The sequence below is a fragment of the Antedon mediterranea genome, chromosome 11 (genome assembly GCF_964355755.1).
Source record: "Antedon mediterranea chromosome 11, ecAntMedi1.1, whole genome shotgun sequence".
NCBI lineage: Eukaryota > Metazoa > Echinodermata > Crinoidea > Comatulida > Antedonidae > Antedon > Antedon mediterranea.
In genome coordinates, this window is record NC_092680.1 from 6,589,352 (window position 1) to 6,661,440 (window position 72,089).

The following is a 72,089-nucleotide window of genomic DNA, read 5'->3' on the forward strand; positions in this document are numbered from 1 at the left end:
TTAGTATACTTCATTGTAATATTATTTCTTGAGGACACATCCACCTAACATGGCTTTACAACTGTAACTGGCCTTCAAGACCCACCCAGGTCAAGCTCCATAGTGAGCCACCTGGAATAGCTAGTACTTTAGGAACACAACTGGGTAGCCAAATTGATCCCTAGACTTAATTGGAACATATAAAAGTACCGAATTGAAACTTACAGGGATTTTTGTCGAACATTTTCCTGTGCTATTGTGGATTCGTTCAAAAAATGAGCCCATTTTGACCTTTCTATTTTCGACATAACTGGTTACTACTGTATATCACAATTGACATATGCAGAGCACATTATATGATTCTGTGCATGTCAATTTCAATATAGTAACTAGTTATTTCAACAAATAAAACGGTCAAAATTAGGTAGAATTTCGAAAATTTCCCTGTACTACAGTACAGGAATTTTTTTCCAAAAATGGGCAAATTTCGACCGTTCTATTTTTTAAATAACTTGTTGGCCATTTTTCTAAAATTTTATAATTGAATTATGAAAATTTCATTACAAAATTCCTTAACAAATGGGCAATTTCAGACCATTATATATTCCATTAGAAAGCTATAGTTATCATATATGCTAGATGCAGCTAATGTTTTACTACTACTGTACGTTGAAAAAGCAAAATTATTTCTTAGAGGGCGCCACAAATAATATTACAAGAAACTAAACCTACTTTAATTTCTTGTTACTTTTTTTATTTGATATTCTACAGTCAATACGAAAAGAAAAACAACCAATGTACAACATCTTAACAAATGATTCCACGCCATTTATTCAGTTGAATGATCTCTTTTTGTGTTATAGCAACATGTACAGACTAGGGACTTTTAAAATGACACTAACTACAGAAAGAAAAGTAAAACAGTGAAAATAGTTTTTTGGTGACGTAATAACAATAATTGCTTTTCATATACAGTTACATAATGCCATTCGGGTTGTATGATTACGAATACAATTTCAAGATGTCTTATATGACGCATAATTAGCATTGTTTCTCGTTCACTTTCTTATGAATAGAAATACAACATAGAAACCTAGGTTTTTTTAAATACAGGACTGTTCCTCAGGATTAGTTCCTACCCACCTTAGCAATCTGTGTCCATGGAACAAAAGGGTAAATAAAGTCTAAATGGCCCCTTAATAAACTTATGTTTAGCATTTTAAAATAAATTTTATTAGACCAGCTTAGTAAAGCAAACAGTTTCTTATTTTGTTAATTTTTACTTTAGAATGTGAATGTAGAATGCCCAGTGTTTGACCTCAATATGCTATTTCACCGTCCCTATTATTATTACATACAATTTTAGCTAATTCAATGTATTGGACAATCACAAAAAATTCTTTATGCGTCATTCTGAGACAATGTACGACTAAACGAAATAAGGACACCGGAAAACTATTCACAACATATTAACACACATAGTCACAATTGATCTTATTTACAGAAATTTTTACAATGAACATCACCTCTGCAGCTCACAACACAGCACTTCTCTACAAGAAAAAAAAACAAAAAAAAAACAATAACATCTTTCTTTATCACTTAAATAACTATCACTCTTTTTGTTTTACTGAGGTAAAGAACTACTTGGAAAATGCATACTGGCATTACATCAATGTTGATTCATGTTCTATTCAGGGTTTCTATATATATAACATCATATACAATTCTGTTACAATCTGCAAGGTTTCGTAATTACATGAAATACTGTTGATGATTTTCTAGAAAGGGAGTACTTACTAGCAATAATAATGCAGCACTAATTAAGTGCCACATACTACCCACCAATAAGGCAAGCTTTGCTTACCATACCAATAGGAAAACATCAGTCACCGAGTGTTTACAATCTACCGATATGAAGTTAGCATTGCTTAAATTTACACCAATAGGAAGCAAGCATTAGCTAAATTATTATGTAGCTATGTCGACTTTCCACTAATAGGAAGCAAGCATTAGCTAACTTTTATGTAGCTATGTCTACATCCACCAATAGGGATGCAAGTATATCTAGTAGTGAGATTCATAGAAGTAATCCCTAAAATACAATCTAACTATGTTATGCTTTGTAGCATCAACTACCAACAGTTTGATTAAATTGCTTTTGCTGCACTCAAATTCTTGAAACAATTTGTTTGAGATTTTGTGATCCCGATGATTTGCACATACTTTGGTTTACTAGTTTTTAGTCGCATCGCATCACACAATATTCCAATCTACACTCAAGGTGCTATGCAATTCCAACATCCACAACAGAAATCGCATACTAGACGGTTGCATGATATATACACATATTCATATAAGTTCTCACAAGGTATACCATCATTTCTAAATAAATAATCGCTTAATATTTTTGCTATCACCAGGAATTTTACATCGCATATGAAATCAAAGTTCTCAGCTGGAAGTGAGGAATTTCACACAAACATGTCCCATAATTTTTTACAAACACATTTCTTGACCAAATTCGACAGTGTTTATGTTCAGAAAGAGAATGGTTCTTGAGTTGAATTATATTGATTCGTTTTTCTTCCTCATGAAATTCTACGGCTGTGATAAAACCCTGACGAAAGTTGTTCAGAAATTATGCACATCAATAAATAACTTCGTACAAAGTTGCTTTCTTGTCACCAGAACCAGTTACTATGTATTTGTCATCACCAGATATATCACAACTAAGAACGGATGAAGATTCTTTGGACTGAAAAAAAAGATAATATAATCTATTTGTAAAGGCAAGTCAGAGTCAAAATCCGGAAAAAATTTGTCAACATGTTTATATACTTAAGGATGTATTGTCCACCAAAAACATGAAAATTGAAGATTAATAAAATCAGATTTTAAAAAGACCATTTTGTAGTTTTAATGAAGTTAATCACTTTCGCAAAAAAAACCAAAAAAATATATAGAAATGTAAATAGACAAAACAAATGGTTAAATCCAACAAAAATTCCATTTTGGCTGGCAGCCAATTTCACTACTTTTTGCTTTAAATGGTCAAATTGGATAACTATTATGTGACATTAAAATGGTATATTTAACAAAAAAATGTTTAATAATTATTTTTTCAGGGGGACAATACATCTTTAAATTAACTTTATGTTTAGGCCCTCAAAAAGAACAATGGTAATGTTGTTAAAAGGTATCAAAATAGTTTAAACTGTAAACTTGCAATAAAAAAATGAATTGACTATTTTTAAATAGCAACACTTACCTGGAATATGCTAGCCCCATAGGGTGTCCTCCATGCATTTAGAAGATTGTCCTTACCAGTACTAACAAACCACTTGCCACAATGGGCAAATTTCAATGATAGTACACAGCTCTCATGTAGGTGAAGTTGGTATTTGTCTGGTTTACTGTGATGCAACACTTCAACATTGCTACTTTCCATACTGTAATACAAATATTTTCTATTAATATTATTACAATTTAAAAGCAGTAACATACAAGGCCCAAATTAAAGTCATACACCTTTCACATCAAAAGCAAAACTCCGGAATTGACACCCCAGTGTTTTGGTGTGAAAGGTAAAACTCCAGTGTTCAAAACAGCGGGGTTAACAGCTGAATGTTCTCCGGAGGGCGAACTGCGGGGACACACCAGTGTTTTGGTGTGAAAGGGTGTCTCCAGAGATCACTCCAGAGTTTTGGTGTGAAAGGGGTATGAGTAACATAGATGGGTTATGTACAAAGATTAGCTATGCTTTTTGTAAGTATATGGTACATAAAACTGTTAAAACAAGAGCTTACCCTACAGCAAGCCAGTCTCCGGTTGGACAGTATCCAAGCGAGAATATTTGTGATGTGAAATCGTGCTGTTGCAATTGACGACCCTATTGAGAAAACAATAACAAAATAATAATTAATAATTTTTTAATTTGCCATCATCCAATAAGAAAAATAACTATTCTAAAAGCCCAATAATACGGAATATTTATTTAGAAAGCAGGGTCAGTAAATAAATGTATTTCCACTGCTAATTAAATTATACTTTCTAATTAGCTAATTATTAATGGAGTTGAAGGCAGTGATTTCAATTGCAATTATACAATAATATAATTAGAATTATCATGTATACAGAAAAACCAGCAACTGTTTATTCAAGTCTAGTCTAGCAAGTCTTCAAGGCTGTATAGAGAGTCTAGTCTAGCAAGTGATCAGAGTCAAGTGTTAGAAGCTGTATAGAGAGTCAAATTTTAAAAGGTGTATAGAGAGTCTAGCAAGTGAGAAAAGCTGTATAGAGTCCAGCAAGTGTTAGGAGATGTGAACACATTCTAGCAAGTGTTAGAAGCTGTATACAGGGTTTAGCAAATGTTAGAAGCTGTTTACAGAGTCTAGCAAGTTTAAGAAGCTGTATACAGAGTCTAGCAAGTGTTAGGAGCTATATGCACAGTCTAGCAAGTGTTAGAAGCTGTATACAGGGTTTAGACAATGTTAGAAGCTGTTCACAGAGTCTAGAAAGTTTTAGAAGCTGTAGGTCTAGCAAATGTTAGAAGCTGTTTACAGAGTCCAGTAAATGTTAGAAGCTGTATACAGAGTCTAGCAAGTGAAGCAATGACTTACCTCTCTAAGATCCCATGATCTGACAGTATTATCTAATCCACCTGTCCATAACTTGGTGCCATCAGGAGATATATCTATACAACTTGCACCATCTGTATGTCCCTGAAATTGTCTAATAAAGAAACCAATACAGGAAACATTACATACAAATTATGATTAAGTTCACCAAGATAGTTCAAAAAGTTCACACAACTAAAGTGGCGAAAATGCCATGTTAATAAAAGGGTATTTGGATAAGATTATGATCATGGCAAAAAATATAAAAACATTATTATGATTGATTTGATTAGCTACAAATAGTTATGGTAACTTCTTTTCCATCACCTCATCCAGTGAATATTCATTTCTGTGTGGGTTTGTGGATAACAACAGGAATAACATACTATTATATATTATATTATTTTTGGTAGCAGGTTGATTTGTAAATTCTCAGCATGCTGGTGAGCTTGCAGACTTTAAAGGTCAATAAATCGCTAAAATGATTGGTGGTACTGCATGTATTGTAGTATAAATTATATTATTTGCAATTATTGAGACAATGGGTATATTCTTCCACTTTGGTTTGGCATACAGAATAGTTTCCAGTTTGGCAATGTTTCAAATCGTGTAACTATTTGTAAAAAATTGTCTAAGCAGTAGAAGATAAAAACATACCTAACAAGTGTTTGATTATGCAAGTCCCAGACAGCAATGTTACCATCACTGCAACAACTAAAACAGACTTTAGAATCAGGGCTTATGGCCAAGGCATAGCAGGCTGGTGCACTGGACGTCAACTCTGCTTTGATTCTTGGTGTTGGCTATAAGAAAAAATGCATTAGAAAATAACATTCTGCTCCACATGCAGCATCAGCAGTCAAAGTGTGAACTTGTGTAACTATGCTATATTTAAAGATGTATCGTCCTTAAAAACATGAAGATTAATTAAACAAGACTTTGAATATTTTATTTTGTAGTTTTAATAAAGTTAATCACTTCTGTAGGAAAAAAAAAATGTTTTCACTTATAAAATGACAAAATAAATGGTTAAATTTAACCAAAAACTCATTGGCTAGAAACCAATTTGACCATTTTTTGCTTTAAATTACAGTTTTTTTAGGTAAATACATTTTTTTATCCAATTTTTGGTCAAAGTGGATGACTATTTATAAATACAATACAATAATGACTTTAGGATTTGAAAAAAAGGTAATAACACAAAGCTTTACATAGAAAAGAAAGAAATAAGAAATTTAAACTAAAAAATTACTACATTATACTTACAGCTGCTAAATCCCAAATTGACAAAGTGCTTGCCTCTCCTCCTACAAGTAACGTTCTACCATCAGGTAGCAACTTGCACGACCTAATGTAGTTATCTCGATTCAGGCAGTCCAACTGCGAGACTGGACTTTTATTACCTGGTTGACTAATGTCCCAGACTTTTACACAACCCTGTAATTCATATTAGTAATAGTAATATGGTATGTCAAATTGAAAATAAATCAATAAAATGATGTCTGACATTTTTCTATATCATTCTTTTCAAATTCATAAATCATGGATTTTATAATTTCCTACATTTTGGTCAGTAAAACTTTGCATAAATACCAGGCTGATTTCAAAGATTTCTGCATAAATTCTTCAAGATTAAAAAATCAATATGCGGATCGTCGCAAGGGCTCTGATGAAAAGATGGAAAACTCAGATCCATTCCATCCAACAAGATAAAATCATCTTGGTTGCATCTGCTTGTATTTATTGATATATATTTACCAATAATTATTTGTACTATTAATCTCACCTTTCCACCTGTATACACATGTCTTGTGGGGTTGCTTATCGTTACTGCACACACTACCTCACCATGGTTTAGTGTGTTTATCTGACGTGCATGACGGGGAATCATTGAGCCAATCAGAGCATCTGGTGGAAATGGTACTGGCTGCATTTGACCATCAGCACTCACATGAAATGAATATGCACTGCAAAATAAAATATATCAATTAAAATTATTTTATTTACCTAGCAAGTATTCATGTGTGTGAAGGAATGTTACAAACTCTTTTCCTATTAATAGGAAACAACCCACCACGACCAGCACAGTCCTCATTGAGGAAATTCCTTGGATCAGATGAGGTGCCGATTGATTGAAGCATACATTTTTGCTTGGTAGCAATTTAATTTACTGTTTTAAATAAGTCTTAAGCAAACAATACAAAACTTATCATCTCAACTAATGAATAATATAGGCATATTTGGCTAAAAAACCATTAATTGAATCACAGAGAATGTGGCATCTTTGCATAAGCATAGCGAAAACGGTTGCACAGTAAAAAAAACTACAATAATAGAATTATTAAATGAAGATGAAAAAATATTCATATTATTACTACTAGCAAGAATCTTGTGAGAACAGTTATTTTTAAAGGTTGCTATAAAGTATTATTAGAACAGGAATAATACTAAAACACAAATTTACAGCTCATAAGTTCTTATAAAAAAAGCTTGTAGTGATAATGATGATTAGATGTAGCAATAAACTTTTATTTAAAAAATAACGGGCAACTGCATACCCTTACTTTGTTGTTTAATAACTGAATATTATGTCAATAAAGTGACAAAAAACAATAAAACATGTCAGCTTACATTGAATATAACTAAAGAACAAAGAAATATTTTGTAACGACGACAAAAAAATATGTAGAGGAATAATTACAAAAAAAACTGTTAATAAATAATAGATAACTGAATAAGAAAATTAAAGAAGCAACACAAATTCTAGCAATACTTACGGTTTTCCTCCTGGAATTCCCCCTATCCCTGATATTCTTGATGACTGGTGTTCAAAACTGTTAAACTAAATAAAAACGAAGAATGTTGTATGAACAGAAGCAATGAATTGTTATTAATAGATAATGGTTTCACAATTCTTTTGTTTGTAGATCTAACAATAAACCTATATAAATTCAATATTCTGTCATAACATTATAGTTGAAACAATATTCTATATCTAAAAAGAATAAACATTGCAAAGTGATCAGACTGTAGTTTTTCTCTATAACCAATATTTTGTAAATGTGTGTCCTTATTTGAAATGCTATTTCTGTACAAATTTAAATGTCTTTATCACAGTCTGTTTGAATAGTGTACCAAGTTCTTTACCATACATTGTGTGTGCATAGGCAAAAATATCTTATTCAAATTACTGTAGATGGCACTGAGAGTAAAGTATTTTGCATACAAGCAATATTTGGCAAAGATATATCTCGAACCCATGTCTCTCATTATGTTACTCCAAATATCCATTACCATTCATTAAGAAAAAATTATGGTGCAATAAAAATAACAACTTCCTGTACTGGTGATTAAGTTGGTACCCACATAATTAACGCAAAATGTGAACATCAATAAAAAATAAGATGGCCCAAGTCAACAGTTTTTATCATAATCCAATCATGGTGTTATTGATGGTTACTCATTTTGCCTGAAATTGTTATTCAAAGGAACAAAATATCAAGGTGGTACAGCATGAAATAGAAAGTATTATGGAACTGAAAACCATAGCCATAATATTGGCAAAGGTTCAAATTTAACTTGCTCCATCATTCTGGTGGTAAGACTATCTTCTCTAAACCACAAGTACACAAAATGCTTTTGTGCACTTTATAGAACTTAGTACATCTTTCGAGACAAGGACGAGGGTTACCCCAATGTACTTAGTTCACACACAACAACTAATGTGGACAGATGAAAGAGTGCCTGAATCTGCAGTAGTCACATGGTTTATTTGGGATGTACAATAATGAATAATAAAAACACTTACCCCCATTGGGCTGCGACTGTATGGATTTAACGCCCCTGGCGAGATGTTGCTATGAATTCCAGCGGCTGGATACTGTCCTGGTAGCTCTGGGTTGATTCCATGTCCTCCTTGATGCATGAACGGGTAATGCCCTGGTATGGAAGAAGGGGGAGTGTGTAATGCTATAACAAAGGAAAAGAACACAAAAATACACTAAACATTAAAACAAGACAAAACAAGTACTAAACAAAACATGCATTTATTTTTTACATTGGAAATATAGTTTGTATTTAAATATAATCTATTTTGGTCTAATGTGCCATTCAAAATGTTTGTACTGGTCCAATATTGACTCTCTTATTAAGGATGCCAAAGTTTTAAAATAAATATTGCTCTTTTACTATTAATTAGTATGCAATTGATTGGTATATCATCTTCATTAACTTTTTATATTTTGTAGTTTTGTTACCGTTTTTATAATATATATTTTTTTTTATACCCTTTTATATAATAACAGGAACCCCATTTTTTTTTTTATAATATTTTATTTATTTTTTTACTCTCTTTATATAATGAAATGGGGATTCTGTATTTTCTGTTTCTTCTGCTGAATGTGTCATTGTTTGGGAAAATATTAAAAACATTTATTTTTTCAAACAATGAAGTGTTATTCAGATTCATATCATGCTTATTTTAAATATAAAAAAATACATGGCCTTAAAATAACCCATCTGTTAAATGTTTTGTAAGGAAAAACTGTTATGTAAAAAAAATAAAAATCACAAATCAAAGTACAAAACAACTTTCTATTCAATTTATAAAAAAAGTAAAACACAACCCACAACTGGAAAAACAAAACAAAAACTAATTCCAGATATTAAAACATATATATAAGAGACTATCACACAAGAATTTCAGTTGTAAAGTCAGATACAATTTAGCTTAAATGTATGCTTAATTTTAGTGCATTTTAGTGAACACAGCATAACTAATTATTGCTTTTAATACGTTTTTCTAAATATGTTAGTTACTATATAAATCAATGTAAAAGAATGTTTAGATTATTTTACTGCACAGTGCTGCAATATCAGTAAATCTTTTCATCTAAAGCCATGCATTGCAGCAGTAATTTCAATGTCACATAATTAATCTTAATTTGAAAATGGGCATCTCTGGAGAACAAATAAATAGCAGTGTACATTGAATAAGCACTGTGGTGAATAAGCATTGCACTCAAACCAGAAGAAATTGATGAGGTTTGCAAAACTCTGAACACATACCTACTGAACTAGACTTTAACAAAACATTGCTATGCATAAATGTATTCAGTGACATGAATACATTATTACAACTAGATATCATATGATGTTCTATCACATCTACATAATGTTTACCCAGTGAGCATTTTAAATCTCTCGTGTTGATGCACCATGTGTCTATGAGCAAATGATGTATTAAATTCGTAATGCATGCAAAAATCGTCATGGTAATATGATATACATGTAAACATTATGCATGCATAATAATTTCCTATTAGTTGAATTCATTTGAGTAGAAGCAATATCATGTATATCACGCTTGTTAACAAGATTACTTTGTGAGAGAACACCTAGTGAAGATATCACAACTTACCAAGTGGGGGTATTTTGACCTGTTTGTGACTGCCACCAGACGAACCACTTGGAGTGGGGGCGCCACTACTGGTGGGTGTGACGGACTTGGAAACTGGTGACGTTGGTTTATCATTCTAAAAGAAAGAAAGTAAGAGCATTTTTCAGTATGAACAAAATATTTAGAAACATTGCCATTTTGATCTTTTATATAATAAACCCCAACAAAATTGTGTTCTGCACTTAATCAAATTCCATACAAACGTTAAAGTCTCTTTCATCCCATGATAACAATGCACTATACTAGACTAGACTATAACGGTATATTCATAAATGCAACAATAATGCCACTAACATCTAGGCAGATTACACCATTTAATAATAAGCGCTACAATAAAACACTAAAAAAGTACTACTGAATATGGTAAAGGATATATTTCAACAAACCTCTTTAGCTTTTGATGAAGTTGGTGTACTAGCGCTAGAAGATGCTATGCTGTTGGGTGTACTGGAACGCTCCTTTTTTGGACGATGTTTATCGCTGTCCAACCTATCTCTAGGTGATGGCCTCTCCCCATTGGTTATTGGCGACTCTCTCTCCTACAAAGAAAAAAAATAATACAGTATTTATAAGAATATCATAATTGTGCATTGCATACTTGTTGCAATTATTATGAAATTTAATTCAGGGATGTAAACATGTTGGTAAATGTGAAAAATATTAATGTAAAAGAAATTTAGAGACTCAATTTTTATTATGTAACCTAATATATTACCAGGACTCCTATTATTTATATACCAAACAATTAATGGTTTGTTAATAAATATTACCATAAAAACGTGTAACCTATAAGTGATTAATTCTCACAAGAACATATCCAGTTGGCTCACAGCAAGTGAGTAAGTAGCTAGCATCTCAATCTAAATTAAATTGGAGGTCATGCCTGTTAGCAAGCATGCAGTCAATTACAAAACATACTTGAAACGTAATCAACAAAGAGACCTCTCAGCACTAATGTCTTATCGGTTCGATCAAATGTTTTCACATCTACTTCGGATTAGTGCTCAATGAACCGTGACTGACTGGGGTAGGTTCTGTTATAATAACTTATTGATTTTCTCCACCAATCTTGTTGAAAAGTAATTTATCAATGATGGCTCAACGTAGATATTAATTGGCTATGTTATATAAGGATATTTATGCATATTTTTACAATCTTTTATTAAAATTATTTTTCAAAGGTTATTTTTACTGTCTGTCTGTCTGGTTTTGTGTGTTATAATATGGTATGATATTTTTTTTTTCAAACAAAAAAATTAATATAAGATGTGCTTTTATTATTGCGTCTTAAACATCCTAATCTTTTTCATTAATTATCTTTTTTAATTCATTGTCTAGCGTATACTAATCTATGCGATAGTAATTTCCTTGTGCTTGTTATATAATTAAAGGTTCGTTAATAAGCCCGCTCATTAAAGCATCCATCAATATTCATCTTCTTGTTGAATAGATTGTAATTTATGGTTTGGTTTTATCTATAATTAAATTTATGTCCTACTGTTTACGATTCCGATGTTTGGTATTGGATTACGCAACAAAATGTTTTAAAACAACTAAATATGCAGGTAGACAAAATGAGTGTGTTAAAAATGTGCTTGACCTTTGACCTACAGTTTCTCCATAAAAATAAATGAGTAAATAAAATGATTGCTTATGTTAACAACATATAACTATATAAAAATAAAGCAGTGTCATTTAGTCTATTTTGGCATAGAATGTAAATATAAAATGTTAATATGGATTTATTCTTTTTCTTGCCGAAATATCAATAGCCAGCCGATTTAAACTAGGTATAGGCCCTGTTCAGACCCATGGCGTTAGACCGTTTTAGCGTACAACGTTACTATCAAGGTCACGTTACAAACCGCAGAGAAAAAAACGAGGTGTTCAGACCCATAGCGTACGATTATCGTTACAACGGAAGTACGTCATCCAAGTTGTTTCTAGTTGCATATTCATGTGCTCTTACCCACGTGTTTTCATCATTATTTCCACTGTATACAGGCCTAGATCTCAGCCCTACAATTATGACAAAATTTGCCGTAAATAAAACATACCTCAGCATTTATTTAAGAAAAATATAGTAAAGCCAAATTTCTGTTTCTATTGTTTTTATTTTGTAGTAAAAAACATTTTCCCCAGGCTCTTGTGTTACGAAAATAAAGCAGGCCTCGTAATGATGAAGAAAAAAATGATTGTGATTAGTCTATCCAGTCCAGTCAAAGATTATATATTCTTTGGTCCAGTCGGTTGAAAATAACCCTTAACTTGCTAATAAAAGGGAAACAGCTCCCCTTGTTTGTTTACTGATTTTTTTAGGAGTTAGGGGGTTTTCAGCATTAAACTTGTCCAGTCTAGTCTGCCTTGTATGAATGAGTGACTTGATGTCCCAGGCTAGTTTTTAGCTTGAATGAAATGCGTGTCTAGGCCTAGCTAGGCCTAAAAGCGGATGGGATCGTAGTCCCTATGTTTAAATACAAGGTGCATGTATTTATGTCATTTGTTAGAAAATATAATGGTAATCAGTTGATAATAGTTTGTAGCCTTTGTAACAGTTGTATTTGTAGTGTAGTTAGGCCTTATTTATTCTGGCCTTTTTGTTATTGAAATCCATCTCACACATTGACGATACAAGATGTCAGCCTAGGTCAAACCTTGTTTCGCGTCATAACAGGAAACGTTCTGATTGGATACAACGTTGACTTACAGTAGCGTCGTACGCTAAAACGGTACTATCAACCGTTTTCCACTACAACGCTACAACCGTTGTACAACGCGTTGTACGCTAATCCCCAACTGTTCAGACACACATTCTTTTAGCGTCGTACGCTAAAACGGTCTAACGCCATGGGTCTGAACAGGGCCATAATCTAATAGTATTGCAAAATACACAACCATGATTAAGTTGTTTATGTACAAAATAATAATATTTACCTCATTAGCTACATCAACTACTAAATTTTCATCACTTTTTTCACCATCGCTTTCCTGAAAAATACAAAAATTGTTGTTAAGTACAATACACAAACGATATATGAACATTTTTCATAAATGTTTATTAAATCATTTCATCGTAAACATAGGAAGTGAAGTGCTGATGGTCAAGAATAGTGACCATACTACTACAGTATTAACCGAGAATTTATTTCCCAATCATTAAATGCGTATAAAAACACAGACAAGAAAACCACATAGGTTGTCCCACTTAGAATCTTTATCCATCTGGAGCGGATACTGCCTGTCCGCTTAAATTTGTGTAAATGGTCATAAGAAATAACATAGATTCTATATTTTTATTACCGTTACCATTCGTCTGTGTAAATTGGCCGTAAGAATCAAAGAGCAACTTACTACCGAGTCTTTATCATCTCTCTTGCGTTTGTTTTTGTTACTGACGTTCTCCGCAAGGTCATGACTATTACGTTCCCTATCTCTATCTCTTTCCCTGTCTCTGTCTCTTTCTCTATCTCGTTCACGATCACGTTCCCGTTCCCTTTCTCGATCTCTGCTATCTCTGTATTTATCTGATGAGTTCCTTCCAGATGGTGATAAGGAGTTCTAAAAACGAGAAAAAAGATTATCAAATTATTTAAATATTTTAATCAAAACATTTTTTTTTTTTAAAGAAAAATAGACAGAGTTCTATTGAGGTTAAAATTAGAATGTTTATTTTAAATTAACAACAACTTGTAACTAAACTTTGATATGTCTTGGTAAATTGTTATTTGAAAGATGTTATTCATATCTACTCTATAACATATAAAAGTTTTTTTTATTATATTTTTTATTCAATCATAAAAAGTATTCATGGTGAATAAAAGCAATTTGCAGTAACATGTCTATTGGGAGAATATTATTCTTCTCATCTTCAAGTGAAATTAGTGGACGAGTGTCAAGCGAAAATGCAAGTACACGAAGAGTGGTACATAGATCACTATCGAAATGACAATAATGTGCCGTTACAGATGAAGTATTGTGCTAGAACTGTGACTATATGTGACAGTCTAGTGATAATTATGGTCAGTGCAGCTGACACGCTAATTGTATTATCGCATTCGAGAGAGATCGGCCGGCTTAAAAGGAATCAAACATCATGAACGTGTCACATAAGACGACCGTGATTTAAATGCATGGAGTATACGACAGACAAAACATTTTCGTTTGTACGTTGCGTTTATCATTAAACTTGCCAAGTAATAGCTCATCCAACCAAAGTCTTGTCAAATCTAATTTTTCAATCCATTATCGTTAAAAGGAAAAAAAAACTGTTGACCACCAAGAAATAGAATTAACAGATTTGCATAACACCATAAGATATAAATGACTGAATGTTTTCGTTAGTAGTATTGTTACATATAATAATACAACATATAATTTGGTATCGAGTTGGCATTCTTTGTTAAACTAAATCCAATTTTAAACTAAACTAGTTTGATAGTTAGACAGAGCATTAAATATACTTTTACTTAACAAAGACTTAGTTTAAAATTGGATCTAGTTTAACAAAGAATGACAAGCATTATGAGTGTCATCGTTAACAGCATTCTCTCACCATCTGCCTACACAAATACACTCTCTGTCAATGTCCAAGCTTGGCTTTAGTTTAAACACTGGCTATACTCTAAGTAGGTAATTTCCTGCCTACAAAATTGAAGAATCTCAAATAGGCTTTTTACGGCCTAAGAACATACACAGTTCTTTGCAGCCATAATCAATTTACGCTTGTGTGTTAAACAACAATATTACTAATTATAGATTTTAATTATAAATACTATATATTGGTCCTAGTTCAACCTACAGTAGAACAAATTGTATTTCCAGACAGTCTTCATCTACGGTAACTATCAAAAAGAATGTATTAAAATCATATTTTATATTTAATTTACAGGAGAAGGAATAGGTGTGGCTGGTTACTTAAACAATGCAATAATCAATAAAACAAACATTCTGTCGAACAAATTCAACTATTTGTACGAGAAAATGAAGTTACAACATATGCCAATCAAGAGCTTTGAAATTGTTTGAAAGTATGGAAAAAAAAATTCTACAAGCAAACAATTCTAGCGAAAAGGTTATTGTATGCAAGTGCCCAAAGCATAGCTGGTACTTGGCTTTACAATATAGTTTACCCAGTCAATACTCAATTAGATGCGTCTGCTGACACAGACCATTTGCCTGGCAAAACATATACTGGTTTAATTTGGCCAAAAAGTACATACTATTTGGTAAACACACTTGGCATATATGAACAAGGAGAAAGTGCAAACAATCTCATTTTTAGCCACTTGAAAATATATGGACAAACACGGCAGAATCAATAGTGACATGTCTGTCGAGTGTTTGCTGTGCGTTTTTGATTACTCCACAGGGGCCTGCTTTCAACTCAAGCCTAAAGCATGCTACGGGTTTCACTATCACAATTAGTATGCAATCACTGAAAGGCTGCAATAACAGTTCAAATCTCAAAAATAATTAATTAAATGATAATAAATGTTTTAAAAGGAATACTATCTATAACCATTGTAGTGCGTTACACACATACTGATGGATACTGTAAAACTATAACTACTTAATACATACACGAAGCCAAAGCCATAACAATTTAGTTGTCCCCACCTGGAACATTTGTCAAGGCAAAAAAACCTTTACATATCGTTCATCCAAAAGCTGGAATGAACTTCCAAATGAATTAAAAATTAACTTTAAAGATTTTTCAATAACTTCATTCCAAAATACAATTAGTACTCAACATTTTTAACTGAATTTTTTGTTTTCTAAAATTGATTGCTATTTTTAATGTATATTTCAATTACTCTTTGTCTTTATTTTATTATGTTTGTTATATTTTCAATTACTGTACCACTTTGGAAATCAGTGCACTAGTACTGAAAGTGCCTGCAGAATAAAGAAAGAATAAATTATAAATAAATAAAACAATACAGCTAAATTGTATTGTTCCCTATATAATGAATATACTGTATCAAAAATGCCACAAAAACAATGAGTGTTCTACATCAATAGATTTCAACTACTCTAACCAGTACTATTAACAACCCCAGGCATACCCTAAATAAAAAAGCTATGTAGTACTACTGTAGTATTAAACACAATCTACTCGCTATGTAATAGATTCATGGAAATCGGTCCCAATCAATGTGACATAAGCCTAGCAGAACCGGAAAATTAAATTTTAATCACAAATTGAAAGAATAAATTATGAAGATTAGATTGCTTTAAATTAAAAAAACCACTCCACCTTAAATTTCTATAGAAAATAATCTTGATCGTTATTATGTCATTTATCTTTACATCTGTGATACGTAGTGGAGTTATTTTTAGTCAATGTTAATAGCTAAAGTATAGATTGCTTTCTAATATTCTTAAGTAGTTATGTATTAAGAATGTCATTTATGTATTTTACTTTAAACACTGATGTATTTACAGCATCTGATAATGCTAATAACCCAGTAAAAATACTTGCTGTGAAAATTCTATCCTTAGACGGGTTTCAGTTGACCAAACCAGTAACTCCAAAAATCCTGTCACGAAAACATCCACTGTATTAGTTTTAACAATTTTGTAATGTAACCAGAGGAGCTTACTATAGAGCAATTTGAAATATGATAAAGAGTATTGCTTTTATTATCATACGCAATCAATGTTATTCAGCCAATACCTATAGTATAATACTTACTGACATTACCTAATGTAAGAGTGAGCCATCCATTTTATATCAATCTCTTAAAACTAGGCTTTTATATCAATCTCTTATATACCTAAGATTGCATATTTTTTATTTGCAAGTATAAACGAGCACGTCTTTTACTTTGAGCCAGATTTTTATATCGCTTGTCTCCGCAAGTCATTATATACGCACATCAAACATGCATTTCACATTCTGTGCTGTCATGTATGGCGTCTAACGTGCATGTTGACTGGACAGAAGAGAGTATTGTCCAACTTTCAAGATGGATACGAGTCAGTAGTGTAGTATCTATCATAAGGTTTTCAATTAAAATCTGGCCCTACTCACTCGTCGTCATGTGCGATTCATGAATACGTGTTCATGAATCTTGCTTAGAATACTCTCAATAGTAATTATCATTTCACTCTAAGCATTGCAATCAGTAAGACATACTACTATACAATAACACTGTTAATTCCATGTGAACAGATACACATTAAAACATTTAACTGGTTTCATTTTCTCAAACATAAATTATCGGGTGGTGTTATTTTGAGATAAGATGATTTTTAATCATAATTTTAAATCAAAACAATTGAAGCTTATAGAAATTTATTATTCAAATTTTAAATTCTATTTGATTGTAATCGTTAAATAGTGATTCAATGCAATACCTTAGAATAGGATTATTATTATTATTTTAATGATTAATGAAAGGACTTTATGGCAGCAACATGATATTGAAAAATGTGTAATATCTTTACATAAAAAAAACAGTAGACTGTCTATTAAGGATCCACCTTTTTAAACAGAGTGTCCTCTTAATAGTTTTAAAACTGTCTGTTGTACGTTTCACAGACAAGTGTCCCCTTGAATAGAGTGTCCAAAAGAAGAAATTATAATGAATTTGTATTTTTGACCAAAAATCGTTAGGCCTAATTTATGTTTTAATAATCAAATATAAGCTTTGACTTGGATAGATATCAGACGTTTATAATTTTAAAATATTCATATCATTGAGACGGTGTGAATTGCTAAATTAATTGATGGATGTAGGTGTGAGAAAACGATTAGGAATCTGTGAAACGACCGTTTTGTCTCTGGAGTATTGAAGCATTTTGACGAATCAAAACTAAGAAGCCAATGTACAGCTGCATAAATAATAAAGAATGCAACCGTAGATGTCTCAAAAGAAATACATAATTAAAGCAATGATTAAAGAAGGGATAATAATCAATAGATAGTGTACTGCGCAGTTTAATAATAACAAAATGATCAGTATATTAGATATAGTACCAAAAAATGCATGTAGTATTTGACAACAAATTATGTAGAAATTTTGGGATAAAATATCAATGTACCGCATTAATTTCTATTTTTTTTATTCTTCACATTTTTATCAACATAATTATTTTATCGTAGTTCTATATAACATGGTTGTTACATAGTTAGTAAGATTAGATGAAACTTTAATTATGCAAAATATAAGATGAATTTGTCACACAGTTTATTATCACTGACTGCATAGTCAGTAAACAACCTAGATTCTGTGCCTATCCATCAATCTTTGCCAGCTAGCTGCTCACTCATTTAAACAGACATTTTGTTCATGGACACCATTGGCAGTTCATTGTATATTTAATTACTCTGTGCAAAGCGAGTCACTTGCTTTTATAAACCCAAAATAATTAATCCAACAACACTTGGCAAGCAGAGCAAACATCTATTTCGATTCGCTCTACGCTGCATTGTCAGTCAACACACACAAGCCTGGCTTTGCCTTTAATATGCAAGTTATTGAAGCATGAAACCAACGGTCACTGAACATGGCAGTGACTGAACACTTCAGTGCGCATAGAATCAGTATCAATTGAAGCTAGGGTGAGAAAACTTATGAGAAGTATCATTTTACAATGTAATTATAATATAAGGTATAGCATAATAGACAGCTTTCCGATTCATGGTGTGTGGAAGTTATTTGATCTCATGAATTATTCATACAATGTTGAAATATATTGACCAATCATGGATCACTGACGATGACAAAAATAATAAATAGTCTAGCTTGATGAAAACAACGCACTTACTAGGCGTATAAAAATAAAAGTATGAAATATGTTGGATCTTGTAGGCACAGGTTCCAATGGAAAATATTGTATTAGATGCAGTAAACTGGTGCATCACTAAATCACTATAGAATCTTTCTAGCACATCCTATTGTTCAAAAGAGCTTAAAAACATGCATTCTTTTACTTTTTTTGAAAGCGGTATAATCATATTATATTATTGATTTTCACATTTTGATGACAAAAATGAGATTAGAAGAGAGGCGAGATTAAATCACCTTCACTAGGAATTTATCAGCAAGTACCTAACGTGTCTATCTTATCGAGTTGGCTCCATTGTAGCGTGACGAATCGTTATGCTCTCATCACTATAGAAATACAATCAATTGGTTTCACAATGCGGTGCTTAAACAAATGAAATAGGTGGAATAAGACTAGAGGGTTTCATTACAATAGTCACCAGGTCTATAAAATATCCGCTACACTTTATTGTGTTTGCGCTTAAAAGCGTCGATATAACACAATGAAATAAAAAAATTGTATGATTGTTTACTTCCGACACTGGTTCAATAAGTTTGTTGATTAGAAAAGAGTTTATGTTCAAAAGAAGTGAAAACCTAATCGTTATATTGACATTGTTCAAAATACTTAGCAATTATATTTTTACTGGCAACAAAGCAGAAATACTGTTCATTGAGCAGGCAAAAGCCCTTTTGAATTCTTGTTGATTATATGGTTAATTTATTAATATCATTGAGGTGAACACAATAGCTGTTTGTTATGTGTGATTCTAGCTGGAAATTCAGGCATAGACATTTACATCAGACAAATAGTTTCAATAGCCAATCACTAAAAAGGCTATCTAAAGACAACAAATTAAACTTGTGTTAATAAATATTTAGCATTCTTGTAGTTTCGAATTTCTTATAAAAATATATCGGAACATTTTTTATTTACAGTACCTGGTCTACCAAAGCATTTGTGTATACCCACTTCAAAGCAAACAACTGCATCAGCCAAATTTTACTTTTTAGACATTCTCTTTTAGAGAAATTAACCAAACATAAAGTTGAGTTAAGAATTGGTATGGTCACTCAGTAAATAAAGGAGACTTTTAGATAACATCTTTCAATTTTTCTTAACAATTCATATTAAAGCACAGTAGAAAAAAACAAAGATTTACTGTTCTTTGTTAGTAGAGGATTATGGTTGCTGTTTAATACCATTGTGCTATAGTATAGGCTCCATAGATTTAAATACCCTATTAACAAGCTGTCTATGTGTGATTTCTGTGCCAATGAATACGAATTATAAATATCAAAAATCACCTCTTGAGAGCTTTCTATCAACATTGTTCTTTAAATGATGAACATACTGCACATTTTTTTAAGTGAAAATCCCCACTTGAAAGCAAATAGTGTATTAAATCTCATCTACTTAGCCAGTCTTTGTGTTTGAAGCATTGAGGTAAATGCTGTCTCTCACCAGACTCCACTTTCACAAGACTAGACCATATAGGGACAATTCAGACATTTATAACACCCATCTAAAATCAATGTGCTTTGAATAGAATAATAAAAAGTACAATAACAATAACCCAAAAACAGTTGCTCATAATTTAACAAAAAGAGTCATCTGATTCAACTGAATGAATCGGGTAACAATCCTAACAAACACTTTGACGTATTAAGTTTCACTAAACAATGCAGAAATCCGAGACAAGCAAATTAAAGATGCTGCAACATAGACCGGTTTAATTTTTCCGCACAGCTTTCGTAAATGCGGGCAAATTGTGCACTGCCGGGGGGCGAGTGTGATCAGCTATTTAAAGTGGAAAGGTGATGCGATCAGAATTCTCTGCCTCATCAGTACCTGCTACCTGCTGTCAACGAAACCAGACGTGACATTCCAGTGAACAAAATTTCCACATGTTTCCCGACCTCAGAAAATAAACATGAAAAGCGCTGTAGCTAGCTGTGAATTCAACCTTTGCCCTTGATACCTACTGTTCAAGGCAAACTGAAGTAAGCGCCCTCAAGTAAAGTAACAATAATAATTTACTACCTTGCAAAGAGTTTTCTCACAAAGCCAGTATTAACAAGAAACAGCTTTCTTAGATAATAAAATTGGTTTAAACATTTTAAATAAGTTAAAAGCTATACTGTCAATTTGATAGATAAAGTACAGTATATTTGACATTTTTGTATTAAAATTATATATACAGTCTCTTACAGTATACATGATTCGGGCAGGACTTCGCTTAAAATTGTCCGGAATTCATTTCTACATTGGGAGAACACGACATTTAATATTATATATCACGGTATACGAGCACTGAAATAAATTACTATAATTAATATTAATTAATATTCCTTTATTCCACTTTTCTTACCTGTCGGTCAGCAGCTACAGATCCAACATCAAGGTAGATAATCATTTGATAAATTCAGTAAAAGGTTCCAAGATGAAAAAGCACAACAACAAAAAAAGGAACAAGAAAATGTTAATAAATCTTGTAAATGGTAAAATAAGTATATCCTGCTTGTTATGAACTGTATGGCTGATGAGTAGGATTTTTGTTTGACATTCAGTTGTAAACACACTCAATTAAAGACGCCAAGCTTGAGGGCTTCATCCATTCAATTATATCTCCCTAAAGTTACTTTTTTTAAACTTGCAATGGGGAAAATGATCAGTTGCTAGGCTAGCTCGGCTTTTTTCAACAAAATGCTTACCCTGCTTGCTGGAATTCATTGTTAGGGTACAGTATAACACATACTTGGCATTGAAATATTATTATCATATTATCAATAACCTATTGTTTAACTTAACACATTTTTACCATTGTATTTATATAGAATAAAAAATAAAATAGCACACCTTTTTCTTCTTTGATTGGCATATGCGGTGGACCGCTCATTGACAAAGCTAATAAGCCTGATCCACCAGGGGTATGTGGAAGTGTGGGAGTGCCCGGCATTGCACCCGGGTGGGGTGGCATAGGCACGGGCGGGGCATGTGCATGAGGTAATGGATGCTGGGGTATAGGCTGTCCACCTTGCATGAAAGCTGGTATTGGTAACTTAGGCATCTTGTCATACTGAAACAAAACAAATATTGTTTTAATTGTCTTGGAATGAAATGTTGATGTTAGTTGTAAATTGATAGTTAGTGAGAGTATGATTCTAAATATTTTCTAAAATATGATAAAAAAAAACAAGCAAAACATGCAAATCAATTCCAATAGCGTATGCGAAAGAAAAGAATAGTGAGTGAATACTGTATTTTGTGGATGTAAATTTCCCAAAACAGCCTCATATTATTTTTCAAGAAACTCTTAAACTTCGAAATTAAGGTTGTTTTTTATGTCTTGAAAATAAACACGAACATATATATATTTTTCTTGAAATGGAATGTTATAATGTTTACAATGTAAATTAACTATTGTTATTGCTGTATTATTAATTCTATACAAAAACATGAAAAGAAAATCTAAGCACAGAACAAATAAAAATACAAAACTATGAATACTGTGAATTCAACAGAATTGAACATTTCATTAATAATAGTAGTAGTAGTAGTAGTAGTACAGTAGCAGCCTTAGGTCAGATGTTTAATGATTTTATTGAAAGAATGTTTGCATATATAAAAGAATTCATGATTTAAGCTATTACAGTAATGTTTACATATCATATTATAAGCGATACTACAAACTAAATTTATTATATTAAAATTATATGTTGCCAACATGCCAAAATGTCATAAGAAATCATTATAATTAGTAAACCATTGCAATACATGCAGTAATCTACAGTATGTTGTGGTTCAAAGGTCAGGGGTCAAATACTTACGGAGAAGTGTGGAAATGGAGATTGTTGCTGAGGGGACAAAGAAGAAACAGATCCAAAATCAATCTTCAGATTTGCATATATTTTTATGTTATTAACAAAGGTTATTTAATTAACTAGTAAACTGGGCAACAGGACAGGGACTCCTCAAAATGGCCGTCATTTCTATTGAAAAAAATGTTAGGCCTACCGTATTTTAAGTATATAAAAATAACCTAAAATATTGAAGAAAACACATTTTTTTAATATAGAACAGTAGGTCTACAGTTTTTACAAAATTAACTGTCAATGAAATGAATAATTTCTTGGTAAGAGTCTTAAATTTGTTAATACGTTCAACACACTGCAAAACAGCGGTAGTGGTGTTTGACTGAGTATAGGGAATCTGATTGGCCAATATGATGAATGAATGTTGTATTGTGTGGTCCCTCTCCATGGTGACTTACTTTTGAGCTGTGATTACACCATTGGAATAGACTATCCAGTTAATTATATAATCTCTTTAGTTATGAATTACATACATACTTAAAGCATTTACCAAGATTTATATTTGGTTTCATAAATTAATTTTCATAATTTGTATTTATAATTTCGTATTTAAGTATAAATGATTTTGCTGTTATTAATTGATAGTAATTCATAATCAATAACAATTTCAAGTTTATCAATATAATAATGAAATTGAACATTCAACAAATTTCATTAGAGAAACTAAATATATTAATTACCAGTTATATTAATTAATCATTAGGTATTAGTACATTTTTCTTTATAATTCATTATTCAAATTTAAAGGGGAATAATATTACATTATATTATCAGAAAATTGGCCACGTAAAAAAACCACTAATAGTGAACAATTTCATTTAAGATCGCAATCAGCGACGATAATTTGTTCTACGGAGACAGAAACAATTGCATTGTAATTGTACCAAGAGAGTACTTCAAAACAAATTTTTTGAAAGGGTGATTAAATTTTCCCGCATTAACAATCAGCGCTATTCAATTGACTACTTCAAAAGTTGTTTGCGTGAACCAATAACCATTTCAATAAATGTTCAACAGAGTCTAAACGTTTTGCTGACAATGTGTACGGCTTGCCGTTGATGTTACAATTGCAGCATTAATTGAATGCGAATTACAGTAATTTCAATCTTTTTTCCATTAATTCAGTGAGCATACCATACATGTACACTGTATATGGGAAATATTATGAAAACTGAAAGAAACTTACCCCAATTATAGCATTCAGTTCGGTCATCGTTACTTGTTTAGCACGCTCAACGGCGGCTGCGACTTGCTGTTGATGCTATAGACACAAAATTCAAAAGGTCCAATAATAGGGGTACATTTTAACAAAGTACTCAAATCATATTCTTATTCAATCAAATGAATAGCTGCTGCACAGAACCTTTTTGCTTTCTATATTTCATTCAACAGCAAGTAATTCACCAATTACAGGATGGATAAACTTATCATGCTTATAAAGCAAGTCTCATTTGAGGCTTAGGGAGTGAAGGAGTCAGTACCAGTACATGAGTTACTGTACAACCCCGGCACTGCCCCCCCCCCCCCCGCACTACTGTACCTGTATGTCAGGATTGAACCTTGCACATTGAGATTGGAAGGTATAAGTATATTTTAACCACCAAGCTACAGCTCCACTATACCATCACTATCATCATGATTGGGTTTCATTTTATTTGTATTAAGGTTATGGATTCGAGGCAATTAATAAACTTACAAAATTAATCATTTTATCACATACGTACCAACATATGGTGCGTTGGTAAAAATAAATATGAATTTATAGCTCAATATTGTTACTATACTCTAGTATTAATACAGTTTTACAGTTGATAAAAGCAGATTTAACTTACATCTTGTGATAGAAATGGGATGATCTGTGCACATATGGCATTTAACCTTTTTACAATTTCAGTCTGAAAAAAAAAAACCAAAATGTAATATTATTAATTTAATTACTACTATTGAATATGGTCATAGCAAGATCAAGGAAAAACAAATGTGTTTCAACATATAAAACATTCACTGAAAAGAAAAACATTTCACTTGGTTAAAAATTATTTTGACTTTTTAGTCAAATCATTACAAGTCATTGGATTCTAAGTTGATAATAAAACAGATCCGGGTGTTATGACCTACAAAGTGCAGTGCTCATAGACTCAATGAAATACAGTGTATAATTTATATAAGCTAATTTCGCCCAATGATTCCCAGTGCAATACACGCTATACCTCACGCAGTGCAGTTCATCATCTTTTTTTTTCATTGTTTATTGCTCCAATATTAATTTTTATAACTTTTATTAAACATCAGGAAAAATATTCAAGAAGTGACAATAAAAATATCTTGTATCTTAAAATATTTGTCTTTCCATTTAATAATTTTCAAATAAAAAAAAAAGGCTGACCTAATATCTATCGTCAAGCAATCTTAATGAAACAGAATTCAAATCAGTCAACTGTATATTTTTATGAGTTTTATGATAAATTCTTTGGCAATATCACGCTCAGTCATGCATAGAGATTTCTGTTTCGTTAATTACGATTGCGCACGTTACCGTCAGTATCCCATCGTGTCTCCACGCTCTGTGGTATAATTTTCTCATTGACAGGTTTTGATGTGGTAAACTCGTTACAGATTGATTTAAATATCGCAGTGGTCGTCTCTGGAGTTCTCGGCTATGAGTTGCGTTTAACGTTTCGAAAGACACAGACTGTGCAATTCCCAATGGGAGTAGATAGTGATGATGTACCACGCAAGTGTCAATGAATCCTAACATGATTATACTGGGAAAACAATTCGCTTTCAGAACATCGGACATCTTTGAATATATTGTAAACAAAATGTGATTAATTATTGGACTGTAACCGGCTTACTAAAATGAGAAGTTCTGTGACGTTGATACCTTAGCTACAGCATACAGTACTATCAATACTGTATCTCTTCACACCACCGCCCACCCCAAATGTTTTCAAGCCATGTTCAAACGAATACAGTACACAAATAAATGTGTATTTCCACAGAATACAATTTTATACATCCTACAAAGGTTGCATAACAATGAAACATTATATAATAAAGGCATAAAGTTTATTCAGTAAAGGATTAAATATATTATGCAATATTTCTAGCACTTTTTTCAATAACTATGATTAAACAATACAGTAGAAATGAAAAACTTTATCAAAACATTAGTATCAATCAAAGAACAACATCTTTCTCTTTAAAATATTGTTTAAAATGTTAAAAACAACGCATGTGGACACCAAGAGTTTGACGGGAAAGCAATATCTCTAAGGACTCATCCAACATCTGTAATCCCTCCTTGACATGTCGATTTCTTCCTCAGCTGAGATCTCTTCAGAGAGCATTGGAGATCGAGTGAAGTGTGTTAGATAATTGACTAGTTGGATTTTATCCAAGGCCACGCCTCCTGTAACAGAACGCTATTTACTTTGGTCTTGGGAGCCGGCGATTGTTCCTGTAACGATTACGAGTTGAACAAGTACCTTGAACGGGAAACAATTGGCCAAGTACATCCTGCGAGTATTACAACAATCATTGTTCTTCCTGATTGCAACCATGTCTATTTCAACAGCTTAGCCCATTGGTTCTAATAACTGAATGCAGGTTTCAATAGTGAAGTATTGATGCTAATACAAATTCTTATCTTGGATGCAGAGTGATATTTCAAGGCCTTTCAATGTAGTAAAGTATAAAAGAAATGTAAAGTATAAAAGAAATATAAACAACAAAACACTTGTGGTAAAACTGAATAGAATATAGTACAGTTTATACTTATTTCTATTAAAGCCTTGATTAACTCCCCTTTTAAAGTTTGTCTCTCAAATAATTTTAGCTGAGCATTTTTATATTACTGTAGTAATTTTAGTTTTTTAATTAATTTACATTATTAACATAGCAATACAATAAACAATTATTCTATTTTTGTTTTCCGTGTCAATATAAATAATACAAAGCATAATTTGATACTGTGTACTGTAGTAACCAATATTAGCAAAATCAATTCCAAGCTAACAAAAAAAAGCCTGTAACAGCCGCCACAGTATAATATAAATTACGAGATATGAATGTCCGCTGTGTTGATTCAGAAGAATAATTACAAAGTTAATTGCCGCCGATTGCCTAATCACTTTATAAACTTCTTTCTTTGTTTATAATCTGAATGAACCTCTGACCTCTATATTATATTTTCCTTGTTAGGCTTGCTATTATGAGAAAGAGCATCCTGTGTTAATAACGTATAACACGGCCGATGTGTTCATATCCACCATACAGGAACCGAACACATCAAACCTTTTGAGTATCAACAAGCAATTCAGAACGCTTATCGTATAATCTAATTTACACTCAAACAAAGAATTTAAAACCAACAGACAGAGTATTGAGGATATGTATTAACTTCTAGGAAACGTCTAACCTCTAATTTGTGGCAAATAACAAATATCTTTTTTTTTTAAACAGATCAGTAATTATGTTTTTAGTATTTAGTGGCAGATTTTGAGGGGATAGAATCCCTCTTTCCCCTATAATCTGAAATAAATTTTATTTATATTATAGATGAGTTATATTTCAATAAACTAACTTTACAATCTCATCCTGAATATTTGGTTTTTAAAACTTAATGACTTACAACAAAGACTGGACTGGTGACTAGTAAAAAAAAACCAGGACCATTTAAAATTTAAATAAGGTTTCTGTACAGAAGGTAAAAATAACAGTAAAAAACACTGAAACGCTGTGCACAATAACAGACCTTGAGTCAACTACGCTGCAATAACGTTTGAATTGACCGTAAGAGCTCATTGCATTTTGGGTAATGGTAACGATTTCCGTCGACTACCCACTGATTTAAACGGTTAATTAGAGCACAAATTTCGCAGAAATGCAGTCGATATAATATAAATTAAATTTATTTGGAAATAAGTGATTTATTCGGGTGGTACATGCAATACATATGTTGCAGTATTAAACGATTTGGTTCAAAGTAATCTTAATAGTGATTCAAACAAAAATAAAGGAATAGCCCCTAGCCACATTGTCCAAAAATTGTTAAATATTTCTAAAAATCGTTTTTGAATATAAACAACTAAAAATTCTCATATTATAATTAATGAAAGATAAAAATGAAAGAATATTTATCAAGTGGCGACAGACATCTCCAAGTCGTAGACGATGAAAATAACACACATTTTTTACAGGTGTTTTTTCAACGACCTACATTGTAAATAATGCACAGCTGATCAATAAAATTAATTGTTTATTATTTTCAAGGACCAAACAAAATGCTGGTAATATTTTCTTTTATCTAAATATATATACTGTAGTATCCACACATGTTATAAATTTGATGGTCTTCTATATATTAAACAATTGTAGGACAGTGTCAAAGTAATACACCTTCATATTGCCTAGGAAAATGTAGTTTACACACATCATCAGGGCAAACACTATACAACATATCGATGTTAAATTTTTTTTTTTTTTTTTTTTTTTTTTTTATGATATGATGATAACTTTTCGTCCACATAGGAAAATATTTTGAGTGCTTTTTACAAAATTGTACAAAAATATATAAAAACGTTTCATATTAAAAATAATTAATTACAATATTTAAAAACACTATATATTGACTCCCTGGTGTGTGTAAATGTAAAATGTCAAAAGAGGTACAGTATTACTGTAGTGAAAATGAAGTTGAGTCATAAAATACCGTATTTTCCGGAGTATAGGTCGAGACTTTGTGGGAAAATTTTAATTGCAAAATCGGGGGGTCGACTTATACTCCGACCATGCGATTTTTGAAAAAAATCAAGCCGAAAAAATTCGTTCAAAAGCCGTCAGCTGTCAAGGCCTAGCAAGGTCAGTGGCCTATCATCAATCACTCACAGGAGTTTTCAATTTAATAATACCTACATTGTACAAAATAATACAACTCCAACAAGTACTGGTACAAGTACTATTAATATATAACAAAGATTAATTTTGATGTTTATATTACGCTTTTATTAAAATAATTAAGAATAAATAGTTTTCGTTTGTGTTTCATATGCTTCGTATTCACTCGCGAAAACATCGTAACACACACCACAAACGAACTACACGATGTTGGAATGTCCATGCAGGAGCATGTTTGTTATTGCGCGATATTTTCATCTATACACATGCGCAGTTTGTTTGTTTGTTCGTAATTACAATTACTGCGCATGTCTATTCATAAAATAAATTCTCCTCAGTCCGGCGCGTGTACATTTACAGATAACGCGATTTACAACTACTCGCCTGTACAATTTAATAAGCCTCCTAACGAAAAACTCGTTTTAATTTATTCGAGTGACGCGAAAAAACATCGCTGATGGCAAGTACTGTAACGCTACATCGCTGTCATTTATTATAGGCTGGCGAAGACGGCGGCGAAGCCGTTGTGATTACGTCCGTCCGATATTGATTAGGCCTACACTTTAATAATTGTATAAACAAACAACCACATTTCATACATTTCTAGCCTTCTTTGAACTTTAAAGTAAGTTGTGTTATTAGCCGATTTTGGGGGTCGACTTATATTCAGGTCATACCAAAATCAACGATATTCTAGGTCAAAGTTGGGGGTCGACTTATACTTGGGGTCGACCTATACTCCGGAAAATACGGTACAGGTTAATTCAATACAAACTTGAACAACATACATGGTAAATATTTGAATTAAACTTTCTTTCTCACTATTATTAAAGAACCACCACAAAAACAATATTTGCATAGGCCTGCTTTAAATGAGGCATTGTGAAAAATATAGTTTTTTTTTTGTATTAAACCACAATTAATTTAATACTTGGAACAAAGTTCTTTCACTATAAATTAGTTTCAACAGTACTGTATGTAAAAGATACTTTACCTGTTTATGCATTTCCACATTTAATCCGTAGGACATCTCATAATACTGTAAAATAGTAATCAAATAAAATATTAGTTTTACTTTCAAGCAGTTCAATATCATTTTGTTTATTGCCATAATAATAATAATAATAATGATAAATTGCCTTTGGCAAAGTCAGCTATCACTTTGTAATTTCATGGAAAAGATATTTTGTATTGAACAACAATACTGTGCAGTTATTTAAATCGTCTTTTTCGCACTAGAACGCAACGCATTGACGTATCAACACAAAGTGCTGTATTGTGTAATCAGAAGCGGGAACCGATGACACAAAACAGTTCTGCAAACACCGCTACAGGAAATCAAACCAGTTTGATTTCACGCAATGACGCAAGGCAAAAGAACACTGGAAAACGCATGGCCAATACGTGGGGTGAACCAGATCAAAGTCTACGGCAACTACAGTAATGTTGACGCGCAACAAGCCGCTTTTATTTCACACAGGTGGGGACAAACAATATTTGGATGGGCATTTTCTTACATTGCGTTCTAGTGGGAACCATGCTTAAGGGAATTTACTGTACTGTAGCCCAGGGATGGGATAAGGTCATAGTCTGTCATCAACAGTCTGTGGGTGTAGTTATCATCTCATATTTTAGGGGCAAGGAAATGTATAATGCAATCAAACAAGGGTATACAAGAGGGTTCAATGAACTCCCAAAGGTGCCGCCTCTACAGTCAACTCAAGATCACTCATAAACTCTTTTTTATTGTATTACTAATTTACTCCATGTTATTGTAATTCATTCATTGTTCAAGATACAATAAACAATCTAACATATTTTGTTAATAATTGACATTGCAATATAAACATATACAGTACTTGTCAATAATTGAAGATGATAATATAAATAAATCATATTGTATTTAGTTTTTAAAAGCAGGATCCAATCCAAGCAGATGTTTTGTAAATATTCATTAAAAAATTAAAATATTGTGTTTTGTTTTACTGTAACTGTGAAAGTAAAAATGGAGTAGTTGTGCAGGTACTGTACTGCTCAAAGTACAATATAATCTATTGTATGCAAATTAATAACTTTTTCAAATTAATTTTGTGAAAAATGTTGACATTATTATGCAATGATCTTTTATTAATATTACAGTGTTACTGTACAGCAAGCCTATACTTAATCAAGGTCTCTCCGGTATCCAGATGTATAAATAGGTACCTGGTAGTGTCAAAACACGCTGATTACTAGCTGCAACATTGTGGAAGTGTTTCCATACGTGTTTGGTACAAAAATGACCGGGGCAATAATAGAAAGTGCTTTGGGAATTAAGCACTATATAAGAACGACATATTATGTATATTGTATCAACTATCATACAGCATAATATTCAGTACTGCAGGATACTGTACATTAATGTGTATTGTAGAATACTGTACAGTATTTATATTAATAATAATCTGTACACAGTAAACAAAACTACCGTATTTTCCGGAGTATAGGTCGACCCCAAGTATAAGTCGACCCCCAACTTTGGCCTAGAATATCGTTGATTTTGGTATGACCTGAATATAAGTCGACCCCCAAAATCGGCTAATAACACAACTTACTTTAAAGTTCAAAGAGGGCTAGAAATGTATGAAATGTGGTTGTTTGTTTATATTATTAAAGTGTAGGCCTAATCAATATCGGACGGACGTAATGACGACGACTTCGCCGACGTCTTCACCAGCCTATAATAAATGACAGCGATGTAGCGTTACTTGCCATCAGCGATGTTTTTCGCGTCACTCGAATAAATTAAAACGAGTTTTCCGTTAGGAGGCTTATTATTGTACAGGCGAGTAGTTGTAAATCGCGTTATCTGTAAATGTACACGCGCCCGACTAAGGAGAATTTATTTTATGAATAGACATGCGCAGTAATTGTAATTACGAACAAACAAACAAACTGCGCATGTGTATAAATGAAAATATCGCGCAATAACAAACATGCGGCATGGACATTCCGACGTCTGTGGTGTGTTTATTCTTAATTATCTTAAAAGCGTAATATTAACATCAAAATGAGTCATTGTGATATATTAATATTTTATTGACCAGTACTTGTTGGAGTTGTATTATTTTGTACAATGTAGGTATTAAATTGAAAACTTCTGTGAGTGATTGATGACCTTGCTGGGCCTTGACAGCTGACGGCTTTTGAACATATTTTTTCGGCCTGATTTTTCTCAAAAATCGCATGGTCGGAGTATAAGTCGACCCCCCGATTTTGCAATTAAAATTTTCCCACAAAGTCTCGACCTATACTCCGGAAAATACGGTATATTATTTAATTGCATTTAATATTTAGAATATTCCTTCTGTATACAGTAGGCTACATACCATCACATAATGCCTCTGCATTTCTGTCTTCTCTTGTGCTAATTTTTCACATTCCATTTTTAAACTGTAAAATATTCAAAATATTAAACATCATAAATTATACAACAATCAATAAATCCAAAGTGCCTACCCTACAAAATGTGTGCACAAGAAATTCCTAATTTTAATCGTAACAAATGTAATTAAAAGGCAGTAATCAATGTTTGCTGACCAGTGAAAATATCACACCTTGCACAGATACAGGTATGCTTGTTTAATAATAGGATACAGTAGTTAAAATCTGAAACATTAAATTGAACAAAAACTCTGAATTTGTTCAATGGGTATAGTACATATTCAACCATTGTAGGGATGATCAATAGACTATTGTACTGTATGTTTTACTATACAATTGGCAGCTTCAAGGAAAGTGGTATTTTACAGGCAGATAAAATATTATGGTTGCTTTTTGATTGACATACTTGTATGACATTTATGAAGCTGCTTGGATATTTATTAATCTACTGTAAAGTAAAATATTTAAAGAGATTCCAGTGTACTGTTAAATGTAGTATACAGTAGATCCAATTCTAGCCTACTACTACGTAGTGCAATTCTGGGGTGGATCTAGGGGTGTGCTTGGGGCTCCCCCTTTGACAGCTCAAAAATAAAATTATGAACTACTTTTGATATACTGAAGCTATATTTTACAGAGTATTAATATCATGTTACTGCTCCCCCATTTGGAAAATCCTGGATCCACCCATGTTATTCACAAAAGTGTCTATAAAAAAAATGTCAGAGGGTACACTATACGATTCTGTGATTGTAACCAATGGAAATAGTGATTTTCCGTAGTTTCCTTCAACAGATTCTGTTGATGTTGCAACGAAAAATTAAATACTAAGTTAAGTGACATCATCCATCCATTTAGAAATTAACAGAAATTATGCTCTCACATTAAACGAACTCATGTTTAACAGTTGAGCCTTTGATTTTATGCATTACATTTGGAATTCATTTAAAAGGGACAAAGGTCACTCAGAAATAAGCTCCACCCATATGTGTGGTAGTGTAGTACAGTACAGTAGGTTGAAGAGTAAAATGTTTACAGAAATTGACCCTATGTATAAGTGCATTGGAATTAGAATTAGTGTATTCTGATCCAATAATGTGATATGTATGTGCTTTTACATTTTTAGTTAAGTTAATTAGTAACTTTTAAAAGAAGCTGATGCATGATTACGATAGGACATAACATAACAACTCCATAGTACATATACCAATATAGACATATTCAATTTTTAAACCACCTTGAAGAATTAAGTGTACTGTATTTTCAGTAGCAAACACCAAATTATTTTATTTTTAAAATTAATTGGTGTGGCAAAAACATTTAATGGGGACGGGAGTGGTGGGGGTTTATTGATTACAATATGTATGGGCCTATAAATGTATTTCAAATAGCTGCTGTACCATGACCCCTTGAGTAATGATTACATTAGTTGTTCAATACAACAGACATTGGATAAATCGTTGTACTATAATTGTTGGCAAGATTAAGATCATTTGCTATTAGTCCAAGTGCGGAATAGATGTGTTAATCAAGTGAATCTGATGTCTACTGATTAACAAGCTCAACTGACCTATGATACTGGGCTTGCAGAAAGCTAAATTCTTCTTTGATACGATCGCACGATTCCGGCACTGTGAATTTAAATGGTTGTCCAGCCTGATGCGGAGTCTATAGAAAGAGAAATAAAATAGTTCAATACATAGGTGGTAAGGTATGATGTGACATCATGCATGAAATTATCATAAAATGTTTATAATTGTAAAATTGTATATTAAATATAATAATATTACTGTAGTTAGTTTTCTTAAAATAATTAACTACAAAAATGACACTGAAAAAAAAGATTTTTTATTGAGAATACAAATGAAGAATTAGCAGAAAATTACAATAAGGTTTCATTGTTTCGATTTTACACCCAAATTTATTTCAATAAAAAAGATTATGTCAAAGGTTGTGACTGCAGGGTGTTAAGGGGTGTGGCTTATTGAGGTTGAATGACAGGTCACAGACATTAATCCACTTAAGCAATTCAGGTATGAAGTAGATTTTCACAGGAGATGAATATTAAATATTTTTTTAAAAAAATTAACATTAGAAAGTATCTTTATTTTGGCGTTATATTAATGATGTATCTTTATCGAAGAAGGTTATTAAAATAATGCATAATCAATTGGTTGATAAATAATAATATTTACTTGGATAAAATAAAATTGTTAAATATTATGTCATGTTTTAGTATGTTTTTATAATCAAAACCCACTGGAATAGAACATTAATCATTTTATTTTTAAACTCATTAAAACGTCTTTGAAATATCACCATTGTTCCCTGAAATATTATTAATAATATAAAATTAACCTGACAACATTCCCTCTAAAGAGATGAATTTATAAAACCACATTATAGAACGTTTTGTTGAAAATTGGAAATAAGTATCTGCAGCTGACGTACTGAGACGCGAGGACAAAGGCACTCACTCACGGGCACTGATACTGTACTTACTAATGATTAAGATCGACTCGGGCTAGCCTAGGCTATATTCCGTTTCAGCGGACATTAATCGAGAGGTGATTAATAAGGAGACAAACCCCGACAGCTAGCGTTCGCTATAATTTTTGAAAGGTCAACAATCGTCCTCTTTGATGGGCGCTACTCACTACAATCAAAACTGGTAAAAATAATATACAACATATCTTAGGGCCTAGGCGTTTCAAACTTACCTGATGGCGTGGTTGTGGGTACATGATTTCATCAGTTATATCCCCTTGTACAAATCAAATATTCCAAATGCAAACAATATCGAAATAGGTCCACTGTCAAGCGGTGAATGTTCGACCACTGACACAATCGGCTCCACACAATCAAGTATGAATTCCAAATAAATGTATCCTAACGTACACATACAAATCAATTCTTAATCTAAATCCAAGGCAGAATACATGAATACAGAACAATCTTCGCAAAGTAAGCTAAATCCGTTGATTACACCGCAGAATTATGCACTTTTTTTGCGTTTTGAATATGTAATTTCAGTCAACGAAGAGGCCTCGGAAAAATACCACACACAAGACTGCTGATCCACGCGGTTGAACAAAGAAGGACCAATAGTACATTCCAAATATGGAAAGTAATTGATTGGCCGTATAAAAAAACCAATCAAAACCTGGCAAACCTTGCTCACCCCACGTGCTCTTAATTTATGTTGAAAACAATCACAACTAACCAATCAGTAAAGAGTCTCCACCCACATTTTTAACGCAGATAGCAGCTTTCAGCGATGTAACGTGACTTGATAAACCGCCTAAATCGGTGATTTTTGTTTAGGTCCGCCCATGAGGTGTCGAAAGGATGCAGTTGAAGAGAAAACGTATTACTGTAAATCCAAAAATATGTATAGCAAAAAATCGTGTAGCGTATTAGTATAGTGTCATAAATAATTCATAACCCAGTACACTAACAAGTTTAACTATATGCAGAATGAAATCCTTTAATGCTATTGAAAAACAAGTGTATCACCTAAGAAGAGAATATGAACGTGTTTGTCAGTTACACATCGGAGACATTATTAAAGAATAATACGCGAGTAAACTACGTCACACATGCAGTGTATTATTAATTATAAAAAGATACAGTTATATCGCCCACACAGACTATAATTAATCATATGAAAACTGAATGTCTGTGTATAAACCTATATTATTAATGAGCAATATGAAGTTTGTGGAAGTGAATCGAATCCTAAATTCTATGTAATACAACGACTCAATTACCGCCAGCAAATTTTATAGATATGACTGCAAAATACTTGCTACATATTATGCCTCATTTTGCGCTATTTTTCATTCTTCAAATAAAATGAAAACAAGGCGGTTTAAATCAGTGACAGTGTGCTAACGCGATGACTTGCAAGTCCCGCCTACTCGTCGATGATTGGTCAGTTGTTCAAGTAAATATTAAAGTCACTGTTCAAGCGTCGGTGACTTGGTAAATATTACGGTTGTTGCTACAGACCGTAATATACAACTTTGTGAACTGAAACGATTTATGCAGTGTTATAACAAGGCAAACAAAAAGTAGTTGCTGAATCATAATAATTTATAGTTTTAATGGGAGTGTACAGACTTAAATAAACCTTCATTCATTAGTGCAATGATTAATAATCTTTGTGGTACATGATTTTTTTGTTGTGATTAATTACATGAGGAAAGCAGCATATATTGGGTAAGCGTCTTCAAGGTGCCATTTGATTGCAAAATATAAACCATTAGTGAAGATTGCTTGCAGGCTGACGCGTTTTACTATATATTGGTTAGAAGATAAGCAATGAACATTGGCACTTAAGTGTAAAATGCATATTTTAAACAAAGTATGAGCTTGAAAAGGCTTCATATTGGCATGACATGTATACAAGATAATGGCCTATATTATGAATATGAATTACATATTGTAACGAGACTCCCCCCTCCTCTCCTTTTTCTCATTAGGCCTACTTATTTTCTTCCATTCATGATCTCCCCAAACATGCTGCGGATGTTAAAATACAAATACAAACACGCCCCTGGTAGTTTTATATATGATTATATAATTTAAGCATGAGCTTAGCTTGAGCATAGATTATAAAACAAGACCATATAGATCCTTAAATATTGCTATTTTCCTGTTCCCACTCCTTCGCTGGCTATTATCACTTTAATTGAGCTCAATGAACAATGAAGAGAGCTTGTATTATTTGTCTTTCCTAATGCATCCCAACAACAAGGTGAATTGACCTGTTCCTTATAGCCTTCCTTATTCCGGCAGGAAGCCATTCGATTGGCTTATTATTGTTTAACAAGAGAATATCATGGCTCATCATACTTCCGTATCATTTTTTAGATGCGATAAACACATTAGCAATTGGTGTGCTATAGTGCCAAGTGAAATAGGTCACCTGATGTGGATAACTTTTGTGGTTTCATTGAAATAGGTTATGACTGCTTGATAGACTGACCATGGGGAATAGTTAGATATCTTCAGTGATTTTATAACCAATGTCTCACAGAACACCTATTGTTATTTTATATTACCTTGTTAAACTGGACTTATTATAAAATGTACATTGACTTATTTATTTTATTTTATTTTATTCAAACTCATTCCACAGCGGGAAACCCGCCCCTTACAGAATGGAATAAACTATACCATATAAAAATATATATAAATCTTAAAATCTAACATTACAAAATTATACAATTTTACTAATTTTATTACAAAAACAATTATAACGGTCAAAAAAGAGATCAATAGAATTATCTTTAAGAACACAATTATTAAAAAGAAGACAAATACGTGAAATAAATCCATTCTTGGTAACATTAACACGACAATACGGCACATATGGTATAAATATGTTTCAATTATTTTTATATTATTAATTATAGATTTTGTGTGACAGGACCTCATCAAAATCACACATTCCTGTTTTTTATTTTAAAAAAATGATGTACTCTATCAGATAATTAACCGTATTTAAGGGACTTTGTCTTTTATATAAATTATTATTCTTCTAAACTGCAACCAGTTAATATTTAACAGAACCTTAATATAGTTTTTTTCCAAAGACAAATTTATTAACCTATAATTGACTAACAGAAAAGTGCTCCTTTTAATGGATGTACCCCGAATAGAGGTAGTTTTACTATAACACAGGAAAAAATCGCATTATTGTCTCAAAATGTTTCCGAATTTAAAGTTTATAATATGTACACTGTACAATATATTCAGTATTATGCAGAATAAATACAGCATATTATTGATTTATACAGGTAAATGAATATTAAGTTCAGCTATCAAAATTAAACTGTCACCCTGTGCATTTAAAATTATTTATACAATGGCCTTCAGTTGCTAAGAACATAAATCTATATCAATTCAAATTTTCTTTAAAATATACAAATATAGACTACACTAAAAACACTACATTAATTTGAGATTGGTTGCTGAATTAAACAAAATATACACATTTCTTGGATTACTGCTGTAGATCTGGAAGACCAGGAATTCTTAATTCAAATCATTATTTTCTTTCACTGCAAGCATGTGACAGTTCCTATCCAATGAAAGACCATCACTGACTACTTCTGTATCAATGCTGCAGCATAAAGTCATGCTAGGCCTGCTGAATATTTACAGCAACAAGACATAATAGGCCTAAGACAAGAATAATACATTATTATGTAGGAAATTTTCATACTGCTCCAAATCAATCAAATGTTTTTTGTTCAGATCATATTGTATTAATATATACTGTTCTCCTTTATGGTCTAATCATTTTTAAAAAGATATCAACCGACTTAAAGTTTGTTATAATGATGCTTGTTGGGACAACCCAGAGTGTTAGTGCGAGGAATTTGTTTGTGGAAAACAATATTCCATCATTTTATGAATATTTGAGGATTTCGACTTACCGATTTCTTACAAGAATAATGAAAAGCGAAAACAGAATGTTAATTTCTATATATAAATATTTGTTGATGGATTCAAACATGTACTACAAATGGAGAGAGGCATTATATACCAATAGATAAAAGTTTTGGTCCTCTCTCCTTCATCTATTTTTTTGTAATGTATTATACAATATGGACAATTGTCTGAAATAAAAGTTGAATTTAATTGAATTGAAAAAAAAAAATTAATACCATTGTCCAATAAGATTATTTATTACTTTTATGTAATATTTTTCTTAGTAAGTGATTTAAAATGTGACCAAAACTGCTAGTTCTAGTATATATTAGTTAATAATTAGTTTGCGAACTCCTACTGTAGTTTCGCATGAAAGGTTTTCCAGATTTGACAGTTTGTAGACCAGTTGAAAAACTCTGAAGTTTTGGAACAAGCACGTTTGTAGTCATCCTGCAGAATGGATTTCTGCTAAAAACGTAACAAATTGGTTATGCTGTCAACAAACCCAAAATTGATAAATTTTCAAATAAATCTTAAAAGGCTGTACAGTTATAATAAAGATTCTGACCCAGTTTAAAAAAAAAATGCTGTGCCAATTGGGTAAAATAAATTTTTTTTTTTGGATAGGCTTTATCAGAAATCCTAATTTGCATCTTAGGTGCAGATTTTGTTTCCATTATCTCAGATTTTCCAATTGTCAGTGTTTATCTCAGCATTCTGTTTCTCTCTTTCCGTTAACATTATATGTATTACTGTATTATATACGGTACTATTCTAAAAAATATATATTTATTTTAACATCAAACTAATAAGAAATTTGAAAACTAATAACAAGAGAACATTGCTTTTGATACATCAATTCAAAACCTTCAATCTCTTGAATAGATGGTTTCATTCCATACATTGGCAAATACAGCTCGCTACTAGATGAGTCAGGAAAGCCATAAAATGCCAACTATGTGACTAATACAAAAATCAAAACTAATTCAAATTGTCTTGTATACACACAAGAACATGCAATATATTGCTTTAATAAACTTTGGCAATATAAATGTAATGTTTTTTTAAATTATTCCAATTGCAATGGCACAAGCAATATACACTTTCTTGCAGGGGGTCAGAATTGTTTTAAGCTTGTTTTCCACTATGCAAATTTATTCGCACAAATTGTGATGGTTTACGTGCATGTGTACACTATAATAAAATCCGGAATAAGGAACAGGTCAATTCAGTTCAGTGAAATTAGCAGTTTGTTTTTACTTTTTGCGATGTGAAAAAGTATGCAACCAATCAGAGCTCAACAAATGAGATGAAATTTGCTCCTGTAGTATGAAAAAAAGAGGGTAGCATTAGAATTATATCATGATCAGAACATGGGATATCAAGATATTTGGGACTTGTGAGCATGCATATAGTGTGTGTTACAGTCTCTAGTTTGTTTATATTTCGTTCCACACCATTCATGCATGTATCATGTGTAAACCAATCTTTTAAATGTCAAATGGAATAAAATAAATTCTGAGCATACATATATAAATAAAATACATTTTTAATAACTTAGTAGATAAATATAACAGGCCTATATTGTCGGATTGAAGTGGCATGCTGTTTTATGTGTATGACAAATTTGATAAACTCAATAAAATGGTGTGCAAATACAGAATGAATGCTTGGGGAGGGTTAATCTGCACCCATGGGCTTATTCTAGTTTATTAATACATTATTCATTCTTTTCCTTTAAGCTGGAGACATTTAGGAGTCAGCAGTTTTAATACATATTTAAAACCCTACAAGTAACTGTCCTTGAATTATACAGCATACACATCTTCTTGATTTTAGAATTTCTCACATTTTCCGATAAATCATGAATTATTCGGTCATTCTCATTGCAAACCAAAGTGCATATCTAAGCCAGGAGTTATTCCATAGAATATGTTTTATACACCATGCATAGTCGTTGCATGTTAAATATGCCCAAGGCTAAGAAACCATTAAAATGAATGAAACTGCGCATTAGGTGTAAGATCATTGAGATAACTTGCTGGACCATGCTATTATTTAGTTCCATTTGATGCGAGAATTAATGAATGATTAAAACTAAGGAATTGCCTTGGGCTTAAATCCTGCAATTCATCCGCAAACAATTTCTAAAATCTGAATAAAACCCATAAATAATATTGATATGAAATAAATACGTTGTGATGAAAGCAAAAGAACACATTAATACCAACAATCAGTTTAAAGATGGGAAATTATACAGAAAGAAACAAGTCTTTCAATGTATGTATATTAATTAACAGTATTTAAGCTAAATTAATATGGTTTCACACTGAAGTTATGAAAGTAAAACATTGTTCACTTTATACAGAATGCTCTACAAATTAAAAATGTATAAAGTGATAGCGCCCCCATTGACAAATAAAGTACACTAGAATGATACAATAAGTAATAACTGAAAATAATAGTAGCTCGATCATACCTTCTCTTCAGCTCTGTCTACACTATCTAATAACTAGTTTGCCAAAAAATGTGTTATGTGCCCAAATATGGTAGTGATATGCTTAAACAAGTGATGTGACATCCATCATGTCCATATGGGCACATCATATTTTGTTCTTACCCAGATTGATAGTGTAGACAGAGCTTTAAGGGAAAAAAATAAGTTGCATGCCTGTATGTTTTGAATAATAATAATATATAAAGAGGCTATAAATTTCAAGTGGTTACTTAATTGCTATCACCAAATTTCTCTTTTGACTTATATAGAAATCCAAACATACTTGTTATTTCTAAGATGTGTCAAGTTTAATGGATCATCGAGGGTAGATGAGCCTGGTTACCAGAGTTAGTTGCACCTAGTATAATAGTAAAATTATATATTATAATAATAGTAAAATTAGGTAAACTGTACTGACAAATTTATAGAATCAAGAATAGAAAATTCACATTGGAGTTCAATTAGATACGGACTGTACTAAATCATTATACTCCATATAACAATGTCAATTATGTTATCATATGCAATTTCTCAATGAAAGCCACTAAATATGGTATGCAGATATTACCTGCTTAGGTAACATATAACATTTAATATCATTATATTTTTCGATTATATTTTCCAGAAGCGTAGTAATAATAGTAGAATGGTAGTCATGTGATTTCACATTTACATATTTAATTTACGCAGGCTATTAAATATAAAATATTAGGCTATAATCACGCAATTATATAATTAATATATAGCACAATAATATGATACCATATGTGCATTTGTATGTAAAAGCATTGCGAGATCTGCTGATTAATATTCATTTGATTATCCATAAATCAATTATATAGTCTTTACAAATATGAAATATTGGCATCATCCTAATTGATGTCTCAATTTAATACTTTTATGCAATTTAAATCTAAGACCTAAAAAAGACAATAGCAAATGTATTAAATTGATAGTTACAGATATAAGTATTTTTTATTTCACATAATCCAATCATGTTTATGATTCATGGATGTAAAATGACAGTATGATATTATAACAATGTAAAGTGTTATACCATACCTGAGTGTATCCTTACTCTTTGATTGGTTATTTCGTATCATGTGGTTAGTGTTAGTTCTGTTGATTATCATTAAAAATAATATTTATTATTACTATTGCATACTCAGTTTTCAAAATGTTGAGAATGTTGTGCCACCTTATACTTGTTACTGACATTCGAAAACCAAATAGTAGTGTATGACATCTATAAATGTTCTACCTCATGATCAAAATCCGATTTGATATAGCCTAGTCTCTCCTATCTAACTTACTTACAATATTCCAGATGGAAAGAGTAGATTTGAATAAAGATTTAGTAGGTGTGTTTATAAAACAAATAATATTCTCTCCATTCTACTCATAAACATTTAATTTTTGATACAATCAAGCTTCTCAAATATTCAAATTTCACTCTCATAAGGTTAACTTCCTATAACCTTTTGCATCATTATAATTAATTACTCAAATTTTTTTTATCGCATTAATTTCTTATATATTGGGTGAAAAAATACAAATATTTATTGTGAATTACCAACCGAGGTGGAGTTGTCTAAATTGTGAAAAATAATATTCACAGCCCACCCTGAGCCACCAACAGTGAATAATTATTATTATTTGTAATTCACTATATTTAAAAATTCCATTCACGAAAGTTATTAATATAAATTTTCTTGCATTTTAATTATCATAAATAAAATCACTTTAACTGTTAAATGAAATATTCTTACAAATTTTATGTTCTGTACTGAAAGTATAGGCGCATCATTTAGATATATATCGATCAGCTACTTATACATAATTGGACATATCTGAACACATACTGTCGCTGATGCATTCTGTTCACGGTCCATTTAGCAACACTATCATGTACTCTGGCTATACTGTTGAAATATTTAATTCTGCACACACAATACAGCAATGAAAGTCTCGGGGGAGAGCGAGGCTGAGAGGTACGATGGATTACCAGCTCATACGCGAGATGATCATAATATTCAACGAAGCATGACTGAAATGAAACGGCAAGATATTAGTGCTACTTGCTGCGAAAACGTGAAACCTCTAGTGATTTAGTTTATACTAATATTCATCGAATGATAAATCGACCGCTATTGCCGACCTCGGGAGACCAACAGAAGAACGACAAATGACGCATGAAAGGTGCAAAGTTACTGTTTGAAGTTAAACATTAATTCTCATCTTTCATATCTCAAGGGGGAGAGGTTCTCAATAAATACAAAGGTATTAATATTTTTACATTTAAAATCCAAAACAAAAACCCTGTCTTTGCATAGTTTTTGTTCATTTAATATTCTGACTGATATAATAAAATATTTCTTAAATTTTCTACAATATTTTTATGGGTTTATTTTTTATTCAATAATTGAATATGTAATGTACGTATGGAAACTAATTTTATTCAAACAAATATTTTGTATTGTATGTATGCTGAAAGCCCAGAAGAAGTAAAAAAAAAAAATGAAGCCATACTGTTTTTAATATTTGTAATGTATCATTTAGGCGTATTATTTTTTAATTTATGAAAATAAAATTTTGAGAAAAATGGACAAGGTTTTCTAAAACAAAATTAGCCTGAAGGAGCTAATATTAACATACAATAGCAAAAATAGTGCTAAGCTACCAATTACTAGGAAATCTGAAAGCATAATCAATACTTAAACTGACCAATTATCAACAGTCGGCACCCAATCAATTAAAGAGTTTAAACTTTTTTATATCTTTAGGCAAATTGTCAAGCAAATTCATTCACTATCCTTCTTAAAGGTGGCAATCCTGTTAACAAGACAAACATATTATATACACAAGATGCTCTACATAAATGATACTTATTACAAGTCTTTGGGAGTGGAGTTGTAATTTGTCAATTTGAAAAAATCCTGACATCTGGGATTGGTAGCCAAGCATCATAACCACCAAGCAACTTGTTTCTACATTTATGTTTTGATATAGTTTTAGTCTTTCCTAACCATTGGATTTTCCTAATTTGGATAATAAAGTTGTTTAAATCTTCAACTTTATTTATTTAAAAAAAATTTATTTAAAAACTTATTTAGACGGGATAAAAACATATCAGGTATAGATATTTCACCTGTTTTACATATGGTCCTGTTTCTTTTAGCAATAGATTAAAAACATTCATAAAAGACATTAAAAAATAATTAAAATAAAACTTTAACTTCAATCTTGATGATCACATAAAAAATGATCACTTCATGCCAATAGAAACGTTCCTTTGACTTTCAAAATTTCTTCTTTTTCTAACAATCTTTAGTAGAGAGATTTACCATAAAATAAATCAAATTAGGACTACAATGTTGCAGATTACATTTATGAGAGAGGTAATTTCCTTTGGGAACTTTACACATTTTACTGGAAAAAGTCATATCAAAATTCATGACTTGGCTCAGTTAACAAATCTCAAATTACAATGAACAAAAAGTGTGATAAAGAATAAAACATTAATTTCTAAAATTATGTTCTTCTTCCTTCTTCTAGTAGCAATTACTTCATAGTTGAAGTCTACTGTTCCACTGGCTATAGCTGTTGCAATTCTGTCTTTTTCTTGTATTAGTGTGTGGTGCACATAGACAGTATAACGTTATCATCATATGGCACGACATTGCAAGTGAAATCTTTTAATAAGATTACAAAGATCTCTATTCTGTTTAAATCCACCTCTGAGTATAGGCATACTATAGTTTACAATATACAGTAGGCCTACTGCTAGTCAACACGTTACTCCATAAATAGAACCTCATCACTTTAAAAATGTGTCTACCTAAAATCTTATAAATATCACAAATCAACTGAAAGATTACTCAATACTATGCAGATTCAGGGGTGGGTGCTGGAAGTATGTATGTAGTACAATATGTAAAAATGAATTGGGGTGTGTGGGAAAGTCAAAACAATGATGAACCCACCTCCACCTATCTGAATCTAGACTTCTACTAAAGCACATATTTTCTATATAATAGTCTATTGGAAAACATACACATGGTATCACATGACCTACCGTATCTAATTGTATAGCTCCAAATGGTATTCACAAAAGGTTGCCACCTACACAATACCACGTCAGCATGGAAATTTGGAAATTCCAAAAATCTACTTAACCGTAACACAACATTGATTCACAGTGCTTAAATAATTGTAGCTTCTAGATTAAAAATAGTGAGGTAAATATGGATGTAGAACGAGGATTATGTTGGAAATGTCATAAGAATGCCACAAAGAAATGCAGTGAATGTAAGATTGGAGAATACTGTGGAGATCAGTGTATGGATCGTGACAAGTTGAGACACAAAGCAGAATGTGACATGTGGAATGAAAAAAAGGAGTGTACATACTGTCACACAAAGACAAAATGCAAAGTGGTAAGACACACAACCTTAATATGTTTAGTATTATATTATTATATTATTAATTAATGAACTTATAATTCATATATTTACAGTACAGAGCCATATATATAATATATTCTGGTATGGGCAGATGTTAGATTTGGTGGTATTTGGGTGCAAAAAGACAAAAAAAATTGTATAGACTTTGCTATTGAGTCTATCTATCGATAGTCTAGTGCCCATAGTATAAAACCAGCAGAAAAACAGTTATTAGATTTTTAGGCCTCAAAACTATGCTAATTATTATAATATATGTCTATCAGATTTATGGTTGGCTGGTTGTCTTTTTTTAAATCAGATTTTAAATGGATTTTGTACTCTGATTTTTAATTTGTTGGGCCAAATAAAGTGATTAAAATAAATATTTATTATCATATTTTCTAAAGTGTGCTGCATGCAAAGAAGCTACATACTGCAAACATGAATGTCTAAAGAAGCATTGGCCATCTCACAAAGAAGAATGCAAACAAATCAGGAAGATAGTGAAAGAACGAGCAAAAGGTTACAGATGCAAATTCCAATTTAACAAAGGAATGCAACGAATGAATGATTATCCTTATTATATCGGCAACACTCTTGCTGTTGATGTACTGAAACTGGGCCTCAATGAAGCAGCACCAACTTCAGAAGGTACTGATTCAGAATTGGCAGGAGATTACAACATCTTACTTGCAGGAGTTGGAGATTTGCGTAATCTTTTATTGACAACAGCATCCCTTCCAAGCAACTTCACTGGCAAAGTTGGGTTTACTCTGAATGACATTGATCCATTTGTTTTGGCAAGAAATATACTTTTCTTATACATTATCATAACTCAAAGTTCAAGAGAATCTATCGAAACATCAATCACAAATATCTGGTATTCTCTACAACTTCCTGAAACAGATTTCCAGCTTCTTATGTCAGCTCTGGATGAACTTCTACAACACACGGTAGCAACTTTGAAGGCCAAGACATGTGGTCATCTTATTTTAGAGGAGGATGATTTAAACATCATGAAAGAGGTGTGGGGTAAATGGAGAGAAATGGAATGTGAAACTGCAAAGGCTAATTCTGTTAATTTGTCAGGTCAGAGATCTGAAATGTTTAGACGTGATCCTAAAAGTTTTGATGGGATGTTAGAATATAAAAATAAGATTCCACGAAGGTACAGACAATCTGCAAAACAGTACTTTAGTGATGGACTATTCCTGCCACAAAATATAAATAGAAAGAAGTTAAACTTTGATAATCCAACCTTAACCGGGCGTGGACAGGTTTATTGCAGCCAGGTGCATAGTCAATCTTCACCAAGTTCATTCAATTTTGTATATTGTATTAGATCAGATGCATCACCGTTCTTTTGTTGGGATAGCATTACAGTAGAGAAAATCTTTCAACAAGATTCAATAGTTGAATTATTTCATAAGTACATCTCCAGTGTTATCCAATCTGCTTTAATACTTTTCCAAGAAGGTAGAATTAACTGCGTAATCAAGCTTAAAAACTGTACAGATCTTCACAGAGATTATGAACCAAACTTTGAACCTAAATTTGACCGAATCATGACTTCAAACATTGCAGATTACACAGGCATCAAAGTACTACTTTCAACAATGCGCCCTCTTTTGAGCACAACGAACAAACATGCCGTGCTTATTACAGAAACAGTGAATTGGAGGGGAGAATGTCCAGAAGCGGATTTATTGCAACCACAGAATGTATCTAAACAACAAATGCTAACAGAAATGATGTATAAAGACACAAGACGACGTGATCTGATTGGTAACATTTTTGTTCTTTACGATTACTTTGATATCAATAACTTTTTTCTTCGTTACTTGCGCATTTTGTTTCTTGCAACGACTGATGACCAAACGTTAAGAGATACTATTCCAAATTTAACAAAAACTTTCAATATGGAAGGATTTCAACTTCGAAATTTCACAAATGAATTAAACAAAGTTGTTCCATTTGTATACCGTGTTTATGCTAGGTTAATGAGCAACGGTAGTGGAATTGAGAGAAATTTGGAATGGCAATTAGATTCATCTAATAATTGATTTCAATAGATCAGGTGTGAATATACAAGTTTAATATAGAAATAAGTAAGTGGAATAAGAGAAATAGAATAGCATTTAAATTTAACTCATACAATTTGCTAGTTAGATTCGTTATAATGTTAAATGAAAAAATTAAAACTAAGTTGTAAATTTTGAAAAAAAAACATACTTTTTAGATTATCAAAGATACATAAGGTTTGATCTGGCAATTTCTGTAAATTCTGGAAAACAGAAGCATTAGGCCAGTATTAGGAGAGTTGACAGAAAAAAATGTTAAAATGTAATGTATTTAGTTTCTATTAATTAAAAATTTAATTGTAAACTCTTGAACTGATGGTGTTTTGTCTTTTTTTATATGCATTTGAATATCATGATAGATGGTTCAAAATAGATGAATCCTGGATGAAAAAATATCTTTGACAAACTTTGTTCTCTTCTTCCACCTTGAAAAAACTCTCTAAATCAGCATCTAAGATAGGTCTAACTATGCTAGTTGGCAGTACCTTCCAAGTTTTGGTCAGCCTCAAAGCATGAATTTCTCAGAAATACAGTATTTGAACAAAATAAATTATATATCATAATAATAATTAATAAAGATTCAAGATTCAGGAAATGTTATTGGTCCACTTTAAAATTAAAATTCATTATTATGCTTGGTATAATTAAGACAAAAATACATCAAATTGCAAAAGGAAATGTTAAAATACTATTTATAGGCCTATATTAAAATACTGATTTAAAAAAAAAATAAAAATGATTAAAAATTCAAAACAAAAATTACAGTATTGAGTTATAATAATACAGTAGTTTTACAATATTTCAATGGTTGTGTGTTTTATCAACGTAGAAACTCAAGATGGTATTTATTATCATTTCTGCTGAACTTTATAAACAAGATTTTCGACCAATTCACCTCATTTATGAGCTGGTGTATAATACTATTAGTTACATACAATTTTTATCAATAAAAACTCGGCCACAAACAAAATATAATCAACCCCTTTATACTATTATTATATTTTTTTGAGATTTGTATGCCAAAAATTATGGAGTATTTAAGTTAATGGCAAAGCTTCGATCACACATCTACATTTGATCAAATTAACCAATGTGCAGGCTAATTTGAAAAAAAAAGCTTTAATGCCAAACACTGACTTACAACTCCCAAGATTACATTATTATGAATTTTACCTAACATCCTCAATGACTCAAATTGGGACTATTTTATACCAGGAAGTTGTCATAATGTGGAAATTCCAAAAAAAAATATCTATATATTTGGAAATACAAGACAGAAGCAACATATTTTGCAGCAACTTAACTAAATATTAATTATGGATGTCGAACCAGGATCATGTTGGAAATGTCATAATAATGCCACAAAGAAATGTAGTGAATGTAAAATTGCAGAATACTGTGGAGATCAGTGTATGGATCGTGACAAGTTGAGACACAAAGCAGAATGTGACATGTGGAATGAAAAAAAGGAGTGTGCATACTGTCACACAAAGACAAAATGCAAAGTGGTAAGAAACAAAACCTTAATATGTTTAGTATTATATTATATATTAATTAATGAACCTATAATTTACCTCCCCCAAGGAGGTATATGTAGTCAATCATGTGTTTGTCTAATTGTTTGGTTGTAGGCAGGATTACTCAAAAAGTTCTTACAAGATCTTTACCAAAAAGAAAATACAGATAGATATGTGGTCAACGACCACTCCATTAAATGTTGGAGGCAATCCGGACCAGGGTCCCAATTCTGGACCACTTTTTGGTATTTTTTCAGACCTGCTAGTGTTAAAAGATAGGAGACAATTTTCAAAAGCTGGCTAGCAGTCTTAAAGTAACAAGTAAACTGAAATTGCATTTTTTCGAGAAAAAACAAAGACCTATTTCTTTTCAAATTCACCCATTTGTTTTTGGCATTGCTATAACTATTGTTAGTCAACTGAAACTATTGTTCGTTGAAAGGCTGGTTACATAACCATAACACGAAAATTTGCATACACATGGTTGAAGTGAAATTAGCCTAACCACACACAGAATTAAGACACAAAAATAAAAAAATATATATATTGTTTTTTCCGGTGAAATCTTATGCATAGGAGAATTTTACAGTAGGCGGAGGTATGCACTCTCGAAGTGGCGTTCTAGTTCATATTACATTTACTGTACAGAGCTAAATATATAATATATTCTGGTATGGGCAGATGCTGGAATTGGTGGTATTTGGGTGCAAAAAAGTTAACACCTTGTGAAAATATTTCTAGACTTTGCAGCTATTGAGTCTAAAACTCATTTTATGCATATCTGTTTTTGAGCGTGAACAGAAGGACTTTCTGGCTCAATAGCTGCTTAGTATTTTGCCACGTAGTCTAATAGAAGAAAAACATCTAATAAATGTTTTATTTTTTCATCAATAAAATATGCTAGTACTATTGTTCGCTCATTGCTAATCAATTGACTCATATATGATTTTTATTTTGTTTGCCCAAATAAAATGATTAAAATATATATTTTAATATTTATTATCATATTTTCTAAAGTGTGCTGCATGCAAAGAAGCTACATACTGCAAACATGAATGTCTAAAGAAGCATTGGCCATCTCACAAAGAAGAATGCAAACAAATCAGGAAGATAGTGAAAGAACAAGCAAAAGGTTACAGATTCAAATTCCAATTTAACAAAGGAATGCAACGAATGAATGATTATCCTTATTATATCGGCAACACTCTTGCTGTTGATGTACTGAAACAGGGCCTCAATGAAGCAGCACCAACTTCAGAGGGTACTGATTCAGAATTGGCAATAGATTACAACATCTTACTTGCAGGAGTTGGAGATTTGCGTAATCTTTTACTTACAACAGCATCACTTCCAAGCAACTTCACTGGCAACGTTGGGTTTACTCTGAATGACATTGATCCATTTGTTTTGGCAAGAAATATACTCTTCTTATACATTATCATAATTCAAAGTTCCAGAGAATCTATTGAAACATCAATCACAAATATCTGGTATTCACTACAACTTCCAGAAACAGATTTCCAGCTTCTTATGTCAGCTCTGGATGAACTTCTACAACACACAGTAGGAACTTTGAAGTCTATGACATGTGGTCACCTTATTTTAGAGGAGGATGATTTAAACATCATGAAAGAGGTCTGGGGTAAATGGAGAGAAATTGAATGTGAAACTGCAAAGTCTAATTTTGTTAATTTGTCAGATCAGAGATCTGAAATGTTTAAACGTGATCTAAAAAGTTCTGATGGGATGTTAAAATATGTAAATAAGATTCCACGAAAGTACAGACAATCTGCAAAACAGTACTTTAGTGATGGACTATTCCTGCCACAAAATGTACATAGAAATAAGTTAAAATTTGATAATCCAACCTTAACCGGGCGTGGACAGGTTTATTGCAGCCAGGTGCATAGTCAATCTGCACCAAGTTCATTCAATTTTGTCTATTGTATTAGATCAGATGCATCACCGTTCTTTTGTTGGGATAGCATTACAGTAGAGAAAATCTTTCAACAAGATTCAATAGTTGAATTATTTCATAAGTACATCTCCAGTGTGCTCCAGTCTGCTTTGATACTTTTCCAACAAGGTAGAATTAACTGCGTAATCAAGCTCAAAAACTGTACAGATCTTCACAGAGATTATGAACCAAACTTTGAATCTAAATTTGACCGAATCATGACTTCAAACATTGCAGATTACACAGGCATCAAAGTACTACTTTCAACAATGCGCCCTCTTCTCAGCACAACAAACAAACATGCTGTGCTTATTACAGAAACAATTAATTGGAGCGAAGAATGTCCAGAAGCGGATTTACTGCAACCAAAGAATCTAATTAATAAAAAAATAGTAACAGACATAATGTACAAAGACACAGGACGATGCGATATATATTTCGGTCTTTATGATTACTTTGATACAAATAAGCTTTTTCTTCGTTACTTGCGCATTTTGTTTCTTGCAACGACTGATGACACAACGTTGAGAGATACTATTCCAAATTTAACAGAAACCTTCAATACAAAAGGGTTTCAACTTCGAAATTTCACAAATGAATTAAATAAGGTTGTTCCATTTGTATATCGTGTATATGCTAGGTTAATGAACAACTGTAGTGGACTTAACAGAAGTTTGGAATGGCACTTAGATTCATCAAATTCATCTAGTGTAAATACAGAAGTTACAAACAGAGAATATGTGTATATCCATTTGCCTTCATTACAATAGTCAGTTATAAGTCGTTTATGTGCCATTTTTGTTAAGCACCTTTGGAAATTACCACTTTATAAAAGAATATTATTAAAATATGGTGTAACAAACTGTAAATACTACTCAAATAGTATTCAGTTCTATCTGAATTAAAATATTTAAAAATGGAAAATAGAGTTTGAATAATGTTTACTGGAACTCAGAGTCTTTAAACATTTTTTGTATTTCTTGAACACCATGATGGTTCTAGATACAACACAACACATAGGTAGGCCTATAGTTTGGTGTTACAAGACTGATGTTCATTAAAACAAAAAATAGTTTTAAGAATTGATGATTATTCATTATTATCATTATCGAAACATGAATAATGCTATTTGAAATTTGTTTATATAGAACACAGTGTGATGGCCTTTTATTTTCATAACCACACCTGTAGGTCTATGTCTAAAACACTAACACTAAAAGTGTGTTTGCTGCAATGCATGAAAAACTACTGGAATTTTCTATTTACCATGGAACTGAATAATATTATTAAGTTTACTTTTTGAGAAAATGTTATTACTAAATAGTCATTAGCTGAATAATTAAGTATGTTAAATTGTTTGTACAGAAAAAAATGAAATAATGCAATAATGTACGTTTCATATTTATCTAATAAGAATGGTTTTTTAATAAATAATTTCATGTTGAAATCTAAGTGAATATTGACATGATTCATTGACAACATTGTAAATTGTATGTTTAGTTATCTAATGAAAAATATGCTATATCTTAATTTCCATAACCCTTTTAATCTTTTTATGATAATCAGAAAATCAAAATGTCTAATTACAAAGCTGAATCATATGACAATGTTGACTACACTCCCAGTCACATGATGATAAAAAAATTCTGAATACAGTATCACTAGGTAGTAATGACTTCACAAACTTGCAAATTGAAATAAAAGGTAAATATGGATGTTCAACCAGGTTTATGTTGGCGATGTGAGAAGAAAAAAAAACAAAGAAGTGTAGTGAATGTAGTATTGGAGAATACTGTGGAGATCAGTGTGTGGATCGTGACAAGTTGAGACATAAAGCAGAATGTGACATGTGGAATGAAAAAAAGGAGTGTGCATACTGTCACACAAAGACAAAATGCAAAGTGGTAAGAAACAAGACTATAAAATATTTATTAATTATAATAAATTATTAGTTAATTAACTTATAATTATATATTTACAGTACAGAGTCGAATATATATAATATATTCTGGCAGGGAAGATGCTGGATTTGGTGGTACAGTATTTGGGTACGAAAAACACCTTGGGAAAAAGAAGTCTAACAGTCTTCTATGCATATCATATAAGCATGCTCAGAATGAATTTTTGACTTAATAGCTGCATAGTTCCACATCTACTAGATTATTAGGTTTCATACAGTAGTTCAATCTCTATCTTTTTCAAAAGCAGATTTTAAATGGATTTTTTATTCTGATTTTTATTTTGTTTGCCGAAGTGATAAATACTAATAATACGTATTTATTATCATATTTTCTCAAGTGTGCTGCATGCAGAGAAGCCACATACTGCAAACGTGAATGTCAAGTGAAGCATTGGTCATCTCACAAACAAGAATGCATACAAATCAGGAAGATGGTGAAAGAACGAGTAGAAGTTTACAGATTCAAATTCCAATTTAACAAAGGAATGCAACGAATGAGTGATTATCCTTATTATATTGGCAACACTCTTGCTGTTGACGTACTGAAACTGGGTCTCAATGAAACCGCACCAAATTCAGAGGGTACTGATTCAGAATTGGCCAGAGATTACAACATCTTACTTGCAGGAGTTGGAGATTTCCGTAATCTGTTACTGAAAACAGCAACACTTCCAAGCAACTTCACTGGCAACGTTGGATTTACTTTGAATGACTCTGATCCATTTGTTTTGGCTAGAAATGTACTCTTCTTGTATATCATCATAACTCAAAGTTCCAGAGAATCTATTGAAATAGTCTGGGCTCCAGACGGAGTTTTTTCTTAATATTAGTAAAAATATAAATATTGTTGCACATATGGCGTTTCATACGTGTATTACTTGAGTTTGGATACTCCGTCTGGGGAAACACGCAAAAGTCACGTGGTTTGACACCAAGAATTCTTGGTGCATAGATTATCCGGTTGACTAGTTTCAGCTGCATGCGATTGGCTACTCACTCGTACACTGTTTTAATATTCATGTTTCAGAATTTCAAAGACTCAACAACTAAGAAGGTACGCATGCACTATGTTACGTTTAGACAATTAATGAAAGTTTCTGAAGGCTAGAAATGATTTTATACCGTATGCTTAGTAGTAGTCTGGTAAACATTTGATGGGATTTTTCCCAAGAAAACTCGTCTTGCTTCTCCGCAAATCAAACATTGAATGGATCATTTAATATTACGCGGAGATAATTTGATTTAATTCCCACCCAGACCCTGTCCTGTTCTGTGTAGTGGTGTACAACTCCCTGGTGTAGCCCTGTCTGTTGTGTGTGAATCCTGTTGTGTGCCGGTGGTGTGTAGGCCTACCTTATTGGCGTTTTATTTGGCAGGTCATACGTGCGAGTTGAGTAGGACCTACGAAGGAGGCCTAGGCTAAGGACTAAACAATTAATAAACAAAACAACTTGGCAACACGATTTCATATTTCAACAGTCTCGATCGTACATTCAGCACTGTACGTACTCGATCTTTTTCATTTTGAAACAAAATGATCATTGGTTGATTCGAAATCCATATTTACATACCGCCCGCCCCATATAGCCAAATACGGTATGATAACCTACGTCATTCTTATTGGATGTTTGCGATCTGCAAATCGATTTCTATACGTGTTTCACAAGTCTGTATTTTCAGACAAAAATCGCGGTCGAAATAAAAACAAATAAATAAAAATAAAAAACAATACAGACTTGGGGCAAGTCTACTATTGAAACATCAATCACTAATATCTGGTATTCACTACAACTTCCAGAAACAGATTTCCAGCTTCTTATGTCAACTCTGGATGAACTTCTACAACACACAGTAACAACTTTGAAGGCTAAGACAAGTGATCACCTTATTTTAGAGGAGGATGACTTCAACATCGTGAAAGAGGTCTGGGGTAAATGGAGAGAAATGGAATGTGAAACTGCAAAGAATAACTCTATTAAATTGTCAGATCAGAGATTTGAAATGTTTAAAAGTGAACCTAAAAGCTCTGATGGGATGTTAGAATATCTAAATAAGATTCCACAAAAATACAGAAAATCTGTAAAACAGTACTTTAGTGATGGACTATTCCTGCCACAAAACGTACATAGAAAGAAGTTAACATTTGATAATCCAACCTTAACCGGGCGTGGACAGGTTTATTGCAGCCAGGTGCATAGTCAATCTGCACCAAGTTTATTCAATTTTGTCTATTGTATTCTTTCGCTGGCATTTCCATTTATTGGTTGGGACAGCATTACGGTAGAGAAGAGTTCTAGACAAGATTCTATAGTTGAATTATTTCACAGGTACATCTCTAATGTAACTAAGTCTGCTTTGAACATTTTCCAGGAAGGTAGGATTCACTGTATCTTAAAAACTGTACACATCTACACAGAGATTATGAACCAAACTTTGAACCTAAATTTGATCGTATTATGACCTCAAACATAGCAGATTATACCAGCATCAAAGAACTACTTTCAACAATGCGCCCTCTTCTCAGCACAACAAACAAACATGCTGTGCTTATTACAGAAACAATGAATTGGAGGGCCCAATTTCAAGAATCAAATTTATTGCAACCACAGAATGTACTTAAATATGTTACACTAACAGACATAATGTACAAAGACACAGGAAGACTTGATCTGATTGGTAACACTTTGGTTCTTTATGATTACTGTGATACCAGTAAATTGTTTCTTCGTTACTTACGTATTTTGTTTCTTGCAACAAATAACAATGACCAAACGTTAAGAGATACTATTCCAAATTTAACAAAAACTTTCAATATAGAAGGATTTCGACTTAGAAATTTCACAAATGAATTAAACAAGGTTGTTCCATTTGTATATCGTGTATATGCCAGGTTAATGAATAATAGTAGTGGACTTAACAGAAGTTTGGAATGGCAATTAGATTCATCTCCTTATTGATTTCAATCAATTAGAAAGGAATATAGAAAAGGAACTAGAGAAATAAAAAAGTTTTATTATTATTCATTGAAATTTAACTCATACAATTTTCTAGTTAAAATCTTTATATGGTAGTTTAAAATTAACAGCTAAATTTCTTGTAATAATTTTTGGAGAAAAAATGTTTTAGTCTTGATAGTTTTTAGATTTTTGTTTAGCTAAGATACTTAAAGTAAATTGTATAAAGTTTACCAGATGGGTTAGATACATTTTGGATAGATTTTTGTACTAGTTTGCTAGTCTGCATGTACTGTACTGTAAATAAGTTTCCATTTACAACTTGAAAAAAAACATATAAGTTACACATGTAATCTAATAATATATTTGTGACATGATCAAAAACCCTTTCTTTGTGGATGCAGTCGATTCCCTCAATATGACTCTTCCAAAACCAGATCGGACTCGAGCTACAAAAGTTCCGAATTCTTCGTTACCACTAAAAACACATTTAGCATGAAACTTCTGGAGCCAGCCCCACGTTGTTCAGTAATTAGGAGAGTTGACTGCTTATTCTAAAAATGTATTTACTGTAGTTCTATTTCAATGAATTAAAATTAACAATTTAAATGTAAACTCTTCACTGAAAGTGTTTTGATTTTTTGAATGGCTGTATAAGTTGAAATAACATGATTGGTGGTTAAAAACATTTTATGAAATTCAAAGAAGCTTGGAATGGAAACTTATTTCAGACATATAAAGAGAGGTTACATTTTAGGAAGACAATCAACTCATGTTAATGTCTACCTAATGGGACTGGGGGACATTGGCAGCAAATTTTAAAATAGGAGAATTGAAATGCAATTTTTTAATACAAACTAACCAGATAGTAAATGTGATATATCACTTTTAACAAAATTTAAAAAGCATGTACAGTATGGGAAGAGATGACTGGAGCATACAGACCAAAACATAGTTCTACCCCTGACCTGATCCTATTAAGATACATTTATCAGAATTTGAGGCCACTATTTACAATGCATTAAAATTGTTCTTAATTAAATGAACTGCTATTTATCTTAAAATTAAATTTAATAAAAGTAGATAAAAAGTTTAAATACACTTTGACAACAGATAAAAAAAGATGGATCAACTTAATATATAACTTAATGTATATTTTAATTATTGTATTCCTAGTTGTGAAACTTCTGTATAAACTGAGGAATTTTTAATCAGCACACAAAAGAGAATTGGTATTATTTACAATGACGTTCTTTTGTCTGCATTTTATAATATTACATTTAAACTTTTAAAAATGTCAAATGAGACTTGTGTAATATAAAAAATTTAAAATAGATAAAATATAATGTGTATGGGACAATTATTTAAATGAGAATTGCATACATTATTACACTTTGGAAGTTTGGTTTTGCAATGCAACAAAATTACTCATTGTTTAAATTGTATATTGATTATTTTTGATTGATTAGTTGCATTATGCTGCAATGTCAATACTATACTTATTGGAAATTCCAAAGTATCAACTTATGAAATCAAAGGACACACCCAGCAGTCACGTGAGTATTGGAAATTCCCAATATCTAATATATGTTTCGCAATTATGAAAGGCTTAATCACAATAGAGAGACACTGTAGTACAGATAGGGAACTCTGTTATAACCCATGCAGCTATAAATTCTAAAAGAAGAGATAAATGGATGTTGAACCAGGATCATGTTGGCAATGCCACAATAGTGCCACAAAGAAGTGTAGTGAATGCAAGATTGCAGAATACTGTGGAAATCAGTGTATGGATCGTGACAAGTTGAGACACAAAGCAGAATGTGACATGTGGAATGAAAACAAGAAGTGTGCATACTGTCACACAAAGACAAAATGCAAAGTGGTAAGAAATTAGAATTTTTAGGATTTATTCATTTATAGTCCCACATTATAACTATTGGGTGAATGCAACTATTCCTATTCCCCCAATTTATTTAAAAAAGTTAATTATACCCAAAGAGTTTATTAGTTATTACTAATATCAACAATACAAATTGTAAGTTTAAAAGAGTGAAATCTACATTATCAAATTATTTTTAAATCATAGTGATTTCTATTTGAAATTTGTTTGCATGTTTACCAATTCCTTTTATTAGGCCTACTGTAGAATTTAAATATATTAATATTATGGTTCGACTTTCTTAACTGCTTGGCCACTCACTACTCCATGTACCATATGACTGAGCATAATCTAATCCCATGCTCACCAAATTTCATACCCAGGCCTCAAGGGACTATACTTGGCCATATACATAAAATGTAATAATTTGTTCTCTTTAGTGTAATGCCTGCCAAGAAGCCACATACTGTAAACGTGAATGCCAAGAAAAGCATTGGTCAACTCACAAAGAAGACTGCAAACAAATCAGAAAGATAGTGAAAAAAAGGGCAAATTATTACAGAGAAACCTTTCGGTATTTCCAAAGAATGCAACGATTGTCTGGTTTTCCCTATTATATCGGCAACACTCTTGCTGTTGATGTACTAAAACTGGGCCACAATGAAGCTGCACCAAATTCAGAAGATACGGATTCAGAATTGGCAAGAGATTACAACATCTTACTTGCAGGAGTTGGAGATTTGCGTAATCTATTACTGACAACAGCATCACTTCCAAGCAACTTCACTGGCAATGTTGGATTTACTCTGAATGACATTGATCCATTTGTTTTGGCTAGAATTGTACTCTTTTTGTACATCATCATAACTCAAAGTTACAGAGAATCTATTGAAACATCAATCACAAGTATCTGGTATTCTCTACAACTTCCAGAAACAGATTATCAGGTTCTTATGGCAGCTCTTAATGAACTTCCGAAACACACTGTAGCAACTTTGAATGCTAAGACATGTGGTCAACTTATTTTAGAGGAGGATGATTTGAAAATCATGAAAGAGGTCTGGGGTAAATGGAGAGATATGGAATGTGAAACTTCAAAACCAAATTCTATTAACTTATCAAAACAAAGAGAAGAAATGTTCAGGGAAAACCCTATAAGTTTTACAATTATATCAGCTTATTCAACAATTATTCCACGAAAGTACAGAAATTCTGCAAGAAAGTACTTTAAAGATGGAATGTTCCTGCCAAAAAATGTATGTAGGAAGTATTACAATCCAACATTGACTGGTCGTCCAATGGTTGAAGTAAGCCAATTGTGTGATGAAACAAAACCTCCATGTTTAGTTAGTTTTGTTTATTGTATCCGATTTGATGTTTGGGCATTTGCTAGTTGGGACTGCATTCAGGCGGAGAAGATGTTTCAACAAAATTCAATAGTTGAATTATTTCACAGGTACATCTCTAGTGTAACCAAGTCTGCTTTGAAAATGTTCAAGGAAGGTAGGATTCATTGTGCAATCAAGCTTAAAAACTGTACGCATCTTCACAGAGATTATGAACAAAACCCTGAACCTAAATTTGATCGTATTATGACCTCTAACATTGCAGATTACATAGGCCTCAAAGCACTGCTTTCAAAAATGCGCCCTCTCCTGAGCGCAACAAACAAACATGCTATGCTTATTACAGAAACACTAAACTGGACATTTATCTGTACCGAAGCCAATATAGATGATCCCCAGAATTTGTTAAAGAAAAGTCAGCTATTAAAAAGGATAAAGGAATTAGGACGACATGATATCTTAAGTAACAACCAAGCTCTGTATGATTTCTTTGATACAAATACATTTTTTCTTCGTTACTTACGCATTTTGTTTCTTACAACTTCTGATGACCAAACAGTAAGAAATTCTGTTCCTAATCGAGCAACTGCTTTTAAAATGGAAGGATTTCAACTTCGAAATTTTACAAGTGAATTGAACAAAGTAGTTCCCTTTGCATATCCTGTTAGCATCAGGGCAATAAGCCAAGTACGTGGAAACCAAAGAAATTTGGAATGGAAACTCAATTCAGTTACATCTTAGAAACCCAATTCCATTTGAACAACTTAAAAGTTTGTGCACACCAGATGCAGAGGACCTCAATAAAAGGCAAACTATACTTTGTGTAATTGTTGAGATTTATCGACTAAAGCAATATCTATCGGCAATGATGCTGTTGTGTAAAGAATTATACATTTTTTGATACTATTAACTTTTTGCCAAATTCAATTCACATAATCAATTTCTACAACAAACTACCGAGAGTATGTACTTTAGGTTCATTAACCGAATGAACTCTAACGTGCACAATTAAACCAATTAAGAAGAACAAATGGAGTAGAAGTTATATAATAAGCAGGTCCCATAATGGCTTTTGAGTGGTAATGACATTAGAAAAACTACCCATGCGTTCCTTCAAATAACACAATCTTTGTTGGACGGAAGTCTACATTGCACCCACTGAGCTTTCCTACGAACAAACAAACGCCCTCGTTCTGCAATAACAAAATGCTGTAGTCATTCTAATCAGTAGAAAGAAACTTCCCTGGAGCAAGGTTGTTATTTTTATGCAGGAGGCGGTGTTTATTTTCCTGCACAGAATATTTCTAATCATTTCTAAAGATAAAGCAGGGAAGAATGAAAGCAGTTAAACAGTCTGTGATTTATTTTGCCAATGGCTCTAGAGGTGACAATACATGCCATGATTCAGTTTAGTATTACTAAACTTTCATCTCATTTGATTTAAAAAATGGGCTCTAGGAACCCTAAAACAACATTATCATTAAGACAGTGGAACTCTAGCTTGGTGGTTAACATGATTGCCTTCCAATCAAGGTTCAGGGTTCAATCCTGACGTAGTACCAGGGTTCAATCCTGCCGTAGTACCGGGGTTGTTACTCCCTTTCAACTCCCCTCCTAAGCTAAAATGACTTAGTATAAATTATAAAGCAGTTTATCCATCTTGTATCCCTGCTTTACATTACAGTTTCATAGTACATAACAATTTTATGTGAATAACGTTTTTAAATCTACTACTTTTGTACTATAGTAAACCCAAAAATAACAAATGCATGTAATGCCATTGTCATTGACAGTGGATTAGAGTGCCATTGTAAATAGTATATTTTATCAATCATTTCAAGATTGTTTGAAAATTCTAACTCGAAAATACATGTTGTGTGGTCATACTTCAGTAGTCGATCTGACACAATACTGAAAGCAGCCAATCATAGCAAAGCATGTTTAGCAGATTGCATATATTTACCGTACAGATGAAGACATGTAGATACAGGTACGTTAGCAGCATGTACAATAGGATCTTGTTTGGAAAAAGAAAAGAAGAGACAAGTTTCTTTTATATTCAAGACTTTTGGAATCATTTCCAATTATCTAATTTAATCAGTTTAAGTAGTTTAATTATCGTTGTATTTAATACATTTTAATACTGTAACAATTTTAATTTTTAATTTTTTTTTTTTTTATAATAATCTTTTAAAAGTAATTTCCATGGTTCTTCTACTTCAAACATAATTTTCACAAGGATAATAAATATAGATGTAAAATATGTATGTATGTTTCTTATTTCAATATGGGGCAGCTTTTTCTAAATCATTTATTTCCTCATCTTTACCATTTTGGGCGGATTAGACTTTTATATATATTTCTAATGCCTGTTAATGTTTATATTGATATATAAATCCAAAGCAATATTTCTGTACAAATTACAATGTTTTGGGTATCAGTGTCTATTCCTTTGTGAATATGTGTGTGTTCAACTATTCTGCCACAGCTCATTGTGTCAGTTCGTATAATCTCATCACAAGATATATAAACTAAGAACTAAATACTGCACAGTATTAATAAAGATAAACAAAATGGATGAGAAAATAATGAAAACAGAACAGAGACAAAATATAAATTTTAAAAATGTGAAATGATAATTTGTGACAGAACAAGGCCGGGGTCATGTCGGACTTGATCGATGATAGTTTTCTGCAGGTATGAAAAATATCAAGTTAACATTTTTCTGAAAAAAATAAACTATATATTATAAATATCTTTAAATATGATATTCTAAGTATTGCTTTTAGACATACTGTGATGTGCTTTTATCAAAGATGTTCGGTTTGCCTGTCCGTCCATCTGTTATTACCAGTATAACAAAGAATGTTACCTGTTGAATTTTGTTAACCAATTTGGAATTTAAATTACTTTAAAAAGCTTTTTCTTTAACTTAATTGAAATTGAAAGATTTTAATATTGTAAAATTGTGACCAAAAGATTTAAAAATTAACAATAGGTGATATGCAGTATACTGCAGATCTTAATTAACGAATGGAATAGGTTTATAATTTACAAAAATGAATAAAATACCAAAATAAAAGCCTATTATGCCTAAATTTAAAGGAAATCTCTTTACCTGAACCTCTGCTAAAATTAATTTATTAATTAATTTTTTAATTCTCGTTATCATTTGAATTGGCATTTTTTAGCAATTGGAAAGAATCAGTTTCCCTACTTATCAATTACATAATTAAAAATTATCAAAAACTAAGTGGAAGTCATTACTTAGATCTTCAGTATAATTTCCAACATTTCCTTTCAACAGGAAGGAAGAGGTGTTGTCTCATACAGCATATGATATGCAAATTAATTTCTAAAATTGAAACAAAGACTTGATAAATTTAATTAATTGCAGAAGAGCTCCTAATGGGACACCTTTAGGAGTGTCCTCTGAAAGGCTGTAGTTTTAAAACATGATTGCCTATAATTTGTATCATGAGAAAATGTCCCCTTAATTCAGGGATGTCCTGGATAGTGATGTCCTAAATGAGGGACACACAGAATTAGTATTATGCATTTATTTATTTATTTATTTATTTCTTCTTTCTTTAAAGATGTATTGTCCCTTTGACTAATTCCCAAAAAATAAAAAATAAAAGATTTCGAAAAAAGGTGGGTAATTTTGAAGTATCATAATAGTTATTAAATATCACCAAACATTTTTTGAAAAAAAAAAAATTTAACTGAAATACAGATGTTTTTTTGTTAAAAAAATAACTTTAACTTCCAGTCAAAGTTTTCAATCAAAACATATCCCATAATGAAACGCGCTTGTTTGGCTACTCTGTATGCATAATCATAAAACTTCCTCGCGATCTGTGTGAAAATACCTTCTTAACCGTGACGAGTTGTAAACAATCCTAATTTAGCATATGCATAATGCGTACTCATGGTTTGAAATCTTTGTTTACTTTCGCTCGTGACGATTTTCCAGATGAAATGTAATCAAACTAATTTACCTGTTAATTACGTAAACTTGTTGTTTTTGGCTAAAATTTTCGACTTAAAGTGAATAACTTTAATATTACTTTGATATGGCCACTTTAAATTTAGAATATTTTGACCTTCATTTTTTTGTGTTTCAATGGACAATACATCTTCAAACTGAAATACACTTTCAATACAAATGTACTGATTTCCAAAGTGGTTCAGTAAACATATTTACAACAAAAATAAAATATAAAAGAAAAACAAAAAGAAAGAAAACAGATATAAAACTATTTACAATTGTGAAGGCAAAAAGGTTAATACATATATGTTTTCTATAGGTGAGGATTTAAAAGTTGCCAAAGACATATTATGCAGTTCTGATTTTATTTTATTTGGTACCCTACCAAGAACAGAGTGCTTAACAGAAATACTGAAAATCCAACAATATTGTTTTAAATCTTCACATAATAGTTATTCACTTTGACTGGTAAAAAAAGTTATTTACCTGAAAAAACTGTAAGTTAAAGCAAAAAAGTGTCAAATTGTCTGTCAGACAATGTGTTTTGGTTAAATTTAACTGTATTATGTTGACTTTTTATAAGTGAAATCATTTTTTTTTTTACTTTCTAAAGAACTGGATAACTCTCATTAAAACTGCAAAACTAAAATTCTGATTTCATAAATATTTATTTTCATGATTTTGGGAGACAATACATTATTAGTTAGAAAAAAGAAATACAATTGTACAAACGAAATACAGAAAATCTATTTTTTAGAAAAATATACTGGTATGCTAATTATTGATTTTCTAATAAAAAATAAATTAAAATTGAAACCTTAATAAATCAATTTTAAAATGCAGCCAAATATCTTGATTACTATTGCCTAACCTAATTATAGACACTCTTGTATTGATGCTCACATCTGCGCACTCATCCACTCACATGCATTAAACAGCCTATTGAAGCATCTCGGACACGCAATCGAATCTTGTAATGCGTTACATAATCAATCTTTCAATCTGCAAAGATCATTTAGTTCCAGTAGGACGATCACCAAATCTAACCTGTTTATGTTGAGCTTACAGAAACGCTTGGTTCATTTTTCCATAACATACTTTTTTTCTCTCATACCAATGAGAAATTAATTTGTATCCACGTCAATAATAATAATAACGCACAATTAAGCTTGTAACTATGGTAACTGGTAAGAGTATAATATACTCTTTAACTAGCTACTCTGGATGCTTGGTTATTGCAATATATTTCACCATGCCATCAATAAATCATTTATATAATGTACACAGTGCTGTAGCATGTGTCTTATTTTGTTGTACAAATTTGCCACATAAACTTGGACTCTGTATGGTATATTTATTCAAGGAAACAATCTATACACATATTGAATATGAACACTAGAGATAAGTAAATATTTATCAAGTAAGTGTTGAAGATATCCAATTTCTGTTTGCTGTTAAGCAGGTCATAAATGAGAAAAATTACACTTTTGAAGAATCGCTCAAGCATGACTATAATTACTTTTCAGTTGTCCTGAATGTAAATACCATATTTCATTTCTGAATGTTTTTTACATGAGAACCAGATTCTGATCCAAGTAATGATCTTTTTTAATATTAATATGATTTGTAGTTTGTACAGTGGCTCTACTTATGGCTTTACTGTTAAAATAATATCATTTGTTTTGTCCTTTACAAAGGATAATTATGATAAGATATCTGTCATCTGTGCCATGGTTCCTCATGCAGAGATCTGGTCCTTAACTTTATTTTAACTTGATTACACACTACTTACAAAAGGAAATCCTTTCATAATATCTGAGTTTGATATCTTTGTTTAAGAACCTGTTTTGTATTGAATAAAAAATTAATTACAAAGATAACAAAGAATTATATTAATTAAAAAGGATCAAGGTAATTGATTAAATTTACAATCAAATATATTATATTCTAGTTTACTATATATCATATTTATACACTAATATTAGCAACTGTTTATAATGTAAATCAGAAGCCAGACATTTTTATTATTGACTAATTCAACCAATGCCAAGATGTAACTCCACTCTTTAGCAGAAGCCCTGCATGGATAGTAAAAGACAAAGAATAGAGAAAACAAAAACACACTGCATTGAAAAGTCACATGATAGAAACACCTTTGTCAGGACAAATAGCCTATTGAAAACCAGCTTAATTACAGTGAGTATTGATAGCTAGCCGATTATGCACAGCCTACTGACTGAATATTGAAAGTGCGCCAAACCGTGTCCTTCATATTTAGCAATAACCTGAGAAAACCTATTACCAACAGTTGCTTCCAAATAGCAAACAAAGACAGGAGTTTGTTGGAAACCAGCCCGAGGCATTAATAATAACTAAGCTTCGGCCAAGGATTTTAGTAAAAGTCTCTTATAAACCCCAAATTTAAAATAAATAATACACTTTATGGCTTTTTATTGTTCTATTCAGTTTCTGAAATCTCAATTAAGTCGTCGTAAGTAATGTGCATAGTCTTTCAGCCTGATTTACAATTGGCTGGAGCCTGTTGGAGAGGGAGGGGCAATGAATCATTCATCGCCGTTTCAAGCTTCAATTATAATATTACAATTTGGGCTTTAGATAAAACAGGAAAAAAATCTACCCTTGCGGATAAAATATGCTCATTGATGCATTATACCTTGAAGGTAAAGTTTATCACAGAAGTTGGCATATTTAATCAAACGGCAGTACATTTGCTTTGAATACGGTTAATTAATCAGCAGTCTTCTCAATATGCCTATGACTGATTCACCTTACAGTTGGATGAATTTCCTCACACAAATACCAGCTAAATTTACATAATATTAATATGAAAAGAAATTAAATGTAAAAAAAAATACTTCAAAATACAGAGGGCTATAAATATTTAATATTTCGGCACATATTGAGGATAACTCAAGATTTTAATAAGCTTTACTAGTGATGTCACCAGTAAATCGATTATTCTGAAAATCAATGGCCTGTTAAGGCGTGCATAGTCTGTTGGATGTAACTTGAAAATGCAGATGTTGTCATGCAATTACAAAGCAAAACTAGGTAAATCCTTTGTAAGCATTTTGACAATGAATTAAAAAAACAAACATTTTATCAAATAAAGTTTTTTTTTTCCAAAATGAATGGATATCTGCAAAAATTAAAATGATATGATACAGTAGCCTATATTTCTTTTATTTGACTTTCTGTGGATATAAACACAAATTCACAAGGGCTTAAAAGCGTTGAAGCATAACGTTTTGACAAATGTAAACACACAAACAAGCATATCCTGAAATAGATAAAATGTCATTGCATTCTAGGCCTACCTGAGATGTTGAATGTCAGCCTATGGATGTGGCTATTGCTAAGATTTTGTTTGACATTCTTTTGAAAGGGACACAAAAAAAGAAGAATGCAAAAACAAAACAAGAAGTAAATAAAGTGGTTTTGTAGAGAGTTTTGGCTAACCGTCCTCACATAAAGTTTGCGTTGTCTTTAAATCAATTGAGTAAATTTGGGCCATTCTATCTGCATAAACAAGCATCAAGAAATAAATGCTGTCGTATTTTAATTATAACTTGAAAATACAATCTGAAGCAATCATTTATCTCTGTACAAGGTTAGACCCTGGAGATTAATTTGGTTGAGACGAAGCTATCGCATTATAATTTTAAAACGCCCTCATTGCCCTTCTAGTTTACAAATTAACATCGTTGTAATGGTTAGTAACTAATACCAAAATTGTGAGTAGATTCTATCTTATCATCGTGTCTCTTAACAGAATGAGAAATCTACTAAAGGCCATCATTATTAAATGTGGGTAATAGATTCTGATTACGATAAGTTAGTTTTAATTGCTCATTTGCATATATCAAGATTATAGAACAAGTACCAGACCTAATTAACCCCTCAACATATGGTGCATTTTAGTATTTGTAAAATTACAATCATAATATTTGTGTAACATTTTAAAAAGTATTAAATGGGTATACAAACAGTATAAATATATATTGTTTAAAGGTATAAATATAAAAATAGCCCATTAATGGCGTAGATGTCTTCAGTTTTGTTTTTCTCATGTTTTAATCAATTCTTTTGAAATGCACGTGTATTTAAACTTAAACTAAATTTCTGGGGGCCAATTGAAAAGTAGATTTTTGACATATTTTCTGGAAAACTAAATTTAAAATGTTCCCATTTTATTAAAAATGTGTTTTTTTTTTGCAATTAAATTATGAATAAAAAATAAATGTAATTGCAAATTGAAATCAATCAGACAGTCAGAGTAAAATTTCACCAACACTTATGCAATCACAACAATGTGCTTCAAATTGTTCACAACTCTAACGACCTCCACGTAAAGAACTACTGAGGGCTCTTCACCAAAGCCGCTACAGGCTCTCGAGTCAAAGCATGCACACCAGAGCCTTGACAGGACTTCAAGAGCGTGGTTTTGAGGACACTTTTGGAAAATCTCAAGCCTATCAAATCAGATTATGTATCTATTCACAGTGAGCTATCAACATAGTCATAAGAGCCTTCGCTGCCTGATATATAAGAGTGGTCATGTGATGAATTAATGTGGTTTAACCAATGTGTTTTATTAATGTATGTAACATGCTCTGTGGGAACAGACTTTTTAAAGGGCCTCTTGGGTAGTAAATAGTTCTCTTAACAGTAATCTTTCTTAATGGATTTTGAAAAATCAAAATTACTTATTACTGTTAGCTGAGATTGTGTCATCTTTAATTCTAGATAAAAATGTTATATATTACATTACAAATCATATGAATAAATGTCTGACTCTGAGACAGGTAATATTGATGTTGTCACTATGTTAAAATTCTTAATAAATCATTAATGGATTATAAAAATAAAATCATATTCACATTACTTATTTCATCTCCATGTAAGCCTACAGGAAAATATTTTACAACTTTCTTATGTGGGGGTCATACACCACTCACATTTACCTTACAGGAGGCTAAAGCTCTGTCTACACTATCAAACTTTATACTACTTTGATAGTGTAGACAGAGCTAAACAGAAAGGAATCACCGTTGTGATTATCATCTTTAAAAAAAGTATGTGAAACACAGTAGTATAATATTCAAGGGAAAACCTTACATAATTAAGTGCGTTTGGTCAACACAGGAACTGAAGCTTTAAGAAATGTTGTGAAAATTATAAATGGTCTGATATTGCCAGCCTGTCCAAATTACAAAGAAACAAAACATTTAAATCGGTTTTTTTCTCTGATTTGTAAATGAGTACGGTATATGTTTTTTTTGTATAGAACTAATGTTTGTACTAAACAAGCTACAAAACCTCTTTTTGCATGAAAAATGGTTACCAGTAGTTGAGGTCGTATTATGCATTATTTGACGACATAAAGGATTCTACAACACAATGATGTAAGTGTCTAAAGCTATAGTATTAAGATTAATTCCTAGCTTTAACTCCACATCAAATGAGAAACCTAGAACATAATTAAGTGTAGCATTGTGTTTGAAATCCTATTTAATCACAAATAAAGCAAAATCAATGACGCAGCTTAGTAGACAATTGAACGTATGTTGTACGTCAATATTACAGTACAGACCATTACATAGAAAACTGGGGATCTTGATCATTTAAATGCCATCTCTATTTACTGTTTAAATTTAAATTCAGTCTGTTTTTAACAAAAAAGTGTTTGTTTTGTAGCTTGTTTAGTACAAAAAACAGCAAAAAAACATTTTGAAACAATATCATTCTGGTGAGCCTAGAATTTCTTTAGCAATTTTCTCATGTAAAACATTAAGGCCCATATTTTTTTTTTTTTTTTGTGTAATAATGAAACAGTTGTAAGTTAATAGCATAAATAATACTATTAACTCACATCTCTTGCTTTACCATTACATTTCAGCAATAAATAACTACCTAGGTTATGAATATATATTTTTCGCCGAGAAGGTTCCGGTTTTGAGTCTCGGTTGGGGTGACTTTTTCTCATTCTTACAGATTTCCTCATCTTTATCGTTTCAAATTAATTAATTAAATTTCAGTATATCACCGGGTGGTTTAGAATTTATTTTGTGCCTGTGATGTTTATATATAAACATCATACATATATATATATAATGGTTAGGACATCTGCATATCAAGCAGGCGGTCCGAGTTCGAGTCTCGGTTGGGGCGACTTTTTCTCATTCTCACAGATTTCCTCATCTTTATCATTTAAAATTAATTAATTAAATTTCAGTATATCACCAGGCGGTTTAGAATTACTGTTCTTTGCCTGATTTGTTTATAATATATTTAAAAGTATCTCTTCGGAGATCCCGCCTTGTGAATAAAAATACTGAAAGATGAGGGTGTATCAAATTGATCTTTGGTGGGAGTGCATAAAACTGAGGACTAGTGCTGTTCCGCCGTACCACGCCGAGAGTGTTAAAGAGTCGCTATCCAATTGAGTTTGAACAATACCATGAAAGCCCCAGTGGTCTAATGGTTAGGACAGCTGCATATCAAGCAGACGGTACAAGTTCGATTCTCGGTTTGGGCGACTTTTTCTCATTCTCAGATTTCCTCATCTTTATCGTTTAAAATTAATTAATTAAATTTTAGTATATCACCGGGCGGTTTAGAATTAATGTTCCTTGCCTGATTTGTTTAATATATCTACAAAGATAGACAATGTATAAAAATAAGTCACTGGATGAAGTACCAGAGAAGATTTAAAATTGAATTGTGCAGGCCTATTGGTATACTGTACTCTAATGTTTTATTCATGGAATAAGGCAATTAAATAATAGCATGATAAACACTTTACAATATGCATCCACAACAAAGATGGACAAATTAAGCCAAGACTAATAGATACAAAAAAAAAATGACTCAAGGGTCAATTGTACTTTGACAGTTCTAAACAATTCTTAACCACAAGGTGTAACCATGGAGGTATTTATAATACTTTTATGGTGTAACACCCTACTGACTATTAACTATTTTACAATAAAGATTTCAAGTCTATTATGATAACCACACAATTGAGAGGCAATATTTAATTACATAGAAACGCAAACAATAGATCTATTGTCTGGTGTCCAGGATATTATTACACAATCGATACTCGCCTTCCCGGCGCTAAGACCTTAATTGCTTGAAGTTCACAACATTTTTAATACTATTTTCTGTTGACAAGTTTGTTAAGCCTCTGTAAATACGAACAGAAAACAAATTCCTCTTTCAATACTTTTAAAGCACTTGAACAGACAAAGCTATTGTCACTGGTTTAGGATAAAAGTCTACGAGTACACTTTGTAGCTACTGATCATTTAAAGCTATTCATAACCACAAAAAAATACCTACGATTAATCATGTTTTATTGTTTATTTTGTAGTGTGAGAAAATTATACAAGGCTATGATGATTGATTTTGATTTAATAAATATATATATTTTTTGCCTGGCTAAAGACAAACAAAGAAATGTAATAAAAATTACTGTACACTATATATAAATGTGTATGTACAGTATACTGTACATACAAATTTACTTATTTTTTATAAAGATGAATTTCTTGTATTTTTATATAAACTAGTACATAACCGAAACTGTTATTAGTCACACAAGTCACAAATCAGTTTATTTGATCCAAAAGAAAAAAAAAATACAAAGCAAAAAATATACAAAAGGACCAGGGAGACTTCCATTAAGGCCAAAAGCCGCATGCATGGAAGCCACCCGAACATTTTAAATAATATATAATTCTCATGTATATAATATAATTAAAAAATTAACAAATCATAACATTAACAAAATCATATCAGAACAGCTACAACCCATCTCTATTACATATATAACAATTTTGGATATAACATACATCATCATATTCTGAAATAAAATTGGTTATCCGCACTTGGCGGATAACCCCTTGTTATTGTCAGGATCTTTTTTTTTTTCTTTTTTTTTTTCTTTTTTTTCTATTTTCTTCTTTCTTTCCAAGAATTTTGTTGCACGCATATCTCTAATTCTGGCTAACATAAGATTGTAAAACTTTGTCATAAGATTGACCTATATCTGTAGATGTGCAAGAAATTTTGATTTTTGATTTTCGAGTCGCGCAGCGTAAGTTACGCGCGATTTTATGAATTTCAATGATTGATCATAGATTAAAAACCAAAAGTCATTTTGTATTGAAACTTGGTGAACATTTAAGTCATATCAAGCGCAAACTTTCTATGGATTAAAAATGGCAGGTTGCGTAAAAAGGTACGCGCGCACGCGCGTTTAAAATTTAAAAATGCGAAAATTCAACTTCTAATCAACTTTCTACGCGTTTCATGTCATTTTGGGCATTTCAAAAATTCCCACGCGTGCGCAATTTTTTTACGCGCGCGTGCGCCCGTAGCTCAAAAACAATTTTTTTTTGCTTGATTTTTGTTTTTCCAGCCTTTTCTAGTAATTTTACCAATTTTTATACAATTTCGACTTAATATCACGTCATACGAGCACGTAGAAATTGGCAATTTGCGCGCATTTTTGAAAAAAAAGTTCAGAAATTCGTCAAAATTATGCCTTTTTTTAAACAGTCATAAATTCTAAACTACGTGGTGAACTTTTTTATAATTACATATTCTGGTAGTAGATGAGTTCCAGATATCAAATCATGCATCAATATGGCTAACCGGACATTTTGACGTCATCATATGGCCACTCGAATATAAAATATAGGATTTTTGTCTCTTTCCTCGTAGCTCGTCACATTTAATATAGCGCATCTCCACTTATTTGTATTCCATTTCCCCCCATTTTTTTTATGTTGTCTAGGTCTATCAATTATCTTTCGCAAGATTCACCATTTTAAAAATTGTGATGACGTCATCATGTTCAAAAGCGTCAATAACTTTGGTCACTTATTTTCACCTATTCTGCACTGTATGTAGTACGTATACAGTATATAGTGTATACCGTATATACTCAGACGTGACGAAAAATAAAGA

The 72,089-nt window shown here is 31.7% G+C and overlaps 1 protein-coding gene across 2 annotated transcripts; it reads right to left on the reverse strand.

Annotated features, from left to right (window-relative positions):
• Positions 1-723: 723 nt before the first annotated feature.
• LOC140063239 (transducin-like enhancer protein 4) lies at positions 724-35,244 on the reverse strand. 2 transcript variants are annotated; one of them, XM_072109748.1, is made up of 22 exons: positions 34,745-35,244; positions 33,595-33,692; positions 31,970-32,033; positions 29,596-29,640; positions 24,536-24,598; positions 23,890-23,964; positions 22,659-22,685; positions 21,688-21,907; positions 21,200-21,213; positions 13,408-13,614; positions 12,991-13,044; positions 10,443-10,595; positions 10,018-10,132; positions 8,407-8,567; positions 7,376-7,440; positions 6,385-6,565; positions 5,865-6,035; positions 5,256-5,401; positions 4,602-4,713; positions 3,789-3,871; positions 3,251-3,431; positions 724-2,737 (listed from the first exon to the last, which is right to left on the reverse strand). In XM_072109748.1, the coding sequence occupies exons 1-22, from the start codon at positions 34,766-34,768 to the stop codon at positions 2,630-2,632; spliced, it is 2,367 nt and encodes a 788-aa protein (XP_071965849.1). In that variant the 5' UTR covers positions 34,769-35,244; the 3' UTR covers positions 724-2,629. The 2 variants fall into 2 exon arrangements, with proteins under 2 accessions (XP_071965849.1, XP_071965850.1); XM_072109749.1 differs by having other exon boundaries at positions 726-2,737; positions 8,407-8,537; positions 34,745-35,242.
• Positions 35,245-72,089: the final 36,845 nt, after the last annotated feature.

Excerpts from the sequence above, each read along its gene's own strand:
- LOC140063239 (XM_072109748.1), bottom strand. The coding sequence starts at position 34,768 with ATGTACCCACAACCACGCCATCAG. Across the intron at positions 10,133-10,442 it reads CTTCATCAAAAGCTAAAGAG|AATGATAAACCAACGTCACC; the intron begins GTTTGTTGAAAT and ends TCTTTCTTTTAG. Across the intron at positions 8,568-10,017 it reads GGTCAAAATACCCCCACTTG|CATTACACACTCCCCCTTCT; the intron begins GTAAGTTGTGAT and ends CCTTTGTTATAG.